Raw genomic sequence first — 72,089 nt, forward strand, 5'->3', positions numbered from 1 at the left:
TGTCCAAGTAGGACTATGAGTATTTACTATTGAAGTCACCAAGTCCATCATAGCCTGAGATTTTTCTGCAAAAAATGGGGTGTTTTCCAATTCATCAGATCCGTAGTTGTGAATGGAATGTACTGGAGGATCGAAGTTCGAGGTGGCCGTGGTCCAGGTTGCCCATTAACCAGCACAGGCTCCTCAAGTGCATCAAATACTCTTCTGAGAGGGGCTACTACGTGATCTTTCTCTTCGCTTTGCTCTAGGGGCCTCAAATCATAGGGGGTGATATCTGTCCCAAGGCGTTCTTTTAGCAGCCTTATACGCCTGGCTGTATTGCTTGCTGACCGATTAAGGTCTCCCTGTAGCTTCTGTAATAATTCTCTAGGACTTGGATGTACAGGGGTTTGGGGTGGGCAATTAGTTGTTCCACTAAAGGAGACTGTAGATGGAGTTCTACTGGGACTCACAGGTGGAATAACCACTTCTGCTTGGGCTTCATTATAGAACTCCAATGCCTCCTGAAGATATTTATCATAATCTATCAAGGAATCAAGTTCTGTGACTCCACCCCCATTATTCATTCCACTTTCTTGCCTTGGGGTTACAACTGGTGGAGGGTTTGAATTAGGCTCCCTTCGATGTGGAGCATAGGGTGGAGGTGGAAACACCTCTTCCTCTGGTCCCTCAAAAATGGGTTTGAGTTTATTTGGCAAGATTCCTTTCCTAGCTTTGGCTTTTACAGCCAATAATTTGCATAGTTGGACTTTGCATTCCCTTATCCATGGAGGATTTTTATTTAATGTGCTCAGCCAAGAATCTATATATGAAAATTGTTCTGGGCACCCTCCAGTTTCTTTGGCGATGTTAGACCAAAGTTTGCTTATTAAATTTATATCAAAGGTTCCTTGAGATGGCCATTCAGTATTTTGCTTCGGCCACTCTAATTCACATAACGTTCTCAGGCGCTCTGGCGTCATTTTGACTCCATACGCCCCTGAGAAGGCTTTCTTAAAATTATTTAACATACATTCAAGAGGTGTGTTTTCCCCTTTTGAACCCCCAACTCCCATTGTATGGCCCTGTGAAGTATCCACTCAGTCACTCACACACACACCTTACTGGGAAACGAAGTAGTACTCACTCCACACTTAGGTCAGCTACACATTGTACTTTCTCACACATGCAATGCGCTAGATACTTCAACCATACTCTACCTCCCAATCTTCCCTTTTCCCTACACCAGATCACCATCTGATGTACCCAGCCACCTAGCGTACTCAGTTCCCCTTTACTGAGACGCAGAAGTTTGATCAAGACTTCTCTTCCTCCCAATTAATTGGAGGGCCAAAACCCCTTAGTGCACTTACCCTTAGCTGGTTCCCTGTTTATTTCTCTGGTCCCCCCCGGTCCGCCGCCGTCAGTGGGCAGGGTATCAGACAGACGAGACTGCTGCGTTCCCCTGGAAAAATTTTTTCCAGTGCGCGCTGGGTAGGCAATCAGTTGTCTTCTCTCTTGTACCCTGCTCAGTAAGGCGAAGGGGCTGCGTTCCAGCAGACCACTGATCCGAGTCGCAGGCACCATAAAATGTAGCATCCTGCTTGTGGTTAACGCTTAGCTGGAATGAAATATTCAACGCAGCAACAGAGAAAGTAAAATAATAATTTATTTGTCAGACAAATAAATGAGAGGCACAGTGGTATATGGTTACCAAGCTCTGGCCTGCCTCCTGCCATTATGGCCAGCACTTATATTCCCTTAATCCAGCCCCCCTTTGCTCCTCCTGTGGCTGCCTCTGTTCAATCAGCCTGGTTGAAATTTCTATTGGTTGTTTGCTATAACCAATCTTAAAAGATACACCCACATCCTCCTATCCTTATATGGAACACAAAGAGCTATATATTGTTACATCTATAAATGACAAATAAGTATTAATATATCTTACATGTGTCTCAACAAGGAATCTTAATTACCAGCTCACCTCTTGCCTTCCTTGCCCTATTGCCTTCTAAAACAAATGGTTAATCTTGAATTTTTATCTTAAACATATGTCAAGGATCTTGAGTTTCACATCAACATTGAAAGATCTCCTTCATTTGAAGGTTTCCAAACAAATGTCTGACAACTAATATATCAGGATAGCTCGGATGGCGTCTCATTTCTGGCAGGGGGCTGGGCTCAATGGCCCCTGTGGTCTATTCCAACTCTAGGACTCTATGATTCTATGAAATAAGAATCTAACATCTAAATTTGTTACTTTCTAAATCCTTTGCATAATTACATTTAAGCAAATATATTTAATACATTAGCATAGGTAACCTTTTAAAAGAATAAAGCTTCTCAAAGTAGAAAGGAAGGAACTCAGTAAAAAACAGTTTTTAAAGAAGCCTCTTTAGTTTACACCTCCCCCTTTCACCCTCCTTTCCAGCCTCAAAATAAAATAGGAAGAAGCTTCTTTTTCCCCAGCCAAGCCAGTTGCCTTTGTTTTCCATGTGCCCTTGGCCTTTTGTCCTGTGGCTCAAGTTTAAGGCACATGGTTTTATTTTACTGTTTACCTACCACTTTTACAACTTAGTTGTACTCTACAGCATGCAAGGTCAGTGACCTGCTTCTCAGCCTTTTTATGACCGCAATAAACCAATAAACCAAAGGGGCCCTCTTTAAGATGAGCACATCTGCCGATGCACTCACTGCCTGGCATGAGAGATACAGATATTTTAAAAAATATTTTAAGCTCATTTTAAGAATACAGGTATCTGATCAAAATATAAGCCTTGATTAAAATGCAGACTATGAACAGATGCCTCAGAACCCCACCTTGATTGAATACTGGTGGGTTCTGGGATTTTTCTCATTGCTTGTTTAGCAGCAAGAGCAGTGTCCCTCAATAAGATTTGCAGCAGTGTGGCTTGCACTGAAGCTTGAGTGAAAGGACCACGCCCCATCATGGCATCTATGACGTCTGCAAGGGTAATATTTGGATTATTTCCCCTGATTTGTTGAAACAAAGCTGGAGCATAAGCACGGCAGGCAGTTTCCCATTCGTGGGCAAACAAAACACCTGCTGATTGGGGTAACACTGTACGTGCCAAAAGCTTGATGTCATCTGGAACCAAAAGCTGGGCTAATGTGGCTTCCAAAAGAGCCTGTGTAAATGGGGCTTGAAGTCCATTTGTCCTTACTGACAATTGCAGCTCTTTCAAGATTTTAAAGTCAAAAGGTTGGTGTGTCACTGAAAGTAGCTGGAGTGAGTGCCAAGCCAGGAATCATGCTTCTTTTCAAACCATGTTCTGAAGTTTGTTTCATGATCAGAACAATCCTCTCAAGTGATTGTTTTCACCCTGCTTTAAAAGCAACACTTCAAAGAACGGCTCAAAAAAATAAATACACAAAAAAAAACCTTAGCAAAACAGGATTCCCAATGAAATGGTCTGCCTCACAGCCAGAGGCTCTACTCCAAGGAAGCACTGAGGAGGAGTGTGACAGTTTGGAGCTTTGCTGTGTGTTCTCTGATCTGGTGACACATGCTGTCTGTTGAAGTTGAATGGGGAGGGGCCCTTAGATGTCTGAAAGAGTTCTGGGACTTGCTGGTTAATGGGATTTTCTGCCGTCCTCAGCGGATGCTCAGCCCTTCTGTCTATTCCAGCTGTAGTGTTTCAGAAAGTTGCTTTGAGCCAAACACACTCCCCTTTGAAAGTTTCAAGATCTCAAGTCTCAAATGTTTGGTAGCCAAGAGCATGGCTTAATTAGAATTGGAAACACTATTGAAAAGGTTTACTTTTCAAATACATTTAAGTAGGAATTACTCAGCCTTGGAGAAGCCCCTTCCTTGGGTCTCTGTCACTCACCTGTGACTGTCAGAGTCACTCACCTGTCAGTCACTCATCCATTCTGAATGGGTAGAAAGAAGCACAGAGCTATGACATACAGAGAGGCGTCAGGCAACCTCACTGGAGGAGGACTGGTGATTCTGGCCATGTATCTGAGTCAGTAATCACAACGCAGAGAATTGCCAGAGTTAGAATTAATCATCCTAGCAGAGACTGCTTAGAAGTATGGAATTCAACAACAATCAATCATGCAGAGATGCAACGGAGAACATTTTCTGAAATTAGAAAAAGCTGCCCAGTGCTGGGGAATGACCCCAGTCATGTCCAGTGTGGGAGAGACATGGCAGGATTAACCACCCTGTGCTCTTTCAGCAACTTTCTCTGTGGTCAAGAGCTGTAGGTGCTCATCAAATGGAAGCCCTACTTCCATCTACTGCTCTGAAGTAGGGTCATCTCTGCCTCCAGGTTTTCAACTTTTATGTACATCTTCTGAAAATGCACAAACCTTTTCTCTTGTATGAATGATGCCAGGTTTTAGCTCACTGGTTCCTTTATTTTATCCAGTTTTCTGTTTGGAATCTTAATGGCTCCCCCTTTGTATTTTTTTTAAAATAATTTTTATTAACTGGCTAATCACATCAAATTAAATCACATCATATAAATTCCAAATTACAAAGCCAAATTTTTAAATTTTGTTGGGGGAACCCATACTTCAAGATCCAAAGGGGGATTCAGATCATCTTCTTTACTGCGTTAATGTCCAAATCAGTCCCAATCAGTCCAAACAAAGTTCATAATTCTATCCAGTCTTATCTTGGTGTTTCCACATCATATCTTATTCATATAATTTCTCTTTTTCCTTTACGATCTCTTCTGTTGGTCTCCTTAAGCCGATAGCAAGTATAATAATCCTGTGTGGATTTCCCGTTCCTCCACTAAGTCCAGATGGTTTCCATATATCTCCTTAGTAGATAACCTCGTTCTTTCCATCATAAATTTTGGCATTTGTCGCTCTTAAGTCCCACCGAGGAGTTGATCCACGATATGTAAACAACTCTATTTCTCTCTTTCTCCTCCCAGACCCAAGAGCTCCAACAATGCCTCCCAAAATGGCGACGGCATTTTTAACTGCGTCATTCCAGAACTCTTAGCTTTCCAGCTTCATCTTGAAACATTGCTTTGGATCGAAAGTTTATCTCCACACAGCCTTAAATCCACAGCTTAAGTCCTTAGTTTCTGACTCATTAGGGGAGGGGATTCTTGTTAAATCACATAAAAAAAGGAAGGCAGGTTTTCTCCCCCCTCCCCCATTTGTCATACCATATCTTGACGTATCTTCTCATATTTTATTCTTGTCTTGTTATCAGAGATCTCTTCTGTCAGCAGTCTTTACTCCCCTTTTTCCTTGAAGCATGTGCAATTAATCTTGTCCAAATTGTTTCTTTTAAAGATCATTTGCAACTAGCGGCGCGAATCAGGAACGGCGTCCAGGAGAGCCGGAAATCCCACAGGAGGGCTTTGTGCCTAGTGCCCCCACCCCCATAAATTCGGGGGTGGTATAGGGCACAGCAGGCAAGGGCCGTCCCCCGCACAATTCTGCACCTCCTCCCAATTGCTTAGCCCAGCCATACTGAATTCTGTCTGTTGATCACACTCAAACACAACAAGGGACTAGGGATGGAGGAGAAATGTGATTCAATTTGCATTTAAAGGCAAACCTACTTAATTTGCACTTCCCAAAACAAAATGAGTACTGAAGTGCAGCCATTGTTTGAAATCCACACTTGCTGAATTTTGCAAGGTTGTCCTCCAGTCAAGCCATGTGTCCAGAAATGCATGTATTAGGGAAATAACATACAGAAATGTATTACATTAATTTAAATTGTTTTACAAAAATACATTAGGCAAGTTATACATACAAACTATGTGCATGTTATGAGAAATTTGCACTAAAAATGCTGGTGATTTTTTCTTTTAATTGCAAACTGATGTGGGAATGTGGCAAAATATTTTTAAGGTGACATGGAAATGAGGAGAGCTAAACTTAAGACATGGGTATAGCCAAGGAGGGGCAGATCCAAAAATATTATTGAAAAGCATTGAAAGTACTCAATTATCTGAGGTTCTGCTCCCCCTCAGCAGAAGCCTGGCCCCCACAATGTCTTATTTATGGTGTATTTTTGCCTGTGACTTAAGAAACTGAAACTGAAAGATTCTACCGTCCTTACAAGGGAAGTAACCTAGGCACTATCTCTCATTCAGTTCTGTAGCTTGGGGGTTCCTTCTACTGGAACCTTCGCCAACCTGGGGCTGGAAGCTGCAGGAGGGGAGGAGAGGGCTCTTGAGCTGGGGTCCTGCTCATGGGTTTCCCTTTGGGGCATTCACTGTGGGAGCAGGATCCTGAATTAGATGGGTCATTGGCCTGACCCAGCAGGTTTTTCTTAGTTTCCTATGTTCACATGCTGGTTTAAGAATAATCAATGTAGGTGATGTATTTTGGAGAGGTTCTGGCCCTATCGGGTTCTTTATAAGGGTGCTTTGTATGCTGCCATTCTTTCTGAAGGCACCTTGGTATCTCTGGTCCCAGCCCATGCCCTCATGCCATAGACCTGGCTGTTCCTTTCTCTCCTTGCAGGCTGAAGAGAAGCAGAAGGCCTCAGCTGCATTTGCTCAGCTCCACACTGCCATGGAGATCCTGGGAATTGTGGTGGAGGAGCAGAAGGCCATCTGGCGAGTTTTGGCCGCCATCTGCCACCTGGGTGCTGCAGGGGCTTGCAAAGGTAAGACTAACGGCTGGCAAAGGTGGCATTTTGGGCTGGGTGGTTCTACAAGGAGACTGCTGTGCTGGATCCATCTGCTGCAGCCTGAGAAAGGAGATGATGGAGATGTCCCTGCTTTGCAGGCTGCATGGTGCAGCATTTCAGAAAATCAAGCCATCTGCTTGGGCTCATTTGTCTGAATTCCCTGCCCCCTTTTAGCCTATCCTTCTAGGAGCATTACAGAAAGTCAATGGATCTCAGTTCAGCCTCTCTGCTTGAGAGGCTGCTGTTTTCATATAATGCTGGTCTTGCACAAGGCCTGCTCTTGGAGATCCCTGGAGTGGGAGGAGAGCCAGAGAAAGTGCAAGACCCTCCAATATCAAGAATCACAAAACAGAGAAACCAGTAGGAGAACACTTCAATCTCCCAGGACATTCTATACAAGATCTCAAAGTAGCTGTTTTACTACAAAGGAATTTCAGAAATAGACTGGAAAGAGAAGCTGCTGAATTGCAACTCATTACCAAACTTAAAACAATGGAGACACCTGGTCTGAACAGAGACATTGGATTCTTATCTCATTATACATGACTAAGCCACTTCTCACCTTCTCACCCCTTGCCTTTTCCTGTAAGACCTACTACAGTCGTTAAGAGTCGTCAACAGGCTCATCAGGCTCATCTCAGCTATCTGCCAATCTCCGATTCCCACCACCCTTCTGAGTAATACCCCTCCCCACCTTCTCTATATATAGAAGGATCTGGCAACTTCTGTTTCAGTGTATCTGAAGAAGTGTGCATGCACACGAAAGCTTATACCAAGAACTAACTTAGTTGGTCTTTAAGGTGCTACAGGAAGGAATTTTTTTATTTTGACTATGGCAGACCAACACGGCTACCCATCTGTAACTCCCACAATGAGGTCACTGTTATTCTTCTGTCCCTTAATTTTGACCCAAATGCTCTCACTTTGGCATTGAGGTTCTAAATCTTGGATCTCTTCACAGGTATACACATCCCTGACATATAACGCCACTCCTCCTCCTTTCTTGTCTGGTCTGTTTCTCTGAAATAGATTGTATCCCCCCATTATTACATTCCAATCATGGGACTTATCCCACCAGGTTTCAGTGATGCCTATTATGTCATATTTAGTTTGTTGTACCAAGAGCTCAAGCTCATCTTGTTTATTTCCCATGCTTTGCACATTAGTGTACAGACATTGAAGTCCATTAATCATTTCCCCGTGTCTCTTATTTAAGGATTTTTTCCTCCCACCACTAGGTCTGTGTGCTGTTTGCTCCATTTGGTCTATGACATTTGGATGATCGTCTTCATCAATTGATGGACTCCTACCTTCAGGAGCACTGTCTCCCTCCCCCACATTAGTCAGTTTAAAGCCCTCCTGATGAGGTTTCTGAGATTCTTGGCAAAAACATTTCTCCCAACCGTTGTGAGGTGCAGCCCATCACTTGCCAGAAGTCCATCTTCAAGAAACTGCAGTCCGTGATCTAAGAATCCAAACCGTTCCTGTTTACACCATTTGCGAAGCCAGCTGTTCACTTCCACTATTTTTCCCTCTCTCCCTGGGCCACGTCGTTCAACTGGGAGGACAGATGAGATGACAATTTGTGCATTTAGTTGCTTCAATTTCCTGCCGAGGGCCTCGTAGTCTCTTTTGATCTTCTGGAGGCTATTGCTTGCAGTGTCATTGGTTCCCACATGAACCAAGAGGAAGGGGTATTTGTCAGTGGGTTTTATGATTCCTTGCAGTCGTTCAGTTACATCTTGGATCTTAGCCCCGGGGAGTCAGCACACTTCCCGAGACATCTTGTCAGGCCCACAGATCACTGCTTCTGTTCCCCTCAGTAGGGAATCCCCTATCACCACTACACGCCTCCTCTTAGGTTTGGTCGGGGTTCTTCCGTGAGCTGTCCATTCCAAGGTCGCCTGCACATTCCCTGAGGACTGACTTTGCTGCTCGTCTTCATATACCTGATCGACTGTAATGAGGGAGAGATCCTCAAATGGAGTCTGCTCTTCGTCTTCCATGCTAGGGGAGAGGACCTCAAAGCAATTGTGTATTTCTAAACAATCAGAGCGAACCCTGGGCCTCCTACTTCTTTGAGTCACGTTTCTCCATATATCTGGCTCCTGTGTTGGTGAACTAGCCTCCTTCTCAGGGGAGTCCCCTGTCTCCTCCTTGGTGGAGACGGTGTGCTCTGTTGCTTCCAAGAAGAGCTCCAGCTCTCTAATTCTTTGGAGCGTAGCTACACGTTCTTCCAGTTGCTGGACTTTGTCTTTTAAGAGGGCAATCAACATGCAATTGCTACAGGTAAAGCTGCCTGCAACCTTTGGCAAGATGGCAAACATTGCGCAGGAACCGCAGGCGACTGCAGCTGTTCCCTCCCACTCCATCTTGAGAATGTGTCATTGGGGGTGGCTACAGCGGTCCTCCATCATAAAAAGCGTGAAGACAGGACAAATAACTCCTCCCACAAAAAAACCCTAGGTCTCCCCCAACGAACGTTTGAGACTAGCTCCCCTAAATCTACACGATGGATCAAACTGCACGCGCTGCTGCCCTGCAAGCTCTGATAAGCTCTTCCCACAGCTAATCACCTGCCTCAACAGAAACCCTGCCCCCTCTGACCTTTGCACAGGGAGAACAGCTAATCAGCCACAAAGAAACACACACACACAAGAAAACCTTTTTTGCTCCTTCTTCAACTGCTGCCCTGCTAGGTCTGATAAGCTCCTCCCACAGCTAATCCCCTGCCTCAACAGAAACCCTGCCCCCTCTGACCTTTGCAAAGGGAGAACAGCTAATCAGCCACAAAGAAACACACACACACACAAAAGAAAACCCTTTTTGCTCCTTCTTCAACTGCTGCCCTGCTCATTGATGTTTTGTAATGTGTTCCTAATGTTGTACACCACCCTGAAATCTTTTGCTAAAAGATTATAAAAAAATTGAATTATTAATATTAATAATAATATTTCACTCATGCACTTGCAAAGAGGTTGGATACAGTTGGCTGGAAGTGCTGTAAAAATGATACATGGAGCAAGAGCAGCTTAGTTCCCATCTGGTTTATAGAAGAATAGAATAGTGGGAAAACATTCCTGTTACAGGATAAATAATACATTGAAAAAAGGCAGTTTAGAGCCTGGTTCTTACGCATTCTTATTGTGAAGTGAGTGAGTTCAGTGAGTCTTCTTCCCAAGAAAGTGGTTTTTGGCTTGTGGTGCTCATCTAGATTAGGAGGAGAGAGCTAAGAACCAGCATTTCTCTTAGAGGAAATTCTGTGTATGTGTTGTGGGCAAGAGGCACCCTCAACCTTGAGACTGATGTGAAGTGCCATAATTTCACCACCAGCAGACAAGACAAATAACATATTTGCTGGCAGGAGACAAACTGTAGCAGAACAGAAATGGTGCTGCATGCAACAAATAAGAGGTTAGGATAGAAAACGATACCCAAGCAGCCCAGTCTCACTCTCCCTTTCATACATTGAATCACCTGGGTATGGAGGGGGAAGGGATGCACAGAGCTCATAAACATAATCAATGTAGCCTACATTTATCAATTGAGAGCATAATGAATGTGGTTTGATGATAGGCATGTTAGAAGGTACATTAGTCATCCCAAGCTGACAAAATCCAAAACTGCGATCTAAATTGGATTTATTTATTTACTTACTTACGCAAAGCAAGTAACATGTAAACAAGTTACATAGACTGCCCTATAAATTCACTCTTTGGAAGGCTCTTCAATATACACTGGTAAAACACAATATTAAAAACAGCTCTCTCATTTTGCATTTCATTCTCAGTGTAAATAGAATAGTAGCAAGGAAAATAAATATTTATGGAGCTTTGTAAAAAAAAAAGGTAATACTTATAAAATTATAAAACTATTTCTTATATGAGCAAAAAGAGCATTTTAGCCTTCTTCCCAATAATCTTCTGTAACAGAAAGCGAATTAAGTGGTGGGGTGAGAAACACTTCACTAGTAATGCACACTGGAAGGAGGAAGGATAGAGAAAGGATTTTGCCAAGAACCAAGGCAGACCCCCTGTCTCACCAAGGAGGGCTATCTAGTCCCCCTCCCCAATTACCTGACCCTGGCATAGCCCAAACGTGTTCAAAGTTCATCAGAATCTCTCCCTCTGAAACAAGCTATTTACACCTGCTTCCTGACACTGTGTCACAATGGAATTATTTGGAGGTGGGTCTACCCAAAGGGGCAAGTCACCTCTGTGGCCTGTGAGTCCACCCTCACTCTTTGAGTAAACAAACTGGAGGTGTGCCATGAGAATACTCAGAGTGACGAATCCCAAGACTGAACTGTGGGGCTCTGGGTTTGTCGGTGGTGACCAGCTCCGCATTGTAGTCAGGGGGTCCTGGTGTATAGTTCTTGCTGGAGGAAGCAAACCTTTGGGAGATGCTGTAGGATGGCTGGTGGCACAGGTAAACATCTGGTTCAGGTATGGTATTCATTGCCGGGCCAGGCCCTCTCACCAGGTCTTTAGCATAGCCCCACACAGAGGCACTGGATGCCATTGAGAGGCAGGGAGCTGCAGGTTTGACAGGCAGCTTTGGACGCAGTGTCTGTGGAAGGGTGTATTGGTTGGGTGCTGGGTTTGGGCTGCTCACCCAGTAGTGCGTTCGAAGGCCCATAGTGTACGCTGGTGCATTCGACTCTTCAAGTGGGTGTATCTTCTCCACGTAGTACTCATTTGGGGCAGGCGTACAAGATATAACTGCAAGCCAAGAGCAGATAGGAGGTGACACCCCCCACTTGGTGCTCCCCACTGTCGAGCATGTGGATAAACCTGTGGATACTGTTGGGAATCAAGCCTTTATCAGGAGAAACTGGCAACTCTCCAGGCACCTGGCTTGATCTCCTGATGACCTCCCTGTCTGCATTGCTAGGTCGCGATAGGCGATCCTTCTCAGCGTGAGAAGAACACACCCCTCTTTCCTGCCCCCCCCCCGGCAGGGGAAAGAGATAGACAGAAACGTATTTACATGCCTTTATTTCTGTCTTTGCAGCGTTACAGAAAAACACGACTGCTCTCTTCAAACTCCAACAGCCGAGAGACAAACTCCACCTGTACTTCCTGTACAGCTCATATTACACTCTCAGCTAATTCCGGCGCCCTCTGCACTGTGAATTGACTGTCCCTCTGTTTCCCATGGAACAGTCCCAACATTCCCATTATGTTTTGCTTTCAAGCTACCAGCTCGCGGCCGCATTGCTTCTATATCGTAACATACTCCCCCATATGAATCAATGTGCGCTGCGAGCAAAGCGTGATCCAGAGAAGAAAACAAACAGTTGTTATACATATAACACTCCCCTGTTGTTTCAGTTCCACCCTTGGAACTACCCGCCACTGGTTTCCCCAGTGTACCTCTCTGGTAGTCTGACTTCCAAGGAATGAGTGCATCTGCATGACCTTGGCTAGGGAATGTAGTGTTACACTTAGCAACTCCCTGTTGTGTCTTTGTCTCTGACTTAGACACAGCTTCAACCTGTCTTGACTTGTCAACAATAGTAACACACGCAACAGCTAAGTTAGCAAACTCTTTTGAATACCTCTTGGGTGGTACACCCTTTGTAACTCTCTCAGACCTACGTATGAGGTGCTGATCCTCTTTGCTCACTGGTTCAGTCTCAGGACTCTTTGGAGAACCAGTTCCAATAGTAAACAGTGGTTCATCCTTCATTTGTGAAGGTCTAGCCATTGTGTGAGATTTCCTCTCAATGACTGTGTCAACTGAGCTCTTTGAGCTATCACTGTCACTCTGAGTACCACTGTAATCAGTAAAATCATCATCAACATCTGAATTGTCCTCAGTGGGAAATGTGTGAACAATTACTCTCTCCTGTTCAGGAGCACTCTCTAGAAATTTTTTGAGAATCACCTGACCAGATTCAGACAAAATTACTCTGTAGAGACCCTTTTCATAACCCACAAAAATGCCTCTAGCATTCTTTACTCCACCTGGAGCTTCTGTCTTCACATGAGACCCAAAAACCTTAAAATGGGCAACACAAGGTTTTCTACGGAACAGCTTCTCAAAAGGAGAACTTCCCAAATCTTTTGAAACCTTTCTCAATCAAGACTAACAATAACACAATATCGACTCCGCCCAATACTCATGTGGCAAATGTGAACTCAGCAATTGTGCCTTCATGCCATTTTACAATTCTTTGTTCACTTGCACACAGACACTTCTGTTCCATGCTTCTGCAGAAACAGCAGTCTTGTGTCTTGTGCCTTATCCCTTTCTTATCCAGGAAATCCTGAAAATCCTGTAAAAGAAAAACTGGCTTTTCATCTGTGAAAAGACAATCAATGTTAGCATTATGAACATTCTTAACCTTGTCACAAAATTCTTTAAACCTTTCTAAGGCTTCTTGTGGTTTCTGCAATATATATACCCACACATAATGAGAGAAATAATCCACACACACAAGATAATATCTTGCATTGCCTCTAGATGGTGCTAGAGGACCAATCACATCAGCATACACTCGCTGAAAAGCTTTGATTACTTGCGTCGTCTTCTGGACTTTTTTTGGGGGGGGGAGTTATTTGTCCTGTCTTCAAGCTTTTTATGATGGAGGACCTCTGTAGCCACCCCCAACGACACGATCTCAAGATGGAAGGGGAGGGAACAGCTGCAGTCGCCTGCAATTCCTGCGCAATGTTTGCCATCTTGCCAAAGGTTGCAGGCAGCTTTACCTGCAGTAATTGCATGTTGATTGCCCTTTTAAAAGACAAAGTCCAGCAACTGGAGGAACATGTAGCTACGCTCCAAAGAATTAGAGAGCTGGAGCTCTTCTTGGAAGCAACAGAGCACACCGTCTCCACCAAGGAGGAGACAGGGGACTCCCCCTGAGAAGGAGGCTAGTTCACCAACACAGGAGCCAGATATATGGAGAAACGTGACTCAAAGAAGTAGGAGGCCCAGGGTTCACTCTGATTGTTTAGAAATACACAATCACTTTGAGGTCCTCTCCCCTAGCATGGAAGACGAAGAGCAGACTCCATTTGAGGATCTCTCCCTCATTACAGTCGATCAGGTATATGAAGACGAGGAGCAAAGTCAGTCCTCAGAGAATGTGCAGGATGTTAGGATATTTCCGTTCCACCTTAAAGGGAGCAGGCTTTGGGGAGTCACAGAGTCTGCGCATGTCCTGATCACAGGATGTTTTTGTTCAGATATTCCTTTCGTTTTTGTCAGATGGTCAGAGACGCTGACTGAGAATGGACGTGTTTTCTTTTGTTCTGTTCATGTTCTAAATAAAGTCTGTAAAAATGCTCTTCTGCTCTTCTGCGGTGCAAGCTTTTGACTGTGCTTTCTGCTGAAAGAGGGTGCACCAAGCCCTGGAATGTGGCTAGGAATTCCAAAGGCTTTGTGCCCCTAACTGTTGGATCCATTAGTGTCCATCATGAGCCCCCAAGCCGGAGTTCTGGACGTCCATCGGCCTCCCGTAGTCACGCAGATCCAACAGTTAGGGGCACAAAAGCCTTTGGAAATTCAGGCTGCATTCCTAGGCTGGTGCACCCTCTTTCAGCAGAAAGCACAGTCAAAAGCTTGCACCGCAGAAGAGCAGAAAAGCATAAAGTCTGTAAAAATGCTCTTCTGCTCTTCTGCGGTGCAAGCTTTTGACTGTGCTTTCTGCTGAAAGAGGGTGCACCAAGCCCTGGAATGTGGCTAGGAATTCCAAAGGCTTTGTGCCCCTAACTGTTGGATCTGCGTGACTACGGGAGGCCGATGGAATCTCCGAACTCCGGCTTGGGGGCCGTGATGGACGTTATCTCCCTGGCAGTTTCCCAACAACAAGGTTCCGGGCCCAGATTCATAGCACCTACAGGAGAGTAAAGCTGCAACAGACTGCGTTTGAGGTATGTTGGGGGAAAAGCGAAAGGAAAGGGACGCTTTTCTGTTTTACCTCGCAAGGAGCCTTTGATCTCCGGCAAGGCCTAATTGGCCTGCGAGCTGAGCCAAAAAGGCTTCGTGATTAATGGCTGCCAAGATAAGGAGTCTCTCGAGTTAAAATAGACTCACGGCTAATTGTAAAAGCTGGAATGGAGTTTTTCCACGCTTTTGAAGCTTCAGAGGCCACTCAGTGCCCAAAGGCAAATGCTGAATGCCCTAAGTTGGATGGGCAGAATTATGAAACCTGGGCAAAATGGTGTGAGAGTTTGCTGCGTCAGTTTGGGGTGTGGCATGTCGTTTCTGAGCCCCCTCCGGTTCCTCTGACAGAGAGATGGAAATCGCATGATTCGAAAGCGATAGACGTAATAGTCCTATCCGTATCTCTTGAGGAAATTAAGACGCTGGCTGGCAACACCACTGCACGTGGGATGTGGACTGCTTTGATGAAAGCTCACAAGCCAATAATCCCAGCCCAGAGTTTGACTGCATCGGAGGTCCTAGCTGTTTCCCAGAATGCGAATGAATGTAGGGATGCTGAGGGCACCGGTTGCAAGCTGCAGGGGGAGCTGACCGTCACGTCATCCCAGGCAGCATTCCAGCCTCCAGGGGGAGCCAAGGAGTCGGCAGCTGAGAGCTCTGGTTCTCGTGAGAACCAAGGCCATCGCCTTTGCAGAGGCCGGAAAGGCAAAGGTAAACACAGGCAGCCGCCTGCAGATGGCCAGGAGCAGAGGGAGGGTGAAGAGCCCGCGCAAGGGAAAAACAAAGCGTTGTTTGCTGGCTCAGCTTCACCAAAGGCTAAAGGCACGTCTGCTGACCAGAAACAGGGGGGCAAGCTGCAAAAGCCCACACCAGTGGAAAACAAGGGTTTGCTTGCTGTAAGGACTGCTCCAACAGCCAAAGGCAGCTTTGTTGTTGATTCAGGCTGTACGCGCCACATTTCGAAGGATCGCCATCTCTTTATCTCCTTCAAGCCTCAGGAAGGTGAGATCCACCTGGCTGATGGAAGGACGTTGCAAATTGCAGGAGAAGGGACTGTGAAACTTGCAAGTCTGCACACTACCCACGATTGGAATGTAATAATGGGGGGATACAATCTATTTCAGAGAAACAGACCAGACAAGAAAGGAGGAGGAGTGGCGTTATATGTCAGGGATGTGTATACCTGTGAAGAGATCCAAGATTTAGATCCTCAAAGCCAAAGTGAGAGCATTTGGGTCAAAATTAAGGGAGAGAAGAATAACAGAGACCTCATTGTGGGAGTTTACTATAGATCCCCAAGCCAAACGGAGGACATAGATGATGCCTTCCTGGAACAGATGGCCAAGCATGCAAAAGGAAGGGAGATAGTAGTAATGGGGGACTTCAATTACCCGGATATTTGTTGGACGTCAAACTCAGCCAAGAGCATAAGGTCAAACAGATTCCTCACTGGCCTTGCAGACAACTTCATTGTCCAGAAAGTGGGAGAAGCAACAAGAGGAACAGCCATTTTAGATCTGGTCCTAACCAATGTTGATGACCTGGTTAGTGGGGTAGATGTGGATGGATCATTAGGCGCGAGTGATCATGCTCTTCTGAAGTTTACTATACAGCGGAAAGGAGCAGCCAAGCATACTAGGACTCAATTTCTTGACTTTAAGAAAGCCGACTTCATAAAACTTAGGGAAGTGCTGGGTGAGATCTCATGGACAGCAATACTAAAACATTCCTTAATTTTGCAATATTTTTGTAAATAGTCCTTAAATTTTTCCCAATCTTCCTCTGCCGACTCTTCTCCCTGGTCACGGATTCTGCCAGCCATTTCTGCCAGTCCCATACAGTCAATCAGCTTCATCTGCCATTCTCCCAAAGTGGGCAAATCTTGCGTCTTCTAATACTTTGCAATAAGTATTCTTGCTGCTGTCGTTGCATACATAAAAAAAGTTCTGTCCTTCTTTGGCACCAATTGGCCAGGAGAAAGGCCTCTGTTTTTTTCAGGAAGGTATACTTAAATACCTTTTTCAGTTCATTATATATCATCTCCCAGAAAGCCTTAATCTTTGGGCACGTCCACCAAAGGTGAAAGAATGTACCTTCCATTTCTTTACATTTCCCACATTTGTTATCGGGCAAATGATAGATAGATTTTTGCGAGCTTGACTGGGGTCATGTACCACCTGTAAATCATTTTCATAATATTTTCTCTTAAGACATTACATGCCGTAAATTTCATTCCGGTGGTCCACAACTGTTCCCAGTCAGCAAAATTAATATTATGTCCAACATCTTGTGCCCATTTAATCATGACAGATTTAACCGTTTCATCCTGAGTATTCCATTTCAACAGCAAGTTATACATTTTTGACAAAAATCTTGGTTTTGGGTTCTAACAGTTCTGTTTCCAGTTTAGTATTTCCCACCTGGAAGCCAACTTTTTTATCCAAATTGTAGGCCTCCATTATCTGATAATAATGGAGCCAATCTCTCACTTTACTTTTTAATTTCTCGAAACTCTGTAATTTCAGTTTATCTCCTTCTTGTTCCGAAATTTCCCAATATTTCGGCCATTTGGCCTCCATATTGAGCTTTTTCTGGGCCTTTGCTTCCATCGGTGACAACCACCTTGGGGTTTTATTTTCAAGTAAATCTTTATATCTTATCCAGACATTAAACAATGCTCTTCTGACAATATGATTTTTAAATGCTTTATGTGCTTTAACCTTGTCATACCACAAGTATGCATGCCACCCAAAAACGTTATTAAAACCTTCTAAATCCAAAATGTCTGTGTTCTCAAGAAGCAGCCATTCTTTCAGCCAGCAAAATGCCGCTGATTCATAGTAGAGTTTAAAGTCTGGCAGGGCAAATCCACCTCTATCCTTTGCATCAGTTAATATTTTAAATTTTATTCTGGGCTTCTTGCCCTGCCAGACAAATCTAGAAATGTCTCTCTGCCACTTCTTGAAACAGTCCATTTTGTCCAAAATTTGCAATGATTGAAACAAAAATAACATTCTTGGCAATACATTCATCTTTATAACAGCAATTCGACCTAACAAGGAAAGCTTCAAGTTTGACCAAATTTCTAAATCTTTTTTAACTTCCGTCCAGCATTTTTCATAGTTATCTTTAAACAAATTTCCATTTTTAGCTGTCATATTAATCCCCAAGTATTTCACTTTCTTAACCACAGTCAAACCTGTTTCATTCTGGAACTTCTCTCTTTCCAATGATGTTAAGTTTTTCTCCAAAACCTTAGTTTTTAATTTGTTCAATTTAAATCCTGCCACCTGACCAAACTCTTGAATTAATTCTAATACTCTTTTGGTACTAGACTCTGGCTCCTGTAACGTCAAAACTAGGTTACCTGCAAATGCTCTCAATTTATATTGTTTAGCTCCGACCTGTATACCTTTAACCTGCCGGTCTCTTCTGATCATATTGAGCAGAACCTCCAGGACCGATATAAAAAGCAATGGGGAAATTGGGCACCCCTGTCGTGTTCCTTTTTCTATCTTAAATTGTTCCGTAACCACATTATTTACAATTAATTTAGCCTTTTGTTCAGAATATATTGCACCTATACCATTTTCAAAACCTTGGCCTACCCCCATACCCTGCAAGTTCTTTTTCATAAAACTCCAAGATATATTATCAAAGGCTTTCTCTGCACCCACGAATATCAAAACTGCTTTAGTGTTTATATTCACTTCTAACTTTTCCAAAATGTCAATTACGTTCCTCAGATTATCAGATAAATGTCTTCCCGGCAGAAAACCCGCTTGGTCCTTATGAATCTCTTCAATCAGTACTTTTTTCAGCCTCTTAGCCAAAATATCAGCAAAAATTTTGTAATCCACATTTAATAAGGATATGGGACGGTAGTTCTTAAGTTGAGTCTTTTCAGTCTCTGTTTTCGGTATAAGTGGTTCCTCTTCATCCTGGAGAAGAGTGACTAGTGGGGTGCCACAGGGTTCTGTCTTGGGCCCGGTCTTATTCAACATCTTTATCAACGACTTGGATGATGGACTCAAGGGCATCCTGATCAAATTTGCAGATGACACCAAACTGGGAGGGGTGGCTAACACCCCAGAGGACAGGATCACACTTCAAAACGACCTTGACAGATTAGAGAACTGGGCCAAAACAAACAAGATGAACTTTAACAGGGAGAAATGTAAAGTATTGCACTTGGGCAAAAAAAAATGAGAGGCACAAATACAAGATGGGGGACACCTGGCTTGAGAGCAGTACATGTGAAAAGGATCTAGGAGTCTTGGTTGACCACAAACTTGACATGAGCCAACAGTGTGACGCGGCAGCTAAAAAAGCCAATGCAATTCTGGGCTGCATCAATAGGAGTATAGCATCTAGATCAAGGGAAGTAATAGTGCCACTGTATTCTGCTCTGGTCAGACCTCACCTGGAGTACTGTGTCCAGTTCTGGGCACCACAGTTCAAGAAGGACACTGACAAACTGGAACGTGTCCAGAGGAGGGCAACCAAAATGGTCAAAGGCCTGGAAATGATGCCTTATGAGGAACGGCTAAGGGAGCTGGGCATGTTTAGCCTGGAGAAGAGGAGGTTAAGGGGTGATATGATAGCCATGTTCAAATATATAAAAGGATGTCACATAGAGGAGGGAGAAAGGTTGTTTTCTGCTGCTCCAGAGAAGCGGACACGTAGCAATGGATCCAAACTACAAGAAAGAAGATTCCACCTAAACATTAGGAAGAACTTCCTGACAGTAAGAGCTGTTCGACAGTGGAATTTGCTGCCAAGGAGTGTGGTGGAGTCTCCTACTTTGGAGGTCTTTAAGCAGAGGCTTGACAACCATATGTCAGGAGTGCTCTGATGGTGTTTCCTGCTTGGCAGGGGGTTGGACTCAATGGCCCTTGTGGTCTCTTCCAACTCTATGATTCTATGAAATTTTGGTAGCAATTTCTCCTTTGCATATATCACCAAGCCTCTCTTTTTAACTTTGTCATACGAAATAAATTCTTGTCCCAATCTCTTATTAATAAGCATTTTCCTGTGTAGCCTCATTACATGTGTTTCTTTTAAACAAATCAAGTCCAATTGTTCTTTCCTTAATACATGAAAAACAGATTTCCTCTTCCGAGGGGAATTCAGTCCATTACAATTCCAGGTTAAAAGTTGCAGAGCCATGGTAAGTTACTTAGCTTTCCCTCCAACTGCACCGAGTTGTTGTTGTTCTTCTGTCGGTGGTGTGTCTTTCCCTGGGCCCGGGAATCCAAATGACAAGTTTGCTATGTCTAGAATTCCTTTTCCTGATGCAGTCAGCTCCTCTCCTGATTCCACTTCCTTCTGTAAGTCCTCCTCGTGATCTTTCAGAAACTTGTCTGTATCATTCACTGTCCTTATTCTTATTTTCCTTCCTTTGTATTTAAAAGATAAACCTTGGGGAAATTCCCACCTGAAGAGTATTTTATTTCTTCTAAGTAGGCCGACAAGATCTTTATAATAAGCCCTTATATCCAAAATGTGTTTAGGTATATCCTTGAAGGACTCAACAAATGAGTCTTCAATTTCCAAGGTTCTTTGGTAGTGCAGATTCAAGATTTTATCTCTTTCTTCTTTTGTTCTTAAGGTGATCAAACAATCTCTTGCTCTGTTCTTTCCTTGTCTTTTGCTGAGTCTAAATGCACTCACCATTTGAATTCATCTTTCCCCAGGTCTTGTTGCCAAAAGTCTGTGAATTCCTTTGTAAGGAAGTCTATCAAGTTGTCTTTCTCACTTTCAGGTACTGCTCTAATTCTTAGGTTTCTCTCCTTTCTTTGTAATTCAATCATAGAGAGTGTCAGGTCGTGATCCTCTAATTTCTTATATACCGGTGGTATCTTCTCTTGAACAGCAGTTGCAATATCCTTAGCTTCCTCTGCAATCTGTCGAGTCGAGGCTGATTCCTCTAATAGTTTTTCAATGGACTGTGTATTGGAGTTCACCTTGTTCCCCAGTTCATTAATACTTGGAGTGTTCAAATCTATTTTTGCTGAGGCCCCAGCTACTTGTTTATTTGTCTCTGCAACCTGTTTGGCTAATTTTTCCAAAGATGCATCAATTTTGCCAAGTGCCTGAGCCAATAGCTCTTCAGATGACATAGCTTTTGATTTTACTTGCGAAGCAGCAGCTCCTACTGTGCCTGCCGCTCCGGATGTTGAGGCCCTTCTCTGAAAAGTAATATCAGTCTTGTATTGTCTGCCGGATCTGGTAGTTTTATCCTGTATGCCACTCACCAGCTCTATCTTCCCTTTCCCATCTGCCATAACAAGCCCAAGGTCAGTCACACGCTTGGTGAGTTTGTTTTGCAAAGTAATTTTCCAGAGCTTGGTAACTTGATGACAAAATAGTTGTTACAACGTAGTCTCCTCTAGGGGGACACCCTTCCAACTTCACTATGCAACTGTTAAAAACAAGTATAGTTCTTAAAAGTTCCAATATCCCTCAAAAGCCAGAGTTTCAATGCTTTTAGAAAAGTTTCAGTGTCTCTAAAAAGTTACTTTATAGTCAAAGGCAGATCTATAAACACTGTATCTTTCTCAAAGTGTCAATATTCTTTACCCTTAACATGCAGACAATTCTTCCCACTGGTCGACCTTCCCTGTCATAGGCAGTCCGTTCCCAGTTTTCCGAGACAGCAGAAATATATTTACACCCTCTTTTCTTGCAGGTAAAATAATGCTCGGTTCTCCCCCCTCCACTCCTGCAAACCGGAGGGGAGTCGTCTTTTTTGGTGCTGGATTTGACCTTTAAAAGTCGTCTTTCAGGGTTACAGCTTTACAGTCTCTTTACTTTAATCTATTTACAAGTTGGAAGAGGCAGACTTCCTGTTTGTGCCTTTCCCGTTTCGGTGCCAAATTAACTAAATTTTTCTTCCAATTACTTGCTTACTCCTACTCACGGGTAGTTGCTTTAGCTTCCAATTGTCCAGAAAGAAATCAGCGCTCTCCGCGCCACACACCCCCTTTCCGTTCCGGAGCCTTTAAAAAGGGGGGCGCAAACGGAGCCCGTCGAGTCTCCAAGTTCTCAGGCTTCCCCGCCTGAGATTTCTTCGGGTCCCGCTTCGCCGCAGCGGTCAGACCCTGTCCCCGTGGAGCCGATTCCCTCCGGAGCTCAGAGGGAATCCGCCATTTGTCGCTGGTGCTGACCGGAAGTCTTTTGCAGGTTTCACCTGGGACTTGGTACGACTTTTGCCTGACGCTTCAGGGGAGAGAATTGCACCCTGAGGCACTCCACACACCAAGGAGTGGCGCGATGACAATTCCCCCCCAAGCGCCACCCTCTGTCCCCGACCAGAGAGAAACGAGTGCAGCCATTGAAGGACTGTGCCCTGGATCCCCACGTCGGCAAGGCGGTGGTCCAGGAGTTCGTGATCGACCATGTCAAAGGCTGCTGACAGATCTAGAAGAATCAGCAGCCCCGACCCGCCTCGATCCAGCTGCCTGCAGAGATCATCTGTTAGGGCGACCAGAGCCGTCTTGGTCCCATGACCAGCGCGGAAGCCGGACTGGAATGGATCCAAAGCAGATGTTTCATCCAGAAACCTACCAAGCTGTTCAGCAACCGCTCTCTCAATCACCTTACCCAGGAATGGAAGATTCGAGACCGGGCGGTAATTGGATAGATTTGAGGGATCTAATGATGTTTTCTTTAAGAGCGGACGCACCACCGCCTCCTTCAGTTCCCCTGGGAATATCCCGGTGCCAAGGGACAAATTGATGATATCCCCCAGGGGGGCCCGCACCTCGTCTGGACACGCTCTAATCAGCCATGACGGGCACGGGTCAAGAGGACAGGTGGTGGGCTTTCCAGCTTGGAGGAATCTGTCCACATCGGCTGGAGATATCCGGTCAAAGTGGTCCAATACTGGACCCGAGGACAGTCGAGGGGCCTCCAGTTCCTTTATTGTATCCAAATTGGCAGGGAGGTCATGGCGGAGCAACAGGACCTTCTCCGCAAAAAAGCTCGCAAATGCCTCACAGCTGTGTGTCAGATTGTTATTTAAATTTGGCTGTCCTTCAAGGGATGTTAAAGACCGAATTATACTAAATAATTGCGCCGGGCGAGACCTAGCGGATGCAATGCAAGCCGAGAAGTAAGACGTCTTAGCGGCCTTCACTGCCATCTCATAGGTTTTCATAAAAACCCTATAAGATGTTCTTGAGGCTCCGTCACGGGCACCCCGCCATACTCGCTCTAGCCGTCTGAGGTCCCGCTTCATTTTCCGAAGCTCCTCGGTAAACCAGGGAGCCCGGTTTCTGCGGGGTCGTAGAGGGCGCTTAGGTGCAATCTCATCGATGGCTGCCAGGAGCTGGGTATTCCAGCCCTCAACAAGCTCAGTCAATGAGTCGCCAGGGGGAGAAAGGTCCCGCAAGGCTTGACGGAATCTATCAGGGTCCATCAGCCTCTGCGGGCGAGCCCAAATCGGCTCGCCACCTAAGCAGGGTGGGGGTGGAACATCAATCCTGGCTTTCAGAGCATAGTGATCAGACCATGGCACCTTCATCGAAGGAGACATGATCACATCTATACCGGCGCCAAAGATCAAATCCAGCGTGTGGCCTGCTTGATGTGTGGGGCCCGAAACAAACTGGGAGAGCCCTACTGTCGCCATGGAAGACACCAGGTCCAGAGCCTGTGAGGAGGGAGTGGCATCAGCGTGGAAGTTGAAGTCTCCCAATACCAATAGGTTAGGGAACTCCAAGGCCCAGCCGGCCACCGCCTCCAACAGGCCTGACAGGGTGGCTGCTGGTACGCTAGGTGGCCGGTACACCAGCCAGACAGCCAAGCTCTCCTCGGAGCCCCACACTAGGCCAACACATTCAATGCCAGGGATCAATGGCGATGGTAGAGCCCTGAAAGAACAATCTTCCCGGATTAATACTGCCACCCCTCCCCCCCGGCCCACAGTCCGTGACTGGTGGAGGACGGAGAAACCCGGGGGCGCCATCTCTCGTAAGGTAACAGTTACCCCTTCGCGCACCCAGGTCTCCATCACACAAGCCAGGTCAACCCCCTGCGAGGTAAAGAAATCTCGCAGGGTAGCGGTTTTGTTGCCTATAGACCTGGCATTGCACAACACCAGTGAAGGAAGTGAGTAATCCTTGCTCACCCTACCCTCGTCCCTCGGGATGGGGCGCAGATTGGAAGGGGTACGAGCATATCCGTATCTCAATCCCCTTCGCCTATAACATCTGCCCCCACCTCCATACCTCCCTCGCCCCTCCACGGTAGCAATCCCAAGCCTCATACTAACCTCCATTTACAAATTAGAAAACAAAACAACCAAAACAATTGTGCCCAAACAAAACCAATCCCCACCCCACTCGATGTCCAACCCCAAAAACAAAACAAGACGGAACAAACAAAAATACATAGATAAAAACCACCATTCACGGTGGTACAACAAAGTAAACAATAAAAACACCTTTAAAACACCTTAAAATATATATAAACATCTTCAACATTTGCTGCAGCAGCACCAGTGTCCTTAAAGCTATTACGGGGGTGAGCCTGGGCCCCGCCCCCTAGGCCGGATGGAGTGAGCCTGAGGAGGGAGAGGCCTTCTCCGACACTCCGATGCAGCAGCAGCGATGTCCCAGACCCCAATGAGGCCTCTTAAAGCTGTGGCGAAGGTGAGCCTGGGCCCCGCCCCCTAGGCCGGATGGAGTGAGCCTGAGGAGGGAGAGGCCTTCTCCGACACTCACGATGCAGCAGCATAAGTCCGATTAAGGCTGTTAATAATCATGAAGCAGAATATGTCTTCCTGTAGAGGGAAATTGCATTCCGCCATCTGCTGGCGTAAGAATTTCATCTCTGTCAGATGCGCTTGTACATCTCCATCTGGCACTAGCCTTAGATTGGTCAGCTTTTCAAAATGCAGCAACGCTGAAGAACCAGCATCTCTTTGATGTATTCTACGCAGCTGTCAGAGCCGCTTCCAGGTCCCAGCTCACAGAGGACCACGCTAGCCGGCAGTATTGTACAAACTTCTTTATTGAGCTACAGTTTCCATTTTCAAGCCGCAGCGCGCAGCTCTACGTCTTAGAAGCTAGACCGGCGAAGCTCCGTCTGAGTCTCCGCCTCCTGTACACCAACTTAATACTCTAGCCTTACTCCACCTCTTCCGTCTTTCCTTTCTCCTCTGGGTCCCTCTACCCCCCGTGGTCTCTTCCTTCCTGGACTCTTCTGACGCTGACCCCCCCGACTCTTCTCCCTCCTTGCGGCGGGCTTCCTGTGCATTTGAACTTGGCGCGCGCGCGCAGCCTTCAACCTTCCTCTTGACCGTTTCCTCGCTCCCCGATGGAGGTGTGGCCAATCCTAACTCCTGCCCTCCCGCTTGCGGCGAGCCGCCAGATCCCGATACCTGGGACCCCTCCCCCCTACTGCGCTCTGGTGGGGAAGCTGGTCCCGATTTCCAACTGCTGCTCTCTGAGTCCCCTCTGGTCCCTTCTACCTGGGGTGTCCCCCTAGGCGCCCCCCTTGCTCTGACCACTGGCGCCCCTTTCTGTGAATCTTCCGATTCACTGGAAAGACTCAGAGATCTCGGGCCGCTGTCATCACTCATATTACCTCCGGATTCCTCCCCCTCGCTCTCTGTTTCCTCCCTTTCCTGTGCCTCTGCTCCTGAACCCCTGACAGCAGCGTTTGCCAAATCTCACGCGCGCATTGCAAATTCTGAATATGCACGAGTTGATCATCTGAGATACAGAGAATTATGGCCGTCCTGGCTCTCACATTCTGTGAATTCCAACCTGGCGTTGGTGCAGCAGGGATGGGGTTTTCAATCACCCCAAAAATCCTCTGATTCTGAAGCAGGGCTTTCATCTTTACAGACCATGAGGAATAATTGTCATTAGTCAGTGGAGGTGGGTAAGGTAAGCCTCCTCCCTTCTTGGCATCCATTTTGAATCCAAGCCTCAGCTCTCACTCTCGAGCCTGTAAAATTCCAAGAGTCTATTGGCTGTTTACTGCCTCACTTGGCAGTTAAACACAGGCTGTTTTGAAAGTCCTTTCAAGAGCAGTGAGATATTAGACAAAACAAACGCTGTTTACCAGCCTCTCACAGTCCCAGCCCCTCTTCCGTTGTTGGCCGGTAACTTTCCACTTTACTGACGTTTCGTTGCTTAGCAACTGGACATTCCAGGCTTATCAAGACTCAGGTATGCGAAATATGTGGCTCTCTTTCAGTGCTGGTTTCATCCAAAAGCAGACACTCAGTGAACCGAAGAATGTCTCAATTCGCGTTCACTCTCACAGCCATAAAATTAGCATACCTTAGGGGTTCCGTTGCTCAGCAAAAACACCTCCTCCGGTGCTTCCATCCGCACGCTACCATATCTTCCTTATCTCCTTGCAGAGGATGAAGTACGCTCCATCAACCTCTCTTGTTGCTTTCATGGATCAAAACCATCCTCTGCTACCAGATGTTGGGAATCAAGCCTTTATTAGGAGAACCTGGCAACTCTCTAGGCACCCGGCTTGATCTCCTGATGACCTCCCTGTCTGCATTCCCCAGCAGGATACAGGCTAGGTCGTGATAGGCGATCCTTCTCAGCGTGAGAAGAACACCCCCCCTCTTTCCTGCCCCCCCCCCGGCAGGGGAAAGAGATAGACAGAAACATATTTACATGCCTTTATTTCTGTCTTTGCAGCGTTACAGAAAAACACGACTGCTCTCTTCAAACTCCAACAGCCGAGAGACAAACTCCACCTGTACTTCCTGTACAGCTCATATTACGCTCTCAGCTAATTCCGGTGCTCTCTGCACTGTTAATTGACTGTCCCTCTGTTTCCCACGGAACAGTCCCAACATTCCCATTATGTTTTGCTTTCAAGCTACCAGCTCGTGGCCGCATTGCTTCTATATTGTAACAGATACATCATATCCTACAGGAGCACAGGAGGAGGCAGGAATGATGGATGTAAAATCTGACAGGTGAGAAACATTGAGGCTTAAAGAGAAGGAGCAATCTGCCATGCAGGGTTTGTTTGTTTTTTAAGTTGCTGTTTTACTTGCTAATGTTAGGAGTAAAAAAACCCCACTTATTGATCTATTAGTAGATCCCAAGCTTCCATTGATGTTTCTCAAACGAAAGGGAAAAGCATTCCCCATGTATTTGCTACAATACTCTGCTCCTCCTTGTAGATGACAAGCCTTGCATATTCTCTCTCTCTTTCTCTCTCTAAATTTGAGAATTCTATTTGTTCTTAAGCTGAATCATTTGTAAACTGTTGTGCTTTTGAGGATGTTGGAGGAAGAGGCACTATCCTCCTTGCCTTGACTGAAAATCCCCCCCACTTTTAAAAATCATGGCATTGTCCTCCAATCTCCTCTTCTAGCAGCCTTTCCAACTAAGTTCATCACCTGTGGAGTTAAGAGTGCACTGCTATTAATCTCTTCCATGACATCTTCCCTTGCAATTCACTGTCATTTACTGTTAATTCCATAGGTACCCTCCAGACTACTTCCTAGATTATGACTCTAAAGCAACATGACCCTCTTGTTTTCCCTTATGCTGTTTTTGGTGGCTCTCCTTTCTGTCCGTTCATCAGCCACATGCTCAACATCTTATGGTCCCTTGGCATCAGGAAGATGAGACTTCCAGCGTGATTGACCAGAATGCTGCAACATGATTGCTGGCAGGAGTGAGACCTTGTCAGCATATAACACCTGTGCTCAAAGATCTGCACTGGCTGCTGATTTGCTACCAGGCCAGGTTCAAGGTGTTACTATTGGAAGAACCCTTTGGCTAGAGGACTGCCCTCTGTAAAGTAGGACACTTAGACACCCTAATGGTAAAAAGTGTTTTTCAACCCAGTTGACTTGGTGGAACACCAATCAGGAAAACTATATTTCCCCCAGTTCCTTGAATGCCCCTTTATCCAGAGCAGCCCCACTCGGTCAAGGCCAATAGCTGGAAAGCAATAGGGATCACACACACACATGGAATGAATGGAGGGATGGATGGGCGTCACAGACACTTTTAAACTACACTTTGATATCACCCCAGACAATCTCCCACATCAAACAGCCCACTTAGGTAAGGTCTCTGTACATAGCTGGTTTTCCTGTCTGGTTCTTGAAAACCCCCTACTCAGAAATATTTTTTTTATCAAAGAGTGAATAAACTTTTACAGCCTATGGACAACACTCCCATGCAGTCAACCTTCCAGGGCCTGCAAACCAGTGGGGCTGGGACAAACAGTGAGTGTGGCTGATAAAAAAAGAGGGTGAGGCCACCTGTCTCTTTTTCATATGCTTCTCTCTGTAGTGCCAGATCTAGGGCAGTGCAGGCTGTTCCCCTGCTCAGGGTGCTGAGCCAAGGGGGCATAAAATAATAATAATAGTAATAATAATATTGGTAGTAGCAATAATAATAGTAATAATAATAGTAATAATTAATACTTATATTCATGTGGGTACCTACTGAGAAACCCCATTAAAAAGCAACTGTACCAAAAGGAATTACTGTGGAAATAAAATATATTGGGGGAAGTGCCAAATTTTGTCCTCACTTAGAAAACCGTATTACCAAAGTCTACCCCTGCTCTCTGTCATTCATACACAAATCCACATGCATGCAGGTAAAAGGTAAATGTAAGGTAAAGGACCTTACATACATAGTCAAAGGCGTCTATGCGGTGTGGCGCTCATCTCACTTCAGGTCATGTGGCCAGCATTCTGGTGCACCGGGACACTGTGATAGAAGCCAGAGTGCATGGAAACGCCGTTTACCTCCCCCCTGGAGCAGTACCTATTTATCCACTTGCACAGGTATGCTTTCAAGCTGCGAGATTGGCAGAAGCTGGAACAGAGCAACAGGAGCTCACCCTGTCTCAGGGATTCGAACCACCAACCTTCTGCTCAGCAAGCCCAAGAGACTCAGTGGTTTAAGACCACAGCTCCACACATAATGCTCCCACACATCCATTTTCATGCATAACACACCTGCTCATTCACTCACACTCATTCTTTTTCATTCCCTCTCTTTCATGTTCAGGGATTGACCAACAAGCCTTCTTTGCACAAGGTGAGAAAGAAACATTTTCATCACAAAATTGCACAGATGCCACTCCAGCCCCATCTTGACCATCATAGTATCTCTCATCTTTCAACTTACATGCCCGCTTTCTCTCTTGCACCATGCGGAATGAAACTGGTCTCCATATCCCTAGACGGGAAATGCTTGGGTCCACATAGTAGCAGGGCCCAGGACTCTCCGTGATCGAGATCACTTGCAAAGGAAAGAAGAATTGTCTGCATGAGGCATGGTGTGGATTCTGAGCTATTTAGCTTGGTTGCAATGACTGACTTCCTATCCGATATCAATTAAAGGCACCCACTAGCTAGATAGCAGTGAATATGTTAAGCTCCGCCCCCCTGCACCTCCATTCCTGTTATCCTTCAACATGGCTTAAGTGTAGATCATCCTCTTCCCACTAAGGTCCACAGCTGTACAACTGAGAACCCTGATTTTTGTGCAACCATAATAATCAGCAGTATAAGACCCTCCAGCCCTTGCTGGACTACAACTCCTATCATTCTTGACCATGCTGACTGGGGCTGATGGGAGTTGTAGTCAAGAAACAACTACATTAGCCCCCTACATGCAGTGCCATTGATCCAGTTGGAATGGAAACTTTGGAAAGCCACCCAGCTCTTGATCATGGATCACCCAGGTCCCATCAACTGTGGCCCCGATAATTAGAGAGTCCCAAAAACACAGGTTGTCAATCTCTGTTCAAATGTTTTGCCAGCAAATTTAACAGTTGTTTAGCCAGCTTCACCCTGTGGGTCAGTTAATGCTGTTGGGAAAACCCAAATAACACAGAACCTAACTTGTCAGCATCTTACATCTTTCACTGGATTTCACACGCATTGTGTAGGCTGGCTCAGCATACTTGGTGAAGTCATGGTCCTTAATGCCAGTGAGAGGCTACCTACCATACTTCCCAGGTCCTGGCCCTGCAAGAGAACCACAAGGGGGGGAGGAATAAAATAATGGGAAGACAACCCGGAACCATTAGCATTTGCAGATTATGAGCTGCCACACTGGGTAAAAGGGCAAAATGGAATAATATATTGTGTTGAATAATATATTGAATAATATATTGGGTTTTGGAGCTACAGCTCTCTAGGTGTTGTTGTTGTTGTTTAGTAGTTTAGTCGTGTCCGACTCTTCGTGACCCCATGGACCAGAGCATGCTGGGCACTCCTGTCTTCCACTGCCTCCCACAGTTTGATCAGACTCATGTTTGTAGCTTCGAGAACACTGTCCAACCATCTCATCCTCCGTCGTCCCCTTCTCCTTGTGCCCTCCATCTTTCCCAACATCAGGGTCTTTTCCAGGGAGTCTTCTCATGAGGTGGCCAAAGTATTGGAGCCTCAGCTTCACAATCTGTCCTTCCAGTGAGCACTCAGGGCTAATTTCCTTAAGAATGGATGTGTTTGATCTCCAGGTGTTGCTGCACTGCAACTCCCATCATCTCTGACCACTGAACCAGACTGGCTGGGGCTGATGGAAGTCCCACAACATACTTTTCTTCTCCCTCTGGTAAAATCTCGCTAGCCTTGGGCCAGGATATTTGCATTGCAATAGGAAGTGAGCATTACAAGGCACCTGAATTCTTCTGTGGCTCGGACTATAATTCAAGCCAGAGAAGATTTCCCATTTTACTCAACCACCTATGCTCTGCCTGTACTTTCCCAACCCCCTTCCTTCATCCCCTTTAAACAAGCGTTACCCTGGTAGGACAACAGCAGTGGTGACATACCAGCCACAGGAAAAGGAAAACAAAAGAAAAAAAATATTATTAGCCTGACTCCCTCCTTTGGCAATCTTCACAGAACTCTAGCCCAATGGTTGCCATCAATTTGATTTGAATAAATTTTATAATGAAATGATTTTAGAATGTTGTATTATTTTATTGTTGTTAGCTGCCCTGAGCCCAGCTTCGGCTGGGGAGGGCGGGATATAAATAAAGTTTATTATTTATTATTATTTATTAACAAGGAAATATGCACTGTCTCGCATGCTAGCAGTACTCTTGGAAGAAAGTTCTGATGGTGACTGAGAAATGTAGATCAGTTTCCTTCTTGGGTTTCCACAAGAACAAAAAAGGAACCCTGATGGGAGGCGGCGTCAAGATGGCGATGAGGTAAGACGCATTTGCCGGAGTTCATCTCGAATCCTCTTTAAAATCTGTGTTGTGGCTCCCAGCCTTGCAAGTTTTTGCTGAAGATTGTATGGGTGTTGGAGCCCATGCCAGGAGTTCACATTGTTGATAACTGTAAAGCCTGCATCGTAAATCAGCTTTAATGAGCAGATAATTGTATTCTCCGGCAGCCTTGGAAGCAGCCTTCGACTTACTGGCTCTCCGCCAGCTCACATTCAGTTGTTGTTTTTATTTCTACCACTTTTTACTACCTTTCTACCACTTTTTACTACCTTTTAAGCACCGCTATTTTAAAAGACTTATAACGATGGGCCAAGGCAAACGCCTAAGGGATTGTGACGAGGCTCTGCCCTCCCCAAGAGCCAAACAATTAAAAACCGACCCCCCCGTGCCTGGCAAACGGAGTGACCCCATTGAATTCTGCTATAGGGTGAAAACTCAGAACCGTTTCTACCCTCTAACGTCTCCAGAAAAAATGTCAACACCAGAGGAATTATTTTTACCTCAGATTAAATCTGCGGACGGCAAGCTTGGAGGAAGAGGGTATGTCCCACTGAGGGTGGTGCAGGACGCCGGAGCTGAGGACTGCGCAAGACAAGAACAACATGAACATCTCCATCTTGTGGTCAGAACCCTTAATTGCATATTCAAGAAGATTGATGTGCTATCCTCCCAGCTATGTAACCTCGAACAGAAAATTGATAACTCCTGGTCAAAGTTTAAACCAACTGTAGACACAGGGGAATTGAAGTGCCAGAGGTCCATACCTTCAACCAAAAAAAGAAGTGTGATCCCTAAATATAAACCAAATCCTGCACTGAAACACCAAGCGTTGTCCCTACAACCTAAGAAAATCTGCCTAAACATCGGGGCAGGGTCACCAAGGTGGCTTACTCTGAGTGGGGTTAAAAAGCATCTAAGCAATCTCCTAAACATAGAAATCTCACAATGTGATCTCATTGCAGTATTACCCTTGAACCAGCACCTCAGGCAACAGAAAGTGATGCTTGCGTTTTACTCTCCAAGGATCCCTTCAGCTATCATCAGGCAGAAATCACTCTTGGCTAGGTATGATATCATCCCAACAAGAGTTTTTATGGATAGCATGATCCACCCCCTTCTACTTGCCGGTCACGGCACGGAGCGGACTCTGTCGGAGAGGTCGGGAGTACCTCAGGACATTGAGCCTCCTCTCCCGGAGGATATCCACCCGCACCAAAACTGGATTTACCCTACGCCCCCACGAGCTCTAAAGAAACCCACTGGCGCAAGTAATTCTCTGACCCCGCCGGAGGAAAGAGAGCTTTTAGCCACCTTTGGCGACCTTCCAACGAGAGAATAACAAGAAATAATTGATAGACTAGAAGTACTTAATCATCAGCTCATACATGTCCAGAAGAACGGAAAAGTTCTGCCCACTTTTCAGGACTACCCTGCCAGCTTTTCGGAGTCGTGTTTTAAGGAAGCAGGAAGTCTTCCTCACCTTAGTCCTGCTCCTAAACCCATGTCTCCCCCATTTGTGGGCAAAACCCACCGACGCCTGGCAGACCCAGGTCTTGCCCCACAAGTTGGCCTCTCACCTCAACTCTTGATAAATTTTGACTCGCCCTCCAAGAGTCCCCCGCTGAGGAGTGTATCTCAGAGTTCCTTCCACCAAAACAATTCCTTACCATCTAATCCATCAATGCCGGAACTGGAGTCCTCTTATTCCCCTGAGCGGCATAGACCCGACATACAAACGGTACCAGTACGCCAAGCATCCCCTGTACCTTCACCAGCATCAGGTCATGGGAGTGCTCCACCTACATCAAAAAATGGCCCGGATTTGATTGAAGACCCGGCCGGACATATAAATCAAATGGTTTCATTGGCGACCTTCAGCCCTCGCGGTGGGGCAGTCTCAGCAAATCCTGTGGAGTTTCCCACTGAAGTGTCCACCCTTGGGTTACCCAGCGGGAGACCCGTTTTGTCGCCTCAGTCAGAATACTTCACTACCAACTTCAAGACTAGGTACCTTCAGCAGGTGCCTGCCGTGCAAAGTAAAATAACTGACTTTTTTGCGGGGTCTGCCCTGCCTCCAAAGGACTCACATCTCTCCCTGAAATGACAGCGAATTGGGCACAACAGGAACTCCCCCCTATCAGTCCTCAGCTGGAACATTGCGGGCTGGAGGGGGAAAAAACTTGACCCAGAATTCCTGGAGTATATTAACCTGTTTCATATCATCTTGCTCCAAGAATCGTGGGAAGTAGAGAAAATTTCCCTAAATGGCTTTGAGCTTCTAGAACTCCCTGCCTGCCCCTCCCTGAAAGGAGGCCGCCCTAAAGGGGGCCTAATAATAGGCATCTCCCTCAACCTACATTCTAAACTTACTCTAGTACAGGCCTTGCCTCCTTACGCCCTTACTGGACTGATTGCGGGGGAAAAGATCTCACTTCTAGTTACAAATGCTTACTTGCCACCTGGGGGCTCTTCCTCCGAACTGGGCTCTAAATGGGGCTCGCTAGAAGAGCATTTGCTCTCATGCTATGTTAAGTTTCCTAACACCCCGGCCATAATAGGTGGCGATTTTAATGCCCGCACAGCAGCAAATTGGGACTCGCTAACCAAAGCCAAATGGTGGGTTACCCCAAACCTTGATAATTATGAGCTGGAACATATCATGAGGAGAACTTCTAAAGACCAACGAGTTAACGAGGCTGGAGTACTCCTCTATCAAATGGCCATCCGTTTAAATCTGGTCCCCCTAAATGGAACATGCCTCCCTGATATTCCAGGGGATTTCACTCATCTGAGCGTTAAATCAAACAGCGTTCTCGATTACCTGCTGGTTTCCAGTGATATACTTAAGTGTATCTCCACCTTTAAGATCGAGAATGTACAATCTAGTGACCATCTTCCCCTTGTAGCCAAGCTCTCCCTGAACTGGCAGTCAGAGGCCCATAGACATGCGACCCAGATGGTAACCAACGAATCTCTCCAACTAAGAGGAATCAAATGGTCGGAGACCCAGGCTCAAAGGTATCAGGAATTCTTTCAAAAAGAAATCCTCGGGCCCCATTCCAACATAGACTCTGCCTCAGACGAGTATAGCATAGTGTTGAAACGCTTCCACCACCATACGACTGATCTTACGTCCTTCTTCAGGCTACCACCCAAAATATTAAATCGAAACGAGTATACTTACGGTGCCCCCTGGTATAATTCTTAGTGTAAACAAGCAAGACAGCGCCTCCGTGCTATATATAATGTGTACAAGACCTCCGATGCATCTACTCTGCCAGCTAGTTATGCACAAGCCAAGCAAGTTTACAAACGCACGCAGAAAACTGCCAAACGCGAGTGGCAACAGAATCGCTGGCAGGCCTTGATTACTGCTTCAAAACCACATAGATCCAGGGAATTCTGGTCTTTGATTAACAGAAGGGCGAGGAAATTCCCAAGGGCAGTCATCCCAGCACCGACATGGGAATTGTTCCTGAAGAAATGTTTCTCACAGGCAGATGCTCCCTCCGACCATCTGATGCATCTGTTTTCCCACCTACCTATTTGGCCTCCCACCGATCCGGACGAAATAGCCAAGCTAATAGCCCAGCTGAAACCGGGCAAAGCCCCAGGGCCCGACCTGATCCCTGCTGAAGCCATCAAACTACACCCAAAATGGTGGGCTGACATCTTGGCCAAAACCTTCGACGCAATCAACGCTTCTGGTCTCATCCCCAAAATATGGAAGGAGGCCATTATAGTACCAATTCATAAAAAAGGTTCTCCAATGGAGCCGGAAAACTACCGTAACATCAGCCTCCTTTCGATCATAGGGAAAATTTATGCCAGCTTTTTGCTGACTAAACTATTGCGATGGGCAGACGAGACTAATCAGATTGGTCACGAACAAGCAGGGTTCAGAATTAAACGTTCAACAACTGATCATGCGATAGTTCTTTACCATCTGGCACGGAAGTACTCGTCCCCCCCCCCCCCGGGGCTACCTTTGTGCTGCCTTCTTAGATCTAAAGGCAGCCTTTGACAGCGTTCCTAGAAATATTCTTTGGGAGAAACTTGCAAAACAGGGCATCGATAGAAGACTCTTATGGCTTATAAGCCAGCTCCACGAAGGTACCCTTGCCAGAGTGAGACTTACTCCTGCGGGCGACCTCACAAATTCGATTCCAATAAACAAGGGAGTGCGCCAAGGATGTATATTAGCTCCCTGCCTATTCAACCTATTCATCAGCGACATGCGAGCACCCCTAGTCAACTCATCTCCAAGTACACACGCGCCTAGACTAGCGGATTACCACTGTCCACTCCTTTTATACGCGGACGACGCGGTAATTCTATCTTATACACGTGTTGGACTAACCAGAGCTCTGAAGATCTTTGCCACGTACTGTCAACTCAACCAATTAACCATCAACCATGCTAAATCTAAGATTCTGATTTTCGCCAGAAGTCGGAGATTATACAAATGGAAGCTTGGTGGAGCAAAAATAGAGCAAGTCCTAAAATTTCAATACCTAGGAGTTATTTTTCAACACAATTTGGGGTGGAAAGCACAAATTCAACACCTACTCAACAAGGCCAAAACTCTGTCATATGCGCTCCTCCGATTTTTCTTTTCGGATGGAGCTTTGCATGTTCCCTCGGCCCTAAAGGTGTTCAAGGCAAAAGTGGTTCCCGTGCTTGCTTATGCTGCCCCGCTCTGGGCCGTGATGACAGATCTTGCTCCTCTTGAGACTTTGCAAAACCAATTCCTACGTCGGCTCCTAATGCTCCCCCTGTGCGTAAGCAACGCAGCCATCCGATTAGAATTGAAGATCGCATCCTTAGAAACTTGCCTGTGGAAGCAAGTCTTCAATTATTGGTTATCATTGTGGCACAGATTACCAGACCATTACCTTGTCCAATGCCTATGGCGAGATGAATTCTCCAGCCTTTGGACTAGTAGAATTCATGCCAAACTCCTGAGTTATGGAATCTCTCCCCTAGATTCCCTAAAACTAGATCAAATCACTGCTCAAAGACTGATCCGCCAAAGACTGGACGACATCGATTTACAGCGAAATTATACGCTGGGGGGAGGTGTTTGTTCGCCCCAGAACATTGGTATCACTTTAACTTACTGCGTTCCATCATACCTCTCCTCCCTTTCGTCTGTTGCCCATAGGCTGGCCTTCACCAAGGCGAGGTTTAACGTTTTTCCCTCTAATGTCCTGAGACATAGATTCTCAAAGGGCCAAGCCTCCGCCATGTGCGAATGTGATAAGGAGACGCCGGAGTCGCTTCAGCACATTATGTTCACTTGCCCCTTGTTCAATGTGCCACGGGCAAATTTGTTGGGATTAATCATACAGAAGCTAGAGGGTACCCCACCAAAATTCCACCTTGCCCAAATCTTGCAGGATAAGGACATCCATACGACACTGAAAGTGGCTAGGTTCCTGGTCGCTGTCCTTACCCAAAAGCGCTGCCAAGGAGCACTACAAGTTAATTAAGGTGCAGCATGTCATTCCTTCCTTCCATTCCATACTACAGTATTTTATTGTTATAGTGGTGTTTTAGCGGCTGTTTTTTCCCACGTGCAAAAACTGTTATTTATGTCTTGTTTTTATCTGTATGGGCCTACGGCCGCAATAAAATTTCTTTGAAATTTCTTTGAACCCTGATGGATCAAGCCAGCCAGCCACCGAGTCCAGCATCCTGTTCTCACAGGGGCTAACCAGATGCCAGAGGGTCTTTCAACAATGCTGTTGAACACATCCAGACTGGCAAAGATATAGGTACCTCTGTATTCCTGATCTCCTTCTCTCTCTTGCCCCATCTATTCCCACAGCTCACCTTTATACTTGGCACTGATGGACGCATACTGCTTCTTGATGGCCGGCACTCTGGCTGGATGCTTAGAGATACCAGAAAGACAACTAACAGGCTGAGCTGCACCTTTGGCTCTGGAAGTCGGCATTGGAGTGTGCCCACTGCAGTGGGGAGTCGTATGTGTCACCAGTGCTCTGGGGAATGAAAGTAAATGAATGAATGCAAGTCCAACCTGCAATAAAATGTTGCACCATGGAGTGTTGCAGCTCAGGGTTCCAGCTACTCCGTTCTACCCCACCCCAAACAGTATTCAATTTCCACTAAGTATGCTAAGTTCACATTGGGCTATTTGGGGAGGGGGGAGTGTTCTCCTCTGAGGGATCCTATCCTATCCTATCCTATCCTATCCTATCCTATCCTATCCTATCCTATCTTCAAACCTTGCCGTTTTCTCCAGGCTTGCTGAGCCCTCCGTCTTGCACAGATGGTGCTGTTTTGGCCACATAAGGACCATAAGTGCTAAAAGAATGGAGATTGCTGCTTGTTTATGTGATTTAACGGCATGTACCTAGGCCAGGGTAGCCAACATCCCAAGAGCTTGTTGGACTCCAACTCCCATCAGCCCCAGTCACCATGGGATGATGGGAGTTTTAGTCCAACAACAGACAGAGAAGAGCCCCTTTGCAGCCCCTGCACTGTAAGGGCTAAGGGAATGAGGGTGAATCTAGAGGTCTGTGTGCCTTTGTTTATTTAAACCAGGAATGGGAGGCTCAGCCCAGGAGCCACATGCCACCAACCAGACCTCTCTCTCTCTGACCATTAGCACTCTCTCCAGGTCACAAGCCTCCCTGCCCCTGCTTTGTGCCCTCTTCAAGTGCTTTTGCCTGGCTGGAATGTGAGAGCAAAGCCTCTTGCTTTCCTGAATGAAGATGGGGGCAGGGGTAGGTATAGAAACTTGGAGGGTATGTGGAGCTGGATTATAGCCTAATGCACAAAGAGTCCCTCCTGTTGCTCCACCCAGTTTTTGTATCTAACCCCATTCAACACTGGTACATGGCCCTCAGATGGTTATCAAATATGGCCCTTGCACTAAAAAAAAAAGCTTATCGACCCCTGATTTTACTGCCCCCCCCCAGCCTGCCTTTCAACAACAAGGTCCCCAAGGCAGCTCAGAACAATTTAAAATGAACAACATGGAATGAAATTGCAACCATAAAATATAATTGCAAGCAGCTCAAGCAACAGTACCACGATCCCAAACAGCAGAAGGAAAACAATAGAAATGATTAATAGCAAAATAGCCATGTAGAAAACACACCAAAAGAAACATGCAAGGGGAACCAGCAGGCAGGAGTTGGGGAAATAGTTTCATGTGTGTTGATAGCATTAAGCAAAGCCCCAATAAACAGCGCTTAGTTTAACTATGGAACTCCCTCCCACAGGAGGCAGTGCTGACCACCAACATGGATGGCTTTTAAAGAGGACTGGATAAATTCACAGAGGAGGATAAAGCTATCAATGACAACTAGTCAGGACAACAGTGGAATTTGCTGCCAAGGAGTGTGGTGGAGTCTCCTTCTTTGGAGGTCTTTAAGCAGAGGCTTGACAACCATATGTCAGGAGTGCTCTGATGGTGTTTCCTGCTTGGCAGGGGGTTGGACTCGATGGCCCTTGTGGTCTCTTCCAACTCTATGATTCTATGATTCTATGATTCTATGACTATGTCCTGCTTCTGAATACCAGCTGCTGGAAACATGGGAGGAGAGTGCTTGGATCCTGCTTGCAGGTTTCCCACAGGCATCTGGTTGGTCACTGTGAGAACAGAATGCTGAACTAGATGCCCTTTGGCCAGATCCAACAGATTCTTATGTTCTTACGTTCTTATTTGTTCGCAGCAAAGCACACTCACCATTGATGTGTGGAATTTGCTGCCACAAGACTTGTTGAACCTAGGATAACTCAGTTGGTGCAGCATGGGACTCTTAATCTCAGGGTCATGGGTTCGAGCACCATGTTGGGTAAAAGATTCTTGCATGGCAGGGGGTTGGACTAGATGACACTCATGGGCCTTCCCAACTCTACAGTTCTGTGATTCAATGATGGACGAAAGGCTAGATAGGGATCTCCATCCTTTTCAGTAACATGCATTTGGGGACCCATTTCTTCATCATTGACCATATATTTGCATGGTGGAAGTATTGGTGGAAGTCCTGACCCACCAGCTGAAGACCTAGATGGCATTGAAGGGGGAGTATTTATTTAGCTAGTTGTTTTCTTACATTTATATCCTGCTTATTTTTGGCATGAGTAAGCTGTCGCCTGCCCTTTTCCAGGTACCAAAATACTGATTCCAGACATTCCAAGCATAAGTCTGACCCTTCCCCCCGGAGAACCACAACTGTGTCCACCCTAATCCCAGAGCCCTTCAGGACAGAGGAGCAGAATGAAGGGAGCACCCCCTCCAGAGCATGAGACCAGGCCTGATCCCTCACCCTGAGCACTTTGGAGGGGGTGGGGAATAAAACTTAAATACAGGGCACAAAAACAATGCCTTTTGTCATCTCCTTGTTAGTGGCATGGTCTGTGGGGCAGCATTTGGAGAATACAAACAATTTCTTCTGTGTCTTTCTAATTCTCTGGAGTTTCTAAGAGAGGTGGCAACTGGCCTTTGCATTGCTATGCTCCCTAACCCTAATCATGCTAATACACAGCAAACAAAGGTCTTAGGATTTCAGTTACCAATCAAAGTAGCAATTGGTTGTGTCAGTCACCCATACCGCTGATGCTGCTTCTCTGGATGGAATGGAAATCTGGATGTAGATTTCAATAAGGAGTGGGGATGTTACTCAGCTTTCCAATTCCTCCTCTACCCCCTCCTTTTTGGAACATAAACAATGCCTCATGTCGCAATTCGCTCCCAGGTTGCCCAGGCGATGCTGATGCAAGTGTGGAACCAGACTTGTTTATTTCCATATTACCATGGTTCTGGCAGAATACTCTCCCTCCCCCTCCCTCCCTCCCTCCCTCCCTCCCTCCCTCTCTCCCCCCCCCTCTCTCTCTCTCTCTCTCTCTCCCTCTTTGTGTGCTGCTAATACAAGTCCTCCTTCCTTGCAAGTTACCAGCCGGGGGGGGGGGGAGAGCCACAAGCCCAAAATACCACATTTTGTTTCATAAGACCCATGGGCATAGCTAAGGGGGGGGGGGACAGAGGGCAGCTGCTCCCTATCAAATAAAACAATAGAAATACTTAACTGACCAATCATGTCATTTCTGCCCCGCTAACAAAAGTCCTCGCTATGCCCATGCTAAGACCATGTTCCCCATTCCTTTGCCTTCATATGATATAGTATTCATTGATTTTTTTTGTTCCATTTTTTCGTTTTATTTGCAGCATTTGTATTCTAACCTTCCCCCATTCCCAGGAGCTCAGAGAGGGGTGTTTGCACAGGCTGCCTGGGCAACAATGACCACATCCCAGTTAAAATGAAACAAAAAGTCCAGAAAGCATAAAAAAATGAACCTCAAAGCAAAAGAGAATGTTTCTCAATATGAACAGAGGGATGGAGAGGAAATTCAGTTCCCTTAACATGAAACTGACCCAATTCACCCTTCCTTAAACAAGAGGCACACTGAAACGCAGCTTTCTTTTGAAATTTGCACTTCTTGGAATTTTGCCACATGGTTCTCCAACAAAAAACAATGTGGACATACTGTCAGGGAACTGACATCGGAGCAGAGGGGAGAGGCGAGGCTCCCGGACTCTGCAGGAGAGGGGACAAGTAAGGGAAGAGAGAGAACGTCATCTGGGGAAGGAAGTCCAGGTGACACCAGGAAGAAGGGAGAGGCAGAGAGCAGCTCGGACGTGAGGCTCCGAGACTCTTCCAGTGAAGTCAGTGAGGAGGGTGGAGGACCACCACTCGGCACGCCCACTCTGCGCAGAAGGCTTCCGCGCAGAGAGGCGAGGCGAAGGTTGTCTGTTAAGGAATTCTTTTTTAAAAAAAAATAAAATATTTATTGCAATTTTTTAAACAACGAACAAACCACCAAACATATAAAATACCATCACCATACAGACAGAAAAAGTCAAAGCAAAGTTAAGAAATAAACAAAGAATAAAAGAAGAATACATATAAAACACAGTTGTTCATAAGTCATATTTTCATAATCTTTGGACTTCCCCGCATCTCCCTTCCCTGCGTTCTCAGTCACATAGTTATAGACAGCAATTTATTACCTTATTTCAATTCTTATTTTGTAAATCTCGGATATTATGTCCCAACTTTTAAATAACTTTATCGTAAATTAAACTGCTTGATTTAAACATAATATTGCTTCAAATTTCATCATTTCCTTAAACCTCACTTATTCTCATATATTTTACAACAAAGTTTCTGCTGCCGTGTTACTTTCAATTGTGCATTCTCCTAACATTCATACAGTTTGTAGTGTTTTTGTAAATAGTCTTTAAATTTTTTCCAATCCTCTTCCACCGTCTCTTCTCCCAGGTCCCGGATTCTGCCAGTCATTTCAGCCAGTTCCATGTAGTCTATCAGTTGCATCTGCCATTCTTCCAGTGTGGGTAAATCTTGGGTCTTCCAGTGCTCTGCAATGAGTATTCTTGCTGCTGTTGTTGCATACAGAAAAAAGGTTCTATCTTTCTTTAACACCCCTTGGCCGACAATGCCCAAAAGGAAGGCCTCTGGTTTCTTAAGGAAGGTATACTTAAATACCTTTTTAACTCATTATAGATCATTTCCCAGAAAGCCTTTACTTCCGGTCGGCGCCAGCGTTTATGGCGGTCCTCTTTCCGAGCTCCGGAGGAGGACTGCTCCACGAGTTCGGGTCTGACCCGCTACGGCAAGTGGGGGACCCCTAAAATCACAGGCGCGGATGCCTGTGAACAAGGAGACTCGGTGGGCACCAGAAGCGCCCCCCTTTACTGCCTTTTTAAAGGCTCCGGAACGGCATCGGGAGAGCGCGGTGCTGAGAGTCGCTACCCAGCCCGCAGAGTGAAGCCGCGTCGCCATTGACGGAGAGCGCCGATTCCTTCCTGCAAATTGAATTCGGATTGAAAACCCCGTGAGTAGGATTGAATGACTATCGGGAACTTTTAAATTTAAATTGGAAATTTGGCCGGAAACGGGGGAGGTTAAAATCAAGGAAGTCTGCCTTCCCCCGACTGCATGACAGATGAAGCAACGAAAAACAAAGAGCTGCATCTGAAGGGAAATAACAATAGGACTATTTAAGCCTGGCATTTGGATATAAATCTCCTCTCTAGCAGGCAGGGGCAGAGGGGAGGGAAAGTAACCTCATTAACCTGCATGATTTTTGAAAGAGAAAAACTTTCCGCTGCCTCAATCCCCTGAGACGGACTGTCAAAATAAGATACCAGGACAGTGAAAAGATTTTAGAAACTTGTTACAAGGCTACATAGTTGAGGACTTAACTGATACAAAGTTTTGGGGTTTTGCTGCTACAATATACCAGACTGGACTGTGTTGACAGAGAAACTACATAGAAAAAGTGTTGCAGCATTTATATTGAAGTTTCCTGGTTTCTTTGTTCTATATTCTTTGTTTCCTTCACTTGGACATTATGTTTTGCCCCCTCTAGAGGGCTGAGAAGTAACAGTTGCAGAATAACAGATTAAGACAGTGGGATTTTCCATTTGGAAATTGTTCCTGTGAGAACGTCCTTGGGACATGAGTGGCCCAGCAGAGGAGATAACTACGAGAGCTAAAGCAAAACAGCAGCAACAGCAACAGAAGAAAAGAGGCTCAATATCAAGTTTAACACCGACAGGTGCAGCTGGGCAGGAAAAAGTGACGGCTGTCTCCATGGAGTCAATGACACAGGCGTTACTCAAGATAAATCAATCCCTGGAAGCTTTGACACAGCAGAGTACAGAAAATTCACAAAAACTAACAGAATTAACAGCAAGGCTGGATTTGAATACGAAAAGTGTGATATCCAACACAGAATCTATAAATAAACTGATTGAAGAAAACTCGGCAACACGTAAAATCGCAGAGGATGCCAGAAAGATTGCTGAGGAGACACAGGAAAAATTAGAACCGTTTTCTAAAAAAGTGTATGAACATGATGCGGCCTTGTCTTTGATGGAATTACAGAGAAAGGAGAGAAATTTGAAATTAAGACTAATTCCTGAAAGTGAAGGAGACAGCCTTGTGGAGTTCCTTACACAAGAGTTTTCTGACTTTTGGCAGGAAGAATTGGAGGAAGAAGAATTTAAGATAATAACAGCATTTAGACTGGGCAGGAGACAAAACAGAAAGACTCCGAGGGATTGCCTGATTACTTTCAGATCCAAGGAAGAAAGAGACAAAATACTGAAACTAAATTACCAAAAGGCCTTGGAAATTGGAAATTCTCATATACAGATTTTTAAGGACATCCCTGAATATATTTTGGAGGTGAGAACCTTCTATAAAGATCTGGTCTACCTGCTGAAAAAGAACAACATACTCTTCAGGTGGGAGTTTCCACAAGGACTGCCCTTTAACTACAAGGGAAAGAAGGTGAAAATAAAAACAATTCAAGACAAAGAGAAATTCTTGGAGAGAAACCACGAGGATCTGCAGAAGGGAACGGTAGACCCAATCTCAGAGCAAAAAAGAGTAGTGGACATTCTGAATCTATCATTTGGGCTTAAACCACCACCATCAGAGGAAGAGCAACAACTTGGAGCGGTAGGAGGAGTAAGTGACAAATAACAAGATGGCCCTGCAATTCCTTAGTTGGAATTGTAATGGGCTGAACATGCCCACGAAAAGACGCCAAGTTTTTCATATTTTGAAAAGAGAACAATTGGATTTGATCTGTTTACAAGAAACCCATGTGACCAGGGTACACAGAAAACTACTTATAAATAAAAGATTAGGACAAGAATTCATCTCATCGGACAAAGTTAAGAAAAGAGGAGTAGTGATTTATGCAAAAGAGAAATTGGCCCCAAAAATGATGTTTAAAGATGAACAAGGAAGATACCTGGCAGTGGAAATACAAGTACAAGGAGAAAAATTGTTAATAGTTGGAATCTATGCACCAAATGAAGGGAAGGCGGAATTCTTCAAGAAGTTGCATGAAACTCTGATGGATTATTTGGACTATAACGTAGTAATTATGGGAGATATGAATGGTGTGGTTTCTACAAATATGGACAAGGCACAAAGACTGACAATCTCCAAGGAAGGGAGACTTCCGAAGACCTTCTTTGAAATGACTGAAAATATGGACTTAATAGATATTTGGAGAACAAGGAACCCTCTCGAGAGAGAGGGAACTTTTTTCTCTCAAGCAATGATGACCTGGACCAGAATCGACCAAATTTGGATTACTAGTGGGATGGCTCCAAAGATTAAAAAAATAGAAATCTGCCCAAAGACTTGCTCCGACCATAACGCCGTGAAGATGGAGATGAAACTTACAACAACTGGTCAATTCAGATGGAGGATGAATGACACCCTGTTTCGAGACGAGGAGATCCACAGAAAGGCCCAAAAAACCTTAAAGGACTATTTTGAAATAAATTTAAAGGCCGATGTAGAAAAAAGAGTGATCTGGGACGCAAGCAAAGCTGTGATGCGAGGATTTTTGATTCAACAAAATTCAATAAAAAAGAGAAAGCAAAATGAGAAGAAGGAAAAGATTTTGGAAAAGATAAAAGAAGGAGAGAAAAGATTAAGATCAAAACCAAAGTCCCAGGAGATTTTGAGAGAGATCAAGCTATATCAAACACAATATATGGAATTGATGAATCAAGAGATTGAGTGGAAGATAAAGCAAATGAGACAAAAGACATTTGAATCGGCAGATAAATGTGGTAAACTTCTCGCCTGGCAATTGAAGAAAAGACAGAAACTAAATACAGTTACAAATCTAGAAGTGGATGGAAAGAATATATCCAAACCCAACGAGATTAGAAATTGTTTCCTGAGTTATTTTAAAAAGTTATATTCACAAGGATCACAGAATGAAGAGGACATAGATGAATTCCTTAAAAAATATGGATTACAAAAAATCTCTCATCAAAGTAAGGTGGATCTAAATCAGAGAATAACAGAACAAGAGATAGAGGGTGCCATTCAGAACATGCAATTGGGCAAATCTCCAGGACCAGATGGACTGACTTCCAGATACTACAAAGCTTTGAAGGAGTGGTTGGTGCAACCGCTAAAGGAAGTCTGTAATGAGATTTTAGAGGGGAAAAGGGCGCCAGAATCGTGGAAAGAAGCGTATATTACACTCATACCAAAGACAGAGACTGAAAAGACTCAACTTAAGAACTACCGCCCAATATCATTACTTAATGTGGATTACAAAATTTTTGCAGACATTTTGGCAAAAAGATTGAAAAGAGTGTTGATGGAGAAGATTCATAAGGACCAAGCAGGCTTTCTCCCTAAAAGGCATTTATCAGACAATGTGAGGAACATAATAGACATTTTGGAACTACTAGAGGTGAATATAAACACTAAAGCAGTTCTGATTTTTGTGGACGCGGAGAAAGCCTTTGACAATATCTCTTGGAGTTTTATGAAAAAGAATCTTCATGGGATGGGGGTAGGCCAAGGATTTGAGAATGGTATGGGTGCGATATATTCTGAACAAAAAGCTTGAGTGTAAAGTTGCTTAAAGTATCTCTGGAAGCACTTTCTAATCTCCACAGGATTCTGAATGTTTTTCCCTTCAATCTCTAAGTTGGTAACCGTATTTAGTTTTTGTCTCTTTTTCAGCTGCCATGCTAACAGCTTTCCACATTTATTTGCCGATTCAAATGATCTTTGTTTCATTAACTTGATTTTCCACTCCACTTCCTGATTTATCAATTTAGAGTATTGTACTTGGTAGAGTTTAGTTTCTCTCAGAATCTCCTTTGACTTCGGTTTCGATCTTAACTTTTTCTCGCATTCCCTAATTTTCTCCAAAATCTTTTCCTTTTTCTCGTTCTGTGCTCTTTTCTTTATGGTGTTCTGTTGTATCAGAAACCCCCTCATTACAGCTTTACTTGGGTCCCAGATTACTCTTTTTTCCACCATGGTGTTCAAATTTATTTCAAAATAGTCCTTCAAAGCTTTTTGGGCCTTTTTGATAATCTCCTGGTCTCTGAGCAGGGTGTCATTCATCTTCCATCTAAAGGAGCCGGTTGTAGTTAGTCTCATATCCATCTTTACTGCGTTATGGTCGGAGCAAGTCTTTGGGCAGATTTCCACTTTTCTGATCTTGGGTGCCAGACCTCTAGTTATCCAGATTTGGTCGATTCTTGTCCATGTCAGTTGGGCTTCAGAAAAGAATGTTCCCTCTCTTCCTAGGGGTTTTTTTGTCCTCCAGATATCAATCAAGTCCATATTGTCAGTCAGTTCAAAAAAAGTTTTAGGTAGTCTGCCATCTTTTGTCAAGCTTTGGCCATGTGACTTATCCATATTTGTAGACACCACCCCATTCATATCTCCCATCATAATGATGTTATTATAGTCCAGATAGTCCAGCATTGTCTCATGCAGCTTCTTATAAAATTCTGATTTCCCTTCGTTCGGTGCATAGATTCCCAGTATCAAGAACTTTTCACCCTGGGTTTGAATTTCGATTGCCAAAATTCTTCCTTGTTCATCTTTAAAAAGGAATTTTGGTGATAGGCTCTCCTTTGCATAAATCACCACTCCTCTCTTTTTGACTCGGTCTGATGAAATAAATTCTTGGCCTAATCTTTTGTTAATTAACACTTTTCTGTGGAGCCTAGTCACATGTGTTTCCTGTAGGCAAATAATGTCCAATTGTTCTTTCTTTAATATATGGAATATCCTTCTCCTTTTTTCCGGGGAATTTCCACCATTAATGTTCCAGCTAAGAAGTTGCAGAGACATCCTGGGCGAGTCTGTTATTCTGTAGAGGGTGGTGTTTCTTTCTTCTGTTCCTCAGATCCCAAAGGTGTAGGTGCAGGCGGTGGCGGTGACCAAGCCTCAGGCCCTGTAATCACTTTCTGAAGGTCTTCTCCGTAATCATGCAGGAACTTATCTTTATCCTCGGGTGTTTTAATTTTCACCTTCTTCCCTCTGAATGTGAAAGATAATCCTTGAGGAAATTCCCACCTGAAAAGGATTGAGTTACTTCTCAACAGTTTGGTTAGTTCTGTATAGGTGGTTCTTAGATCCAAAAGTTGTTTAGGGATATCTTTGTAAATTTCCGCTCTCCTTCCCTGGATTACAAGTGATTTTTCATAATGTAAGCTTAGTATTTTATCCTTCTCTTCCTTAGATCTCAAAGTAATCAAACAGTCTCTGGGTCTGTCCTTCCTTGCTACTCTTCCAAGTCTGAAGGCACTAACGATTTTAAAGTCCTTGTCTTCCTCCAAGTTCCAAAACTTGGAAAGTTCTTTTGTCAAATATTCCGTTAAATTCCCTTGTTCCAGTTCTAAAATTGATCTCAGCCTCAGATTATTTTCCCGACTGCGTAATTCAATCATAGACAGGTAGGCCTGATGTTCACCAATCTGTTTAGTCAGTGGTTTAACCTCCTCCTTCACTGCTTCCACTTTCTGGTTAACTTCCTCAGCCAATTTACGATTCTCTGTGGTAGCTTTACGATTCTCTGTAGTAGCTTCAAAAAGCTTCCCAATTGATTGTGCATGTAAGGTCACTTGTTCAGTTAATTTATTTAGGCTGGCAGTATTTTGGTCAATCTTTGCCGATTGTACATCCACTTTTTTGTCCAATGTTTCCAACTTCTCCAAGATTTTGTCTAGTACTGATTCGTTTCCTCCAGCTGCCATGCCTTCTGATAAAGTCAGCTCAGTTTCTAATTCTTGTGTTCCCAAAACAGTAGGAACAGATGATCTGCGCAACTGGGAAGTTAATGTTGATTGAGTTAATTGTTTAGCTTTAGCTTTGGCCGATCTTGTTTTCCCAGTGCCACTCATTCCACTCCTGTCTACGTGCCAAGGTCAAATTTAGTATGCTCCCATGGGAATCCACAAGCTCAGAGAGTAAACAACAAGTTAAAGGAAGAAAAAAGAGAAAAAACAAGTCCCAACCAGTTGTAAATCCAAAATCCACCAGGGGGAGTTCAAACAAATCTTGAGGAGAACAAAGGAATTTTTTCCAATAGTTGTTCCAAAGCGTAAAAGCTTAAAAAAGTTTTGCCAAAATCCAACAGTATCCAACCACTCATAAATTTCAAGAAAGACCTTCCGCTCTTCTTTATAGCCAGCAGAGTGAGTCCTTATTTAAACAAAGTTTCAGGAAAAGTGCCAGATAATAGTGTTTCAAAGTAGCTAGTCCAGTAACACTCAAAAGTAACAGTTCAGAGTAGCAAAAATCAAGTCCGCAAACTGACAGCTCTAATAGTTTGGCAGTCAAGTACCTGGGTTTCTTTAAATAATTTTGTAAATCCACAGGGAGAGGAAAAACTAAGTTCAAAGCAAAGCAGAAAAAAAAAGTTTAAATCCCTTAGTACCTATAGCGACAGTTCAGGTCATGCACGAAATTGAAACTTTTAAATTCCTCTTCAAAGGCTTCAGATCAAAGTAATTCTTATGCTGGAGGAAATTTAGGAGACACCCACTCACGGATTCTGCTAGCGACTAAGCAGCAGCGCAAAGGGCTGCTCAGTCAGGGAAAGACACAACCACACCTAAGCGGTTTGGAACGGCTGGAGATTTACACACAAGCAACCCCATTTCCCGTGACAGCAATCCGTGAGTCCTTTACGTTGCTTGTGTGCAAGAGGACCGGGGTACAGTCATGAGTCAAACCGGAGGAGCCGGCGCAGGAGAGGGGGCCAAAGGCGGACAGAGTCTGGAGGAGAGAAACCAAGACTTGGAGCAGCAACTGGCTCTACTAGCGGCGCGGCTGGATGAAAGGAGGACACATGACGCCCAGGGGAAGATTACCCCCATCGCAAGAAAGGTACGGGGACTTGTGCGGACTTTTGGGGGCAACCCCAGAGATTATAACGCTTTTAAGACTGAAGTGCAGTATGCGCTGGATCTGCAGCACGATGACTTTGCCGACGATGGGGGAAGAGTCGCTTTCGTGGTGGGGCACCTGCAGGGGAGGGCCAGAGATTGGGTCCGACCCTTAATGGCGGCAGAGAACGCGGCTTTGAAGGACCTGAGAAAGTTTTTTAGCGCGATGGATCACATGTTCGCGAGCGATGTTGAAGAGAGTGTGACTCGTAAAGAACTGATGGAGTGCAAACAAGGAAACCAGTCAGTGAGAGAGTACTGGTCGAGATTTGCTATGCTGATCCATAAACTTGGGTGGGATCTGAGTTCTCAACCAGTACAAATGTTATTTGAGGAGGGCTTATCCCCTTGGGTGAGAGACGAACTTTCCCGCTCACCCCGCCCGGAATCGATGGACCAGCTGACCAAGTTGGCGCTCGCTGTAGGAGTCAGGCAAGAGACGCGCGCGCTGGAAAGGCGGGAAGGGAGAGCAGAGCGTTGGCATGACAACCGCACTCCAGACGTGCCAGTGTCTACTGTGCCACCCGAGGAGCCAATGGAGATTGGAGGAGCGCGCGCGTGCGGGTTTTCAAACTCCAGCGAGGTGCGTAAGAAGGAGGGGAAAACCAGTAAGAGGTGTTTCCTATGCCAGCAGCCGGGACATTTTGCCAGAGTATGCCCTCAGAAGAAGGCGTGGCAAGGAATGGTGGGGGCAGTGGGGAGTGAGGAGGAAAAGAAAGAGGCTCCGGGAAACGGCCGTGCTTGGCTGCAGGAAGGAGGGCACAGCAGCCAGGCGAGCAACCAGTAGTAGTGCCCAAACCAGACCCCCCCCCCGAGCAGCCATCGCAATAGAGGTGGTGCTAGAACTCCCAAACGGACACCCCATCAAAGTGAAGGTGCTGCTGTATTCAGGCAGCTCTTGCAACTTCTTTAGCAAGGATTTTGCGCTAGAACACCAGCTACAGGTGGTGCCTCTAGAACATCCCCTGCAAGTAACCACGATAGATGGGAGAGAACTTTTGGGAGGGGAAGTGACCCACCAGACCCCGCCCATGAAAATGACAGTTTCCAGACACACTGAGACAATTGTCTTTCACGTAGCCACCTTAGCAGGACCACCTATCATACTGGGAATGAGTTGGCTGGCACTGCACGACCCAGTAGTAGGGTGGCACCAGCGGACAGTCACCTTTGGGTCAGCTCACTGCGTAGAGCATTGCCACGGAGGGGAAGGCCTGAGGATGGCAGTAGCCAGGGTGGCAGGGATGGCAGTAGGGGAAAAAGGGAAGATACCACCTCAGTATGCGGACTTGGAAGAAGTCTTCAGCGAGAAGGAGGCGGATCGGCTACCCCCCCACAGGCCCTTTGACTGCCAGATCAACTTGCTCCCAGACGCTCAGCTGCCAGTGGGCAAGCTGTACGCCATGTCAGATAGGGAGATGCAGGAATTGCGGAAGTTTATTGACAAGAACCTGAAGCGAGGGTTCATAAGGGAATCGAGGGCGGTGGGGGGTAGTCCAGTGTTCTTTGTGGACAAGCGAGACTCCCATGAGCCCAGGCTCGTAGTGGACTACCGTGGATTGAACAGGGTGTCGGAACCAGTGACCTTCCCAATGCCCAGAATTGATGACATTTTGGCCAGGGTAAGGAAGGGGAAGATTTTTACCAAGCTGGACCTTCGGGGGGCGTACAACTTGATAAGGATGAGGGAGGGGGATGAATGGAAAACCACCATGTTCACCCCTCTGGGAGCCTTTGAGTACTTAGTTATGCCCTTCGGATTACAATCGGGATCGAGCACCTTTCAAGCTTTCATGCACCACGTGCTGGGGTCCCTGCTGTACAAGAATTGTGTAGCCTTCCTGGACGACGTCCTAATCTACTCAGAGAACGAGGAGCAGCATGTAAAAGACGTCAGGGAAGTGCTGAAGAGACTGCAGGAGCACCAGCTGTGGGTCAAATTGGAGAAGTGCCAATTCCATGCTCGAGAGGTGGAGTTCCTTGGCTATCGGTTGTCAGACAAGGGCTTGGCCATGGACCCGGGGAAGGTGCAGGCTGTGCTAGAATGGAAGCCTCCCAAGAACAGGAAGGACGTGCAGAGGTTCTTGGGGTTTGCAAATTTCTACAGGAAGTTCATCAAGAACTTCGCCCATCTAACGGCACCCATAACGGATTGTCTCAGCAGTAAGAAGAAGTTCGAATGGACAGAAGAGGCCCAGCGTTCCTTTGAAAAGCTTAAGAGGGCTTTCGCGTCGGAAGAGCAGCTCCTACATGTGGATCTGCGGAAGCCGATGAGGCTAGAGACGGACGCGCCAGACAGAGCTGTGGGGGGCATATTGCTCCAGCAGGAAAATGGGGAACAGTGGAAGCCGTGTGCCTTCTTTTCCAGGAAGCTGAACAAGTCAGAGCAAAACTATACAGTGTACGATCGGGAACTGCTGGCAATTCACGAGGCCTTTCGACGATGGAGACATTTTCTCATAGGCGCACAGCACAAAGTCCAGGTGTGTACTGACCACAAGAACGTGGAATATTGGAGAACGGCGAGAGTGCTGAACCAACGACAGGTGCGGTGGGCACAGGAGTTTTCCAAGTTTGATTTTGAGATTAGGTACGTGCCTGGGAAGGAAAATGTCAGAGCAGACGCCCTCTCCCGCAAGCCCGAATACGCAGAAGGGGAGGGAGGGCCAGAAGCACGTCATGTCATTCCCGAGGGCAGATGGGTGTGTGGGGGAGTGTTCGTCGGGAGGCAAGAGCTGGCCGGGTTGACGAGGGATGATCAATATGCACAAACCAAAATCCGAGAAATTGGTATCACTGGGGAAACTCAGGGGGGGGGGTTCGAAGTAAAGGACGGGGCACTGTACTATAAGGGTGCATTGTACATACCTGAGGGGGATTTGAGGAGCAGAATACTCAAACAACTGCATGACAACCCCACGGCAGGACATTTTGGACAACATAAGACAATGCTACTGGTCACCAGGCAGTTTTGGTGGCCACGGGTGAGGGAAGATGTGAAGGAGTATGTACGTGGGTGCCAGTGCTGCCAGAGAGCGAAGGGGGAGAGGACAGCACCTGCAGGGTTACTGGAGCCCTTACCCACACCAGAGAGGCCATGGGAGGTGGTATCAATTGACTTTATGACGGACTTACCCAAAGCCAGGGGGAAAACGGCAGTAATGGTGGTAGTTGACTTGATGACCAAAATGTGCCATTTTATTGCGTGCTCGCATGCGGTGACTGCAGAAGAAACAGCAAAGCTGTTTGTAGAGCATGTTTTCAGGTTGCATGGCGCCCCCTTGAGGATTTTATCCGACAGAGGCCGGCAATTCACGTCCAGATTCTGGAGGAAGCTCATGAGTCTGCTGGACGTCGAGGTTGGGTTCTCAACGGCCAGACATCCAGAAACCAATGGACAAGCAGAGAGAGCTAACAGCATACTTCAACAATATCTACGCTGCTACGTCTGCGAGAGGGAGAAGGATTGGGTGGACAAATTAGCGCTGGCTGAGTTTGCATACAATAATGCAGAACATGTGTCCACAGGGATGAGTCCGTTTATGGCGAATTACGGGTGTCACCCCAGGGCTTTCCCCGGGGAAGGGGAGGGAAGTTGGAGTGTTCCCGCAGCTGAAAAATTTTGGAAGAAATGGAGGCTTTACACCAACAGCTTAAGTTAAACCTGGAAAGGGCCAAGGAAGAGTACAAGAGGCAGGCAGACAAGCACCGCAGAGAGGGAGAAACCATAAGAGTGGGGGACCAGGTGTGGTTGTCTACCAAAGGGTTGCCGTTCAAAGGAGGGTGCAAGAAGCTAAGGCCAAAGAAACTGGGACCGTTCGAAGTAGCCCAGCAAGTTAATCCAGTGGCCTTTAGGCTCAAATTGCCATCTCACATGAAACTGCACCCCATGTTCCACAGGTCCTTACTCTCACCGTTCAGGGAGGGGAGGGAATTTCTGGGTCAGCAAAGTGAAACACCCTTGCATCCACAGATGGAGGAAAGGGAATTCAGTGGCCATGCAGCTGAAATTCTTGATTCCAGGTGGAGAGGGGGACGAGTGGAATATTTGGTGGCGTGGGAGGGGGAGCCAGAAGCGGAAAATGCATGGGTCCCAGCAGAAGAGATTAGGGATGAGTATCTGCAGGAGGAGTTTCATAGCAGGTATCCGGGAAAGCCCAAACCACCAGAGAGGTTCTGGGGGGAGCAATTTGGCACCACCGATGAAGAGGAAGAGTTTGAGGGTTTTCCCGCCTCCGAAGAGGAGGAAGGGGAATTGTCCGAAGAAGAATCCGACTGGGGAGATAGGGGAGAGAGAAGAGACAGCAGCAAATGGAGAGGGGTGTTTGAATCATCAGATGGAGGGGAGAGTTCCTTCCGGGGGTTTCCTGCATCACCGTCCGAGGAAAGGACGGGGGGGTTGGAGGGCCCTGGGAGGGAGGTGGATGTCAGGGAACTGACATCGGAGCAGAGGGGAGAGGCGAGGCTCCCGGACTCTGCAGGAGAGGGGAAGAGTAAGGGAAGAGAGAGAACGTCATCTGGGGAAGGAAGTTCAGGTGACACCAGGAAGAAGGGAGAGGCAGAGAGCAGCTCGGAGGCGAGGCTCCGAGACTCTTCCAGTGAAGTCAGTGAGGAGGGTGGAGGACCACCACTCGGCACGCCCACTCTGCGCAGAAGGCTTCCGCGCAGAGAGGCGAGGCGAAGGTTGTCCGTTAAGGAATTCTTATGCTGGAGGAAATTTAGGAGACACTCACTCATGGATTCTGCTAGCGACTGAGCAGCAGCGCAAAGGGCTGCTCAGTCAGAAAAAGACACAACCACACCTAAGCAGTTTGGAACGGCTGGAGATTTACACACAAGCAACCCCATTTCCCGTGACACATACGTTAGGGAAAAGTGTGCATCAAAAATACATATATTTGTGGCAATAACAAGCAGAAATGTGTTATTTTGGGGAAAATTGCTTGGAAAGAAATTAGGGGAAATGAGAACTAAAATTGTGTGTGTGTGTGTGTGTGTGTGTTTATTGGCTTATATAAACAAGAATAACATTATACAAGTTTTCTCATGTCATTAGTATGTCACAAAAATAGCATAATAATTGTGGAAAAATATCTGCAACATATGTTTCATTATTAGTGATCAGTGTATAAGTTCTTGGTTTATGAACTGGTTTAAACAATTAGGAAGAAGAAGAAGAAGAAAAAGACAAAAGAGGGAGAGGGGTGGGGTCGGGTGGTTATGCTTCTCTTATTCTACTTACCACATTTTTCGCTCTATAAGACACACTTTTCCCTTCCTAAAAAGTAAGGGGAAATGTGTGTGCGTCTTATGGAGCGAATGCAGGCGGGAGGCTCTGCTCAGTGCTCCCTTTTATTAGCCGTGTGGAGCTTGTGTGCGGCTCTTGGCTTTTCCCCAGAGAAAGAGCGCTTCACAGGCTCTTTAAAGGGAGCACAGGTCTTGGGGGAGCCTTAGCCATGCGCAAGTTCTCCCGGGCAACAGAAGCCTTCATCCTGCTGCCGGGGGCTGCGTGTGGCTATCCCAGAAGCCAGGACAGCAAGCGGGATCACTGCGATCTCGCTTGCTGTCCTGGCTTCTGGGATTCAGAATATTTTTTTTCTTGTTTCCTCCTCCAAAAACTAGGTGCGTTTTATGGTCTGGTGCGTCTTATAGAGCAAAAAATATGGTAGTGTGTGTGAGGGGTTGTGTCAGCATTACTTGTATGAGTTCTTTTACTATTCACTTGTATGGGGAATTATACTTAAAATTATATAGAACACAATAACTATACAGTGGTACCTCGGGTTACATACGCTTCAGGTTACAGACTCTGTTAACCCGGAAGTAGTACCTCGGGTTAAGAACTTTGCTTCAGGATGAGAACAGAAATTGCACGGCGGCAGTGGGAGGCCCCTTTAGCTAAAGTGGTGCCTCAGGTTAAGAACAGTTTCCGGTTAAGAATGGACCTCCGGAATGAATTAAGTTCTTAACCCGAGGTACCACTGTATATGAAAATGAAAAATGGATATGTAGGTCAACATTTAATTACCCTAGAATCATTTTATCCAATTCATCCGAGCAGAAGCAACAACCACTGGACAGATGATCTTAGGATTCAACATGCTAATTTCCAGCAGTGTTCTCAAACTTGCAATTGCCAGTAGTGTGGCACCTCTGTTTTTGGTTCAATATAACAATTTAAACATTGTATATTTGTCTATTAAGGGTTTTTCCCCAAAGCTAAGTACAACAAAATAAAATACAGATACAGAAGTATGCAAAGGAACACAAATGAAACACAAAAATTTCCTTTGCTGGGGGCAGCATGGAAGAAAAAGAAAAATTGATGTCCTCAGAAGGCATGTAAAAGGTGAGTTCAGGTAAGTGCATCAGTTAGACAAGCCATAGGTTCTGAAAAACCATGGGTACAATTAAAAAACCTACTTTTTTCTTACAACAGTCTTCCAAGGTAGGCCAGTATCACTTTCCTAACATAGCAGTGAGGTGACTGAGACTGAGAGGGAAGGTTCTTGCATCAAGTTACAAAATACATAAGAAGCTGCCTCGATACTCGCTCAGAATATCTGAATGGAATTAAATCTATCTATTCCGAACAATTCGCTAGATTAATAATGACCGCTCCCCGCTTAAAATGGGGGGCGCCCTTTGCGTGGACGCGTGCAGCCCCTAGATCTGGAGCGGCTCCAACAGCATAGGCTTGGCTTTGCCTTCCCTCAGGTGGGATACCTGGAGGTCTCCACCTACCTCAGTCAGTTGTCCAATCCCACCTGGGGGAAGCGTTGCCAAGGAGACCAGGCCAGGTAGGGGAGGGATTACCTGCCCACACAATAGAGGGAGGATCTTACCTAGGAATCCACACTTGGCTCCAGAGCTTCTCCAGGAAGGACGTCGCTGGACTTCCTCGCTCCAAAAGGAGGGATCCCAAGGGATAACGGGGGTAATGGACTTCAGGATACCCCTTCAAAAGGGGATCCTTTTCCTTAGGTGGGCCCTGATGCCCTGGGGTGTTGGGTGGTGGCACGGGGGCCCCACTAGCTGCCCCCCCATGCCTGCGGGGGCGTGTGGGCCGCGGGGGGGGGGGAGGCAACGCCACGCGCAGCCCCTTCCCTTCCCCCGCCAGGCCTGGCGGCCCTGGGGTGCGGCGGGTGGTGGAGGGGGGTCCCCGGTCACCTCCCAGGGCCTTGGTGGCCCCCAGATGGCCTTTTCTAGGCCGCAGGGAGGCCCGCGGCGTTTCGTGAGGCCTTACTAGGCCTCGGGGGGGCTCCTCCGTGTCCCCCAGCCCTGGAGCCTCCCCCGGGCGGCGGGGGCCTTCCCGCCGCCCCCGTGATCGCCGGGGGGGGCCGCGGGCCCCGCTGTTGATTTTAAGCAGAGTCTCGTGCCCAGCGGAAGGATGAGAAGTACGTGCTGCATACTCTATATTGCTTTATTTACAGTTCAAAGCTGGTATATTACAGAAAGACATCTTGCCTCTGCCGGAGCAGAAAAGCATCCTCTCGACAGCTCGGAGAGAATCACACAGTGAAAAACAGGAAACCAGTGTACGTCACATCCAGCTTCCCTTTCCCGTGAGAAACTCCAACAGTACAGACTGTGGAATGTAAACACCTGTCTCGTGACAAGCCCTTTCGCTGCACAGTGAAGCAAAGCAGAAACCAACATCCTCCCCCTTTCTGTGAACATCACTGGGCAGCGTGTTCGTACAATATCAGTACAAACCCAACTTCTGTACATAGGTACAGTGTTGATCCTTTGATATAATCTTGGACAATACATCAGCAGGAATTTCATTACCTGGCATATAGGACACCGTTACGAGTCCCTTCTGAATACATTCCCTAGCATGTTGCACCTTCAATTGCAAGTGCTTCGTGCTTTGCTTACAACCTTCCGAATTCAGCAAAGCCAAACATGCTTTGTTGTCCTGGTAAACCTGGATTGGACATTTGACAGGAATTCTCATGTCTTTGCACAATTGTAACAACCATTCACAATCCTTAAGTGAATAAGACAGTGCATTCAGTTCAGCTTCACAAGTACTTAAGCTAACTGTTGTTTGCTTCTTGCAAGACCAATCAAACAGACCCTGATTGTACATGTAGCAAACTCCAGACGTACTTTTCCTGTCTGCAGTGTCACTTCCAAAACTTGCATCTGCAAATATCTCAAGACCACCAGACTTCTGATTGTTAAGTCTCAGTCTGTAATGCATAGTGCCTTTCAAATACCGCGCTATGCGTTTCAGAGCTTTCCAATCCTTGACACTAGGATTGTTGACTTGTCTGCTTAGCAAATTACAGCTAACAGCAATGTCAGGTCTTGAACATCTGGCAATGAAGTTTAGCTTGCCTAGAACACTTCTGTACAGTGTAGTGTCAGAAAACGCTTCTTCAGTGTCATCTACCTGATAACCTGTTGTCATCGGTGTGTCTACAGGGTTAGCATCCATCAGGTTTAGTTTGCTTAACACATCAGCAATTTTTCGTGACTGGTGTACTAGAATGTTACCATCTTGATCTCTCTCTATTTCCAGAGATAGGTAGTTGTTTACGTCACCAAGATCTTTCATGTCAAAGTGCTCTTTTAGTTGAGCTAGGGCGTTATTGTACATTGCGACATCTTTCCAAAAGAATAATAAATCATCAACATAAAACAAACAGTACAGTTTCTTTTGCCCCTCCTCTTTGACAAATACACATGGATCAGCTTTCCCTTGCTGAAAACCTAGAGAAAACAATACTTCAGTGAGTTTTGTGTGCCAACACCGTGCACTTTGTTTGAGACCATAAAGGGATTTCTTCAGAGCACAAACAAATCCCTGTTTTACCTGTACGCCATCAGGTGGAAGCATATAAAGTGATTCATTCAGAGATCCGTACAGAAAAGCTGTATTAATATCATGGTGACTAATGTGTAAATTTTCCTCTGCAGCTAGCTTGAGCATAAGCCTAATGCTCTCATACCTCACAGTGGGTGAGTAGGTCTCGTGATAGTCCTCACCTGGTACCTGTGCAAAACCTCTGGCTACCAATCTGGCTTTGTGTCTGACTATCTTGCCATTTTGATCTGTCTTCGCTTTGAAGACCCATTTGCTTCCAAGCAGTTTCATTCCTGGAACTACTGGAACTAGTTCCCATGTTTTGTTCCTTTCTAAGGAATCAAGCTCAGCCTTCATGGCATTTAACCATGGCTCAGCTTCCTTTGAATCCAAACCCTGGATTTCTTGGAAACTTGAAGGTTCAAATACCTTCTTGGAGCTTTTAACAGCTGTTACTGCTATTGTAGCAAACTCATCAGCAAATCTCTTTGGAGGTTTGCCTTTTGTGGCTCTCTGTGACCTATGAATTAGCCTTAAGTCTTCAACATTCTCCTCTTCCTTCTTAGGAGAAAAACGACCTATTGTGAACAATGGTTCCTCCAATTCTTGATCAGAGCTTTCAGAGGGTCGCATAGAGGCTTTCGCACTCTTGAAATCCTCTGAATCACCCGATTCAGTTTCAGATTCAGACTCAGAATCTTCATCAGTGGGTTGTTGTGGTTGCTTTTGACTATCCTCAGTCTTATCACCGTCATCAGGATAACATTGGAAAATTCCCACATTCTCCCCCCACTTTGCATTGTACTCAACACTTCTCGTGAGCTTTATTGTCTTAGAGTCAGTCATCATTATTCTGTAAGACCCTTTCTGATAACCTAGAAAGATACCATGCAATCCACGCTTGTCTAACTTGGAGTTTTGTGGTGAGCGAACCCACATGTCCGAACCAAAAATCTTCATGTGTTTGATGTATGGCTTCTTGCCAAACATCTTCTCATAGGGGGTACAACCAATCGCTGAAGATAACCTGCGATTGTAACTGTAAACAAAACACGAGAGAGCTTCGGCCCAATAATTCTCTGGAAGATTGGCATCATGCAGCAAGGTTTTTAACCCTTGAAGCAATGTCTGATTTGCCCGTTCCGCAAGTCCATTCTGCCATGGCGAGCGAGGACTAGACAAATCGTGTTGAATTCCTTTCTCAGTCAGAAAAGCTTCAAACTGCTGAGAAGTGAATTCTCCCCCGCGATCACTGAAAAGAGTCTTTATCTTCTTACCATGCACATTTTCCAACCAAGCACAGAATTCCTTGAACCTAGGAAAAGCCTCTGATTTCTGTTTGAGATTGTACACAAAAATATATCTAGAAAATGCATCAATGAGAACCATGAAGTACCTATTTCCACCCAAAGAGGGCGCTAGTGGTCCAACCAAATCAGCATGAACAATCTGGTATGGTTCTGTAGCTTGCCTACTAGACACCTTACCTTTCGCAGCCATTTTCACCTTGTTTGCTGCGCATGCTTTGCACTTCATGTGGTACCTGCAGGGTTTAATAGTCATATCTTCAACCAAGGTAGGCATTTTAGATACTGCCTCAAAATGCAAATGACCAAATTTTCTATGAAAATCATGAATACATTCTGCATGCAAACTTTTGTTAGAACCTGCAATGCAACAAGTGTCATCCTTTTCAACATCATCATAATACAAAACAAACAAACGATCAACATATTCAGCATGCAATACATAATCATTTTTCTTTGTGATGATGCACTTCTTGTTCTTGAAGGACACGTCAATGTTCCGTTCATTCAGCTGTCCAACGCTGAGCAGATTATGATTGGCGTCTGGCACATAAAGTACATTCTGTATCGATAAGTCCAAACTGTGAAGAACAACAGTTCCGTAGCCTTTACTTGGAATAGTGTGGTCATCCGCCTGGTGAATCGCACCTTCCTGCGGTGTAAAAGACACAAACAGTCTCTTATCGTTGCACATGTGGTGGGTTGCCGCTGAATCAACAACGAAGAAAGATCTAGACGTCTTCTGGACCTCTGCAGCCTTTGGAGTGAAGCGTGAAACCATAGCCTTGTGCTGCGTTGTCCTAGACACCGGACCTTTGCCTTTGCCTCGGCCTTTTCCACGCGATGAGCTTTCGCTGCGCTGCTCTGTCTTGGCCCTGGGATATCTGCATTCCCTCTTCATATGGCCTAGACGTCCACACGAGTAGCATTTCACTGCCTTCAAAGCTTTGGCGCCATCTGGTGGTTCCACTGCACTAAGGGACGACGTCTGTGAAGACTCCCCCTTGCCCATGCAGCTAGCACCCCGGCGATCCGCTTCATTCAATATCACGGCAGTTACATAGTCCACTGTCAGCTGAGCGGTTGGCTGCACAGCAATCTGGGTTGCAACAGACTCCCAACCTGAACCCAAAGATTGTAGTATCATGAAAGAATACACAGCCTCTGGAAAGTTCAGTCCTCTCTGTTGCAGCTCATGTCTCAGATTTTGCATCTCCATCAGATGTAAACGCACATCTCCACCTTCAGCAAGAGCCATATTATGCAGCTTGTTAAAGTAAAACATAGTAGATCCAGCTTCTGTCCTTAAGTGAGCCTCTCTCAAAGCGTCCCAAATTTCTCTGGCTGAGGTCTTATCACGCAATAGACAGAGCTCTTCTGGGGATACTATCAATGTAAGCGTTCCCCGTGCTTTGGAATCCTTAGCTTCCCATGCATCTGTAACTGGAACTGGGGGGGGGGGGTCTGTAATCACCTCAAACAAACCCTCTTTCCGCAGAATTGCCTCTGCATACAGAACCCAGTCGGCATGGTTTTTCTTGTTGAGCGTAGGAATCCCACAAGCATCCTGAAGGGCCATCATGACTCTGGCATTAGCCTTCAGCGTCATATATGCTGCTTTAAATCTTGCTGCGTCACTGCTGCAGCTGCTTCATTCCAAAAGCGCACTTAAAAGTTACTTTCGATTTCCCCAGCATAGTGACTTGTGCCTGGGAGCCTTTTGCCTGTTCCCGGCAAAACGGCTTTAAATGTTCAAAGTCCAGCCATAAAGCAATTAACTAGAAGCTGGCAGGCTGCCCGGAGCAGTAGCACATACCTCATCAATCACTTTTACGCGCAGAGCAGATACCGTTCCGATCTGTCCCTCTGCATTCCGATCCTTTGCCGGCACTCCGATTCGACTTCTGGAGCCCATAACCACGTGTTCATTTAAAGCAGAGTCTCGTGCCCAGCGGAAGGATGAGGAGTACGTGCTGCATACTCTATATTGCTTTATTTACAGTTCAAAGCTGGTATATTACAGAAAGACATCTTGCCTCTGCCGGAGCAGAAAAGCATCCTCTCGACAGCTCGGAGAGAATCACACAGTGAAAAACAGGAAACCAGTGTACGTCACATCCAGCTTCCCTTTCCCGTGAGAAACTCCAACAGTACAGACTGTGGAATGTAAACACCTGTCTCGTGACAAGCCCTTTCGCTGCACAGTGAAGCAAAGCAGAAACCAACATCCGCCACGCGGCCTCCCCCGGCTCCGGAGGGCTGCCTGGGCCGCAGGGAGGCCTGGCTGGGCCTCGGCGAGGCCTTGCCGCATTTTGCAGCCTAGCCGGGCCTCTGGCGGCCCTGGGGCCTTTCCTGGGCGGCGGGGGCCTTCCCGCCGCCCCCGCGATCGCCGGGGGGGCCCGCGGGCCCCGCCACACGGCCTCCCCCGGCTCCGGAGGGCTGCCTGGGCCGCAGGGAGGCCTGGCTGGGCCTCGGCGAGGCCTTGCCGCATTTTGCGGCCTAGCCGGGCCTCTGGCGGCCCTGGGGCCTTTCCTGGGCGGCGGGGGCCTTCCCGCCACCCCCGCGACTGCCGGGGGGGCCCCGGGCCCTGCCACGCGGCCTCCCCCGGCTCCGGAGGGCTGCCTGGGCCGCAGGGAGGCCTGGCTGGGCCTCGGCGAGGCCTTGCCGCATTTTGCGGCCTAGCCGGGCCTCCGGTGGCCCTGGAGCTTCTCCTGGGCGGCGGGGGCCTTCCCGCCACACGCACAATCGCTGGGGTGGGGGTGGGGGCGCGGGCTGCGGCCCGTGCCCTCCCCGGCTCCGGGAGGCGTAACCGGGCCTCGGAAAGGCTCTGCTGAATAGTGCGGCCTAGCTGGGCCTACAGCGGCTTTGGAGCCTCCCCTGGGCGGCGGGGGCCTTCCTGCCACCCCCCCATTCCGTGGGGGGGCCGCGGGCCACACCGCATGGCCTTCCCCCACCTTTGGTCAGCCTTTAAGGCTGCAGGGAGGCCCTGCCGCCTCATATGGCCTACACCAGGCCTCTGGCGACCCTGGAACCTCCCCTGGGCGGCGGCGGGGGGGACCTCTGCAGCTGGTGGGCATACCCGCCTCCCCCCCCAGATGGCCCCGGGGGACAGTGTGTGCCTCTGCTTGCCCCACCCCCCCATAAACCGTGGTGGGGCCTGCTTAGTGGTGGCCCCAAGTCTGCAGCCATTTCAATGGCGATCGCATGGCAGCAGCCATTGCGCCGGTGACTACATGGCGGCGGCCATCCTGGATCTGGCTGCAGGGGCGGTCATGCTTCGGTGGTCCTTAGGCGCACCTATGGCCTCATCAGGTAAGTATTGGTTTTGCATCTCACTATCATAGCTTGCCAGCAGGTGCAGTGGACAGCAGGCATCGCGCTCATTATCGACGAGGGGAGACTGCCCATGGACCTCAACTGAAATCTGTGCAGTGATTTTCTAAACTATTGCTTGTTTTATTTTGCAGCCTTTAGTAGCGATCCCTGCTGCGACTCAGTCCTTGCCTTATCTCCTCCCCTCCCATTATTTGAACCCTTACCTTTATCACTAGTGTGTGTTTGCAAATTGATAGCGGGCATTTTCTACCAATCATTGCCCCCCCCCCTTGTTCTACGGATTCCCTAGCATACCCTACTCTATTAGCCCCACACCATGCCACCAAAGCGTCAGGCTGCTTCTCCGCCCCGCATTAGAAGGGGCACTGTAAGGGGCGCGTCCACCAAGCCTGCCCAGATACAGGCCACTGAACAGCGTAAGGCGCGTGCGACCAGGGAGGAGCAGCCCAAGAAGACCGCGCCCAAGAGGGCAGCAGCACCTAGAGGGTCTTTTGGGTCCATAAGCCCACTAGCCATGGCGAGTCGCGCCGGCAAGGGCTCGGCTGCCAAGCCGAGATGTACAGAGAGCTCCTCCTCTACCCGCTCCTGCCTTAGTAGCAGTCCCTCGCACCCGGTGCGTGGAGACAGTAAGGATAGGACCATTGCCCGGCTGAGGCGCCGCCTGGAGCAGCGGGATTCGCGCACAGGGCGCTCTGGGTCACCTCACAGCCGCAGGCAAGGGCGCAGTAGCAGCTCCGCTGACCGCCGTGTCCAGGAAGGCGCATCACGCTCATCATCCCTAAGTCGCACAGATCGCGTCATCGTGGGAGGAAACACCGCAAATCCAGGAGGAGAGCCACAAGTCCAAGAGGGACTCTTCTGGATCATCTAGTTCCTCAGGTAGGTCCAGCTCCACTGATAGTACACGGGGGGGAGCATCAAAGGCTATTGGGTTACAGGCCCCCACGCCCCAGGGCTGCCGCACTGGGTCTGGCGGTGCCGCAACCGGAGGCACAGGCGTGAACATGGTGCTATTGCGCTGTGTGGTGAGGAGGGCATTGACTCCAGAGGTAGCATTAGGAAATCCAACTTCAAAAGAACTGACCAGCCCCCAGGCCTTCGCCTGCGCGAGAAGTTGCGGGAACGCATCCTTAATGGGGAGTTTGTGGATTTGTTTGATCTGCTATCCCCTGCCTCTTCGACATGCCTAAAATCTAAATCCGCCAAGCAGAGGAAAAAAGATAAAAAAGTGAGTGTTGAGCGTACCTTTCGTAATTGGCTCACTGCATACACCACTTACATGGGTATTATAGTCGCTAGTTACCCTGACAGGGGTTGGCACCTGACCAACTACCTACTTATCATCCTAAAGGCTGAAGCCATGTATGGGGGGGGAGGCGGCACTTGCCTATGACCAGGCATTCAGGGAGCGGGCGGCAGGGGACGACACAGCTAGATGGGATATCGAAGATGATGACGTGTGGTCTGAGTTGGTTGCCCCATTCTTCAAGAAAGGGTCTGACAATGTGAAACAGTCCAAATACCAATCCAAGGCCCCCAAGAGATCTTGCTGGGAGTATAACAACGGTTCCTGCTTCAGAGAAAAATGCCGATTTGCTCATAAATGCGAGCGCTGTAGTGGATCTCACCCCACCACAAAATGTTTTTGGGGGTAGAAGTTTTTTCAAGGCTCCCGCGGATCAGGCGCAGGCACATCTCAAGACAAAAGAGAGGCCGGAGCCTCTACAGGCTCCTCTGGCACACTGCAAAGCAAAAACAATGCCCGCAAATAGTGTTCTCCTTTCCCTAGCCCCCTCACCCGTATCTATATCAGCAATGCTGCCTTTTTACTCCAGTACCCCAATAAAGAGGCAGCAAAATACATTTAGGAGGGCTCTAGGGAAGGTTTCCACATCCCAGTGGTAGTCACCCCTTCATGCACCAATCCCCCCAACCAAAAGTCTGTCTGAGATATGCCACACATTGCTGAGAAGAAGATCACCAAAGAACGTTTGCTGGGGCGAGTGGCAGGTCCCTTCTCAGAACCTCCATTTCCCACCCTCATAGTGTCTCCACCAGGTATCGTGCCTAAGAAGGCCACAGGCGAGTTTCGATTAATACACAACCTTTCTTACCCAAAGGGTGGGTCAGTAAATGATGCCAATCCTCAAGAACAATGCTCAGTCAAATATGCATCTCTTGATCAGGCAATCAGGCTGGTTAGGGAGTGCGGCTCGGGCGCGCTCATGGCAAAATGTGACATCGAATCGGCCTTCCGTTTGTTACCAGTCCACCCCAGGGACTTCTGGTTGCTAGGTTTCAAATCATATCTGGGTATTGAACTGGATTCTGTCAGCCAAACCTCTTGCCTGCCCCTGGCCGAACTCGCCACGTTGAGGGAATTGGTTACCACCACGATGGCCCAGAAAACGACTACGTTGCATCAGGTCCAGACACTCTTAGGACACCTCTATTTTGAAGGCAGGGTTATCTCGCCCAGTCGCGCCTTTTGCGCACGCCTAGCCCGTCTCATGGTTGGCGGTGTTGCCCCCCACCACCACATCAGGGTCACTCATACCATAAGGGAGGACCTCAAAATGTGGCTGACCTTCCTGAAAAGTTACAATGGGGTATCCTTTTGGCGAGATTGGCTGCTGCTTAAGGAGCAGCTACAGGTGCACTCTGACGCCTCTGGTCGCTCTGGCTTCGGTGTCTACCTCAGGGGTCACTGGCGTGCGCAGCCTTGGCCGACATCTTGGCACGCGGAGGGCATTACACGCGATTTAACTTTTCTTGAGTTCTTTCCAATCCTAGTAGCTCTCCGGGTTTGGGGGACCTTCTCAAGGACACCAAGGTGTGCTTCTGGTCAGACAACCAGGCGGTGGTAAGAATCATGGCGAAGCAATCTGCAAAATCCAACAGGGTAATTCGCGTGCTCCGTCTCTTCGTGCTGGAATGTCTGAAAGGTAACATCACCTTTTCCGCGCGGTTCATCCCGGGCCTCAATAACGACATTGCAGATGCCCTGTCTCGCTTTCAGATGGAGCGTTTTGGTGACCTAGCACCCGAGGCCGATCAACTCCCAGAAGCCTTTCCGGAGGACCTTGGGAACTCGGTCGAGAGAAGTGACAGCAGGGGTACTGAGCCCCCTTGCACCATCAACATTGCAATCCTACACCGGAGCATGGTCCCAATTCGAGGGGTTCAGAGATAAGTTTGGTTTACGACGCAGACGTGCAGCTAAGGAGTATGATGTTCTAATAGTTCACCTAAAGCGTAGAGGCATGGCCCCTTAAGACAATCAGCCTGCACAAGGCTGCTTTCTCATACTTCAGCAACTGTTTTTGGCTCCCAGACCCCTGTAACAATTTCCACGTAAGGAAGCTTTGCAGGGTGGCGTCACTCCCACCCGCCCATTCCAGATAAGAGGAGGACAGTAATCATTGAGATCCTCCGGCTGATATTGGATGTGCTCCCCAGTATCTGCTGGTCCAGCTATGAGATTAGGCTATTCAGGGCGGCCTTCTCCCTGGCCTTCCTTGGTGCGCTCCGTATCGGAGAGTGCGTTGGGGGCACATTGTCATCTCATCGCAGGGGCTTGTCTGTGGCTGATATCAACCCTGACAGGCGCATGCTACAAGTCAAAATCCGAGCCTCCAAAACCGATCAACTAGGTAGGGGTACCACGCTAAGTCTAGCCCCCTCCCCACACACTGGACCATGCCTGGTCGCGGACACACGCAAATTCTTGAAGGTACGTCCTCCAGGACCAGGCCCTCCCATTCATGCATCAGGCCGCCCCATGACCCGTTGCCAATTTGTTTCAATATTGCGTAAGGCCATCCATGCTTGTGTAGGTGACCCGGCACAATTTTCTGGGCATTCCTTTTGTATCGGTGCAGCAACCACGGCAGCTGCAAGCGGCCTCCCGGCAGAACACATAAAAGCAATGGGGCGGTGGCGTTCAGCTGCCTTCAAAGGCTACATTAGATACAACCAGCAGACACTGACAGATCCTTTCTTTCAGGCTCAACCCCCAAACTTCGGCCACAGCATAGTGCATTGGGCGGCCATCCATGCCACCACTGGTCCAGGCGGAGAACATCTGGGTCTGCAGCCAAAGATCTCCATTGCCTGGTTCGGACAACGGGGAAGGCGTTGGGATCCCCTGCTCCCTCAGTTGCGTCACGAACTTGCGTTCCACGGTGGGATGCCCAGCTCCCTCGGTTGCGTCACGAACTTGCGTTCCACGGTGGGATGCCCTGCTCCCTCGGTTGCGTCACGAACTTGCGTTCCACGGTGGGATGCCCTGCTCCCTCGGTTGCGTCACGAACTTGCGTTCCACGGTGGGATGCCCTGCTCCCTCGGTTTCGTCACGAACTTGCGTTCCGCCACCCGGCAAGCGCGGTTGTGCTCCACCTCTGCGAAAATGACTTGGTCGTGCGCAAAAGCATAATTTTGATCAAAACAGCGATCGCAGACCTGGAAAGCGTGCACGCCACTCACCCCAATATCACGATTTTCTGGTACGAACCTCTACCACGCTTGCATTGGCGTGGCAACATCAAACCCACTAGACTTAATTACACTGTGGAAAAAATCAATAGGGCAGTGCGCTCTGCAACCACTCGCATGGGAGGTCAGGTCATGAAACACCCCAACATTAAAGTTTACATGCAGGAGCTATTTCAGCCCGATGGCGTGCACCTATCGGACCTGGGTAACGAGCGTTGGCTGAGCGACATCAGGCATGGCCTGATTGATTGGTGGAGGATGGCAAAGGCGTCTTTCAGATGTTGGTAGTCTTGGCGGCGAGACCGCAATTGCGGTCTCGGGTGGCGGTATCAGGCCTTGGGCGGAATCCTTTTGTCCATCTTCCTCTTGCGGCGGCGATACCAGGGTTCCCCGTTAAAGGGGTTTTCTGGAGGGAGGCTTTGGCCGTACACCGAAAGGTCGTCATTGCTCCCTCCTGCGGCGGCGTTACGGGGGCGGCCATCTCTGCTTGAACATATGTTCTCCAGAGCCGGCCCATCCCCCCCCCACACACTGGATAACCCTGATGCTCCCTAGGTCCCCGGCTGGGGACCGGGGAGGGAGAACGCCCAATGCCTGAGCCAAGGTCAACCCACATTTGAAATTTAATAAAGTTGTGGCCAATTTAATCCCATAGCACGTTGTCTTGAGTCGTTATTCACATGACGGGGGGACCGTGCAGGATCTGGGGACTCCGCCTGTCCACGCAATGACCGCTCCCCGCTTAAAATGGGGGGCGCCCTTTGCGTGGATGCGTGCAGCCCCTAGATCTGGAGCGGCTCCAACAGCATAGGCTTGGCTTTGCCTTCCCTCAGGTGGGATACCTGGAGGTCTCCACCTACCTCAGTCAGTTGTCCAATCCCACCTGGGGGAAGCGTTGCCAAGGAGACCAGGCCAGGTAGGGGAGGGATTACCTGCCCACACAATAGAGGGAGGATCTTACCTAGGAATCCACACTTGGCTCCAGAGCTTCTCCCACCCTACCCACCCTCAGTTAAGGTCTTATTTTGCAGGTTAACTTTTCTTCACAGGTTTTGCAGGTTAACTTTTCTTCACAGGTATGCGGGCGCTGCTACGTTAAGGTCGCTGTTAAAGGGCCGGAAAGGAATTTCCCTGCATTGGCAGGTTTCGCCTTTCCCGTAGCAAAACGTCACAACTTTGGCGGTATCAGGCCTTGGGCGGAATCCTTTTGTCCATCTTCCTCTTGCGGCGGCGATACCAGGGTTCCCCGTTAAAGGGGTTTTCTGGAGGGAGGCTTTGGCCGTACACCGAAAGGTCGTCATTGCTCCCTCCTGCGGCAGCGGCGTTATGGGGGCGGCCATCTCTGCTTGAACATATGTTCTCCAGAGCCGGCCCATCCCCCCCACACACACTGGATAACCCTGATGCTCCCTAGGTCCCCGGCTGGGGACCGGGGAGGGAGAACGCCCAATGCCTGAGCCAAGGTCTACCCACATTTGAAATTTAATAAAGTTGTGGCCAATTTAATCCCATAGCACGTTGTCTTGAGTCGTTATTCACATGACGGGGGGGCCGTGCAGGATCTGGGGACTCCGCCTGTCCACGCAATTAACAATACTTTAACGGAAAGAATTGAGATAACGAAGGGGACAAGGCAGGGCTGCCTGCTATTGCCATTATTATTCATAACAACACTAGATGTTCTGCTGAAAAAAAAACTGAAACAAAAAGAGTAAAAGGTATAGAAATTGGTTTAAAAGAATACAAATATAAAGCTTTTGCAGATGATGTAGTGTTGACGTTGGAACAACTAATAAATAGTTCAATTGAGGCAATGGAAAAAATAGAAGAATATTGTCATCTTGCTGGATTTAAATTTAATAAGAGCAAAACAAAACTACTAACAGAAAACATGGATAGTAAAGAAATAGAAGAGTTACAAATGGAAACAGGACTAACAATTGCAAAAAAAAGTAAAATACTTGGGGGTATGGCTAATGACAAAAAACATCAACTTATATAAAGATAATTACGAAAAGGTGTGGACAGAGATTAAACAAGACCTGGAAATTTGGACCAGAATGAAATTATCGTTGATGGACAGAATTGCTGATATTAAAATGAACATGCTTCCGAAACTGTTAATCTTATTCCAGACCATTCCTATTATATGTGGAACGAAACAATTTGACATCTGACGAAAACTTATTTCTAAATATATCTGGCTGGGAAAGAAACCTAGGATCAAATATAAAATCCTGACTGATGCAAAAGAAAGAGGTGGATTCTCCCAGCCAGATCTAAAAATTTATTATGAAGCATCTTGTTTTTGTTGGTTGCGTGATTGGATAGCATGAGACAATGAGGAGGTACTAGATTTAGAGGGATTCGATAATAGATACGGGTGGCACGCCTACCTGTGGTATGGAAAGACAAAAGTTCACAGAGGGTTTCTGCACCACATCATTAGAAAATCCTTGTATGAGGTATGGACTAGACATAAAAATCTCTTAGAACGTAAAACTCCGTGAGGTCTGACCAGAGCAGAATACAGTAGCACTATTACTTCCCTTGATCTAGATGCTATACTCCTATTGATGCAGCCCAGAATTGCATTGGCTTTTTTAGCTGCCGCGTCACACTGTTGGCTCATGTCAAGTTTGTGGTCAACCAAGACTCCTAGATCCTTTTCACATGTACTGCTCTCAAGCCAGGTGTCCCCCATCTTGTATTTGTGCCTCTCATTTTTTTTGCCCAAGTACAATACTTTACATTTCTCCCTGTTAAAATTCATCTTGTTTGTTTTTGCCCAGTTCTCTAATCTGTCAAGGTCGTTTTGAAGTGTGATCCTGTCCTCTGGGGTGTTAGCCACCCCTCCCAGTTTGGTGTCATCTGCAAATTTGATCAGGATGCCCTTGAGTCCATCATCCAAGTCGTTGATAAAGATGTTGAATAAGACCGGGCCCAAGACAGAACCCTGTGGCACCCCACTAGTCACTCTTCTCCAGGATGAAGAGGAACCATTGATGAGCACCCTTTGGGTTCGGTCAGTCAGCCAGTTACAAATCCACTGAGTGGTAGCATAGTCAAGACCGCATTTTACCAGCTTCTTTACAAGAATATCATGGGGCACCTTGTCAAATGCCTTGCTGAAATCAAGGTAGGCTACATCCACTGCGTTCCCTTCATCTACCAGGCTTGTAATTCTGTCAAAAAACGAGATCAGGTTAGTCTGACATGACTTATTTTTGAGAAATCCATGCTGACTATTGGTGATCACAGCATTCCTTTCTAGGTGCTCATAGACTGTTTGCTTAATGATCTGCTCCAGAATCTTCCCTGGTATTGATGTCAGACTGACTGGGCGGTAATTATTTGGGTCCTCTCTTTTCCCCTTTTTGAAAATAGGGACAACATTTTCCCTCCTCCAGTCTGCCGGGACTTCGCCTGTTCTCCAGGAATTCTCAAAGATGACTGCCAGTGGTTCTGAGATCACATCTGCCAGTTCTTTTAATACTCTTGGATGCAGTTCATCTGGCCCTGGAGACTTGAATACATCTAAACTAGCCAAGTATTCTTGTACTATCTCCTTAGTTATTCTGGGCTGTGTTTCCTTTGCTGAATCATTTGCTCCAAATTCTTCAGGTCGGGCATTGTTTTCTTTATTGGAGAAGACTGAGGCAAAGAAGGCATTGAGGAGTTCAGCCCTTTCTGTGTCCCCTGTTTGCATTTCACCATCTTCTCCTCTGAGTGACCCCACTGTTTCTTTGTTCTTCCTTTTGCTACAAACATACCCATAAAAGCCTTTTTTGTTGCTTTTAACCTCTCTAGCAAGCCTGAGTTCATTCTGTGCTTTAGCTTTTCTGACTTTGTGTCTACACGTGCTGGCTATTTGCTTGAATTCCTCTTTGGTGGTTTCCCCCCTTTTCCATTTTTTGTACACATCCTTTTTTAATCTTAATGAGGTCTCTGTTATTCTTCTCTCCCTTAATTTTGACCCAAATGCTCTCACTTTGGCTTTGAGGTTCTAAATCTTGGATCTCTTCACAGGTATACACATCCCTGACATATAACGCCACTCCTCCTCCTTTCTTGTCTGGTCTGTTTCTCTGAAATAGATTGTATCCCCCCATTATTACATTCCAATTGTGGGACTTATCCCACCAGGTTTCAGTGATGCCTATTATGTCATATTTAGTTTGCTGTACCAAGAGCTCAAGCTCATCTTGTTTATTTCCCATGCTTTGCGCATTAGTGTACAGACATTGAAGTCCATTAATCATTCCCCCGTGTCTCTTATTTAAGGATTTTTTCCTCCCACCACTAGGTCTGCGTGCTGTTTGCTCCATTTGGTCTATGACATGTTACTGGAGGGGGATGGTAAAGTAAAGTTAAAATCATTCAAAGAATTGAGAGGATAATTAACCGATTGGTTACAATACCACCAATTACAAGATATCTTTAAGAAAGACAATAAAAGCAATGGTTTTAGTAACATCCAATCAGAGATTAAGACAGAACTGCTGGGTAGTAATAAGAAAATGATATCAAAAATGTATAAGGTACTACTAGAGTGCAAAACAAAGGATGAGGAGGTAAAGAGTGTGATGATAAGATGGGCACAGGATCTGGGGCATAATATTGATTTTGAGAGGTGGCAGGTAATGTGGAATAAAACAATCAAATTTACGGCATGTGTGGCACTTAAAGAAAACTGAATGAAAATGATGTACCGTTGGTACATCACACCAAGTAAATTAGCCAAAATGTATAGAAGCCAAGATAAATTATGTTGGAAATGTAGGGAAGAAGAAGGGAATTTCCTACATATGTGGTGGACTTGTATCAAAGTTAAAATCTTCTGGGATACTATTTATAATGAATTTAAAAAGGTCAATACCTTTTAAAATTCATTATAAATAGTAAAAAGCCAGAAGTATTTGTATTAGGATTAATTGACGAGGAAATCCACCAAAAAGATGTTAACCTATTCATGTACTCCACAACGGCGGCAAGAATCCTTCTGGCCCAAAAATGGAAACAGCAAGAGCTCCCCACTCTAGACGACTGGCAGATAAAGATGGTAGAGTACGTGGAACTGGCAAAGTTGACGGAGAAAATTAGGAACCGACCCGCTGAAAGATTTCAAAGGGACTGGAGCAAATTTATAAATTATTTGAAAGAAAGTTGTAAACACCTAAAAACGTTTGTAACATTAATGTGAAATGTTTTGTAATGTGGAAAGAAGGAGCTAATTTACAAATGAAAGGGTGATTGTTAAATGATTATATATGGTAAAGAAGTGATTATAGAAATGTGACAAATATGTTAAACTAATAGGAAAGTCAGAAAGAATGATGGAAGGAAGTCGATGCTCGCTTGGAGCAGTAATATAAGCTTGGGATATGTATTATAAAATGAAATGAAATATGGAAAACTCAATAAAAACCATGATTTAAAAAACAACAACAACAGAATATCTGTCCGCATAGCCCTGATGGGGTCTCAGGGAGTGACAATTCTTCCCTAGTTCTTATTTAATCAGAGATGCCAGGGAAGGGACCTGGGACCTTCTGCATGCCACCGAGCTACAATGTTTCCCCCTCAAATACATAAATATGTGGTGAAGAGATTAGTCATTTGAAGAGA

At 46.6% G+C, this 72,089-nt stretch overlaps 1 pseudogene across 1 annotated transcript; it reads right to left on the minus strand.

Moving 5' to 3' along the window:
* Positions 1-10,852: 10,852 nt before the first annotated feature.
* Positions 10,853-55,556, minus strand: LOC308578232 (protein CIMAP1C-like; annotated as a pseudogene). The gene is made up of 5 exons: positions 55,542-55,556; positions 36,548-36,608; positions 29,388-29,498; positions 28,654-28,767; positions 10,853-11,337 (listed from the first exon to the last, which is right to left on the minus strand). The product of its transcript is annotated as a protein CIMAP1C-like (transcript).
* Positions 55,557-72,089: the final 16,533 nt, after the last annotated feature.

This window comes from Podarcis bocagei, assembly GCF_964188305.1.
Source record: "Podarcis bocagei genome assembly, chromosome: W".
In the NCBI taxonomy this organism is placed as follows: domain Eukaryota; kingdom Metazoa; phylum Chordata; class Lepidosauria; order Squamata; family Lacertidae; genus Podarcis; species Podarcis bocagei.